Source organism: Apium graveolens, chromosome 4 (assembly GCF_009905375.1).
Source record: "Apium graveolens cultivar Ventura chromosome 4, ASM990537v1, whole genome shotgun sequence".
Classification (NCBI taxonomy): domain Eukaryota; kingdom Viridiplantae; phylum Streptophyta; class Magnoliopsida; order Apiales; family Apiaceae; genus Apium; species Apium graveolens.
In genome coordinates, this window is record NC_133650.1 from 287,268,358 (window position 1) to 287,340,446 (window position 72,089).

Below are 72,089 nucleotides of genomic sequence, written 5' to 3' on the forward strand. Positions count from 1 at the left end.
CAGTAGGAACTGTGTTGCTGCTGTCAATAGTGCGTGCTCTCTTGGGTGCCATTGATTTGTGAATAAAAGTGTGTAAGAACTGATTTTTTTGATGTTTATGAGAGGGTTTAAGTGTAGGAAGTTGTGGGAGATATGTAGGATAGGTGTATGTATATATAGGGTGTGGAGTAGGTTAAATTAGATTAGGAGTGGGGTTGAGGGATAAAATCATGGGGTAATGGGAAAAGAATTCGTGGGTTTATGGGCTGTAATGGGTTTTTGTGTTTTTGTTTGTTTTTTTTTCTTAACTGTAAAAAATTTTCTGGAACTCGACCCCTGCGCGGCCGCTCAGCATTTCTGCGCGGGCGCGCAGAAAGCTGCGCGGCCGCTCAGCATAGGTGCGCGGGCGCGCAGAGGGTCTCTGGAAATTTTTTTTTTCTGCCCCTGTTTTCTGATTTTTTTGTGTTTTTGGATAGGTTATTAACTTCTAAGGGTTCCTGTAACAACAATTCATGGGTTGCCTCCCACGCAGCGCTTCTTTTTCGTCATTAGCTTGACGTTCTGTACCTTTCTCACGTAGTCAACAAAATGGCACTAATCACCTCTCGGTTTGCCATGTCCCCATAGTAGTGCTTCAACCGCTGACCGTTAACCTTGAATGCTTGGTCCGAATCATTCTCAAAAATTTCCACCGCTCCGTGTGGAAACACAGTTTTGACAATAAAAGGTCCAGACCACCTTGATTTCAACTTCCCAGGAAAAGTCGGAGCCGAGAGTTGAATAACAGAACTTGTTGCCCTGGCACAAATAACTTAGGATGTAGCTTCCTATCGTGCCACCTCTTCACCTTTTCCTTATACATTTTGTTATTCTCGTACGCTTGAAGTCGAAATTCATCAAGTTCATTAAGCTGAAGCATTCTTTTCTTACCAGCTGCATCTAAATCCAGGTTCAATTTCTTCAATGCCCAGTAGGCCTTATGCTCAAGCTCCGCCGGTAGATGACATCCCTTACCGTACACCAACTGAAACGGTGACATCCCAAGTGGAGTTTTGTATGCTGTTCTGTAAGCCCAAACAGCTTCATCGAGATTTAAAGACCAATCCTTCCTTGACGGACAAACAACCTTTTCTAGAATGCGCTTTATCTCTCTGTTAGACACTTCCGCTTGACCATTTGTTTGCGGGTGATAGGCAGTAGCTACTCGATGATTCACATTATAACGCTGCATCATAGAAGTGAACTTACGGTTGCAAAAATGCGATCCTTCATCACTTATGATTACCCGAGGTGTTCCAAACCTTGTGAAAATTTGCTTATGAAGAAAATTTAGCACTGCCTTTGCATCATTTGTCGGTAAAGCTTTAACTTCGACCCATTTTGAGACATAATCGACTGCCAGCAAGATGTACTGATTATTGCAAGACGAGATAAAAGGCCCCATGAAATTGATTCCCCATACATCAAAGACCTCGACTTCAAGCATCACATTTAATGGCATCTCATCCTTCCTTGACAAATTTCCCACTCTTTGGCAACGATCACACCTTAAAACAAACTGATGAGCATCCTTGAACAAGGTGGGCCAGAAAAAACCTGCTTGCAGAATACGAGCTGCCGTCTTCTCACCTCCATAGTGTCCACCATAAACCGTGGAATGGCAGTCTCGTAATATCCCCTCCGTCTCACAGAACGGGATACATCTCCTGATGATCTGGTCAGCTCCCTGTCTAAACAAATATGGTTCATCCCACATATACCACTTCACCTCATGCAGAAACTTCTTCTTTTGCGCGGATGTCAAATTAGGAGGCATTATATTGCTGACAAGATAGTTTACAATATCTGCAAACCATGGTTCTTCCTCCTGAATTGCAAACAACTGCTCATCCGGGAAAAGATTCATTGATTAACGTCCTATCTTGTGAAGTAGAATCGGGATTCTCCAACCTAGAGAGATGGTCAGCTACTTGATTCTCAGTACCTTTTCTATCTTTGATCTCTAACTCAAATTCTTGAAGTAAAAGCACCCAACGAATGAGTCTCGGCTTCGAATCCTTCTTAGAAACCAGATAGCGAATAGCTGCATGATCAGTGAATACTGTCACTTTCGTACCAAGCAGATAAGATCGAAATTTCTCAAAGCCAAAGACTATAGCCAAAAGCTCCTTCTCAGTAGTGGTGTAGTTCAATTGGGCCCCATTTAAAGTCTTACTCGCATAGTAGACCACATGGAAGAGATTTTTCTTGCGCTGTCCCAGAACTGCACCTACCGCATAGTCACTTGCATCACACATCATCTCAAACGGTTCTGTCCAATCTGGTGCTGTAATAACTGGTGCCGTGATCAAACTCTCCTTGAGAGTCTCGAATGCTGCCAAACATTCATCATCAAATTTGAAAGGCACATCTTTCTCAAGTAAATTGCACAACGGCTTAGATATCTTTGAAAAGTCCTTGATGAATCGCCGATAAAAACCCGCATGACCGAGAAAACTACGGATTCCTTTCACCGAATTAGGTGGGGGAAGATTTTCAATGACTCCCACCTTGGCCTTGTCCACCTCCAGACCTTTGCTAGAGACCTTATGCCCAAGGATAATGCCTTCACGCACCATAAAATGGCATTTCTCCCAATTAAGCACCAAATTAGTTTCCACGCATCTTTTGAGTACGGCGCGCAGATTATTCAAACATTCATCATATGAGTGTCCAAAGACGGAGAAGTCATCCATGAACACTTCGACGTTATTTCCAATCATGTCAGAGAATATAGCCATCATACATCTCTGAAAGGTGGCCGGGGCGCCACATAACCCAAACGAAACTCTTCGAAAAGCAAATGTGCCAAATGGACAAGTGAAGGTAGTCTTTTCCTGATCCTCTGGTGCAATACAAATCTGATTATTCCTGGAATACCCATCCAGAAGACAAAAATACTCATGTCCCGCCAATTTGTCAAGCATTTGATCAATGAATGGGAGAGGGAAGTGATCCTTCCTTGTGGCTTTGTTCAATTTTCTATAATCCATGCTCTCCATCCTGTAACTGTTCGAGTAGGGATGAGCTCATTCTTTTCATTTGCGACCACAGTGATACCTCCTTTCTTAGGTACACATTGCACGGGGCTCACCCACGAGCTGTCAGAAATAGGATAAATGATGCCTGCATCTAGCCATTTCAGAATTTCTTTCTTCACCACCTCCTTCATGATCGGGTTCAGTCTTCGCTGCTGTTCCACAGTTGGCTTACTACCTTCCTCTAACATAATTTTATGCATACAATATGAAGGACTTATCCCCTTGATGTCTGCTATGGTCCATCCTATAGTCGATTTGAATTCTCTCAAAATCCTTAAGAGCTTGTCTTCCTCACTACCTGAAAGGTCAGCTGAAATAATAACAGGTAACGTAGATGAATCACCTAAAAAGGCATACCTCAAGTGTTCAGGTAATGGTTTGAGCTCTAAGGTAGGCGCTTCCTCTATTGATGGTTTGAGCTTCCCTTCAGCGTTCTTGAGGTCAGAAGTACCAAGAGATTCAAATGGTATATCTAGCTTTCGCTTCCAGGGAGAAGCGTTCAGATATTGTAATTGCTCATTGCTATCTTCATCATCACTGTCAAATTCCCCCACTAAGGCCTTTTCCAATGCATCAGACATTAGCATGTGATCGAGTTCCGAAGTAACCGCAGAATCAATCACATCCACTTTTAAGCACTCCTCATCTTCTGTAGGGAATTTCATTGCCTTGAATATGTTGAAGGTCACATCCTGATCTTGAACCCGCATAGTAAGTTCCCCTTTTTGCACATCTATCAAGGTACGGTCAGTAGCCAAGAAAGGCCTCCCCAAGATTATGGGAATCTTCTTATCTTCCTCAAAATCCAGAATAACAAAATCAGCAGGAAAGAAGAGCTTATCCACCTTGACGAGCACATCATCAACTATGCCCCTTGGGTAAGTAATGGAACGGTCCGCCAATTGTAGCGACATGTATGTGGGTTTTGGATCAGGCAGATCCAGTTTTTTAAAGATCGACAACGGCATCAGATTAATGCTTGCTCCCAAATCACAAAGGCACTTGTCAAAAGTTAGATTGCCAATTGTGCAAGGAATGGTGAAGCTTCCTGGATCTTTCAGTTTTGGTGGTAACTTTTATTGCAGAACTGCGCTGCATTCTTCCGTGAGAGCAACGGTTTCAAGGTCATCCAGTTTCACCTTCCTTGAAAGAATAGTCTTCATAAACTTCGCATAACTAGGCATTTGTTCCAGAGCCTCAGCGAAAGGTATATTGATGTGAAGTTTCTTGAACACCTCCAGAAACTTCCCGAACTGTCTATCCAGCTTTTGTTGCTGCAATCTCTTAGGAAAAGGTGGTGGAGGATAGAGCTGTTTCTCCCCTGTATTAGCCTCAGGCAGAGTGTGTTCAACAGTAGTCTTCCTTGGTTCCGCCGCTTTCTCCCTTTGCTTAGATTCTTCATCTCTAACTTCAGCTTCGACTTCTTTTGCCTTTTCAGCATCAGCTACTTTTCCAGACCTTAAGGTAATAGCCTTGACTTGCTCTTTAGCTTCCTTCCTGCCTGGTACTTCCGTGTCACTGGGAAGAGTGCCAGGTTGATGATTGAGCACTGCATTGGCTAATTAACCGATTTGATTTTCCAAGGTCTTGATAGAAACCGCCTGACTCTTGCACAACAGCTTAAGTTCCTCAAAATCAGCACTAGTAGGTGCAGCTGCACTTCCCTGTTGAGGATATGATTGTCTTGTAGCATACTGCTGTGGTTGCTGGAATCCAGGTGGGTTAAACTGTTTACTCACTCCTTGCTGATATGGTGGCTGAATAGCATTCTGATTATTTCCCCAGCTGAAATTTGGATGATTTCTGTTGTTAGGATGATAGGTTGTTGGCACAGGCTGCTGTTGTCGCTGATAATTATTCACATACTGAACAGATTCGTTGACAAGAGAACACTGATCCGTAGCATGAGAACCTGCACAAAGCTCACAAACCATAGCTATTTGATTAACTCCATACGTAGCCAAAGAATCAACCTTCATTGATAGCGCTTGGAGCTGGGCTGCAATAGCGGTGGCTGCATCAACTTCCAGAATACCTGCTACCTTGCCTGACGTCATCCTCTGAGTTGGGTTTTGATGCTCATTTGCAGCCATCGTCTCGATAAGATTATACGCCTCAGTATAGCTTTTAGCCCATAAGGCGCCTCCAGCTGCTGCATCGAGCATGGGCCGAGATTGGGCCCCCAAACCATTATAAAAACCAGTGATTACCATCCAATCCGGCATTCCATGATGTGGACATTTTCTCAACATTTCCTTGTAGCGTTCCCAAGCCTCGCACATAGATTCTGTAGGTTGCTGCGCAAACTGAGTAAGAGCACTCCTCATAGCAGCAGTCTTTGCCATTGGATAAAACTTCACCAGAAACTTTTGCGCAAGATCTTGCCACGTAGTGATGGACCCAGCTGGTTCAGAATGTAACCAGTCTTTAGCTTTATCCCTCAGTGAGAATGGGAAAAGCCTCAACTTGATAGCCTCATCAGTCACGCCATTATACTTAAAAGTGCTGCAGATCTCGACAAAATTCCTTATGTGCATGTTGGGGTCTTCAGTTTCCGCTCCTCCAAAAGAAACAGAATTCTGCACCATCTGAATAGTGCCTGGCTTGATTTCAAAGGTGTTAGCTTGAATAGCCGGATGAAGGATGCTTGACTGAATGTCATCAATTTTAGGCCGAGAAAAATCCATAAGAGCTGGATCAGCTTGAACAATACGATCTCCCATGTTTACTGGTTCTTTCTGCTCAGTTCCTGAATCCGAATCCTCAAAATCTAACTTCTCCGGAGTATCAATAACTTCGTCTTTTCCTTCAGCTGTATCTAAGGTCCTCTTGCGAGCACGAGAACGAGTTTGCATAAACGCTTGCTAAAGTACCTGAAACACAACCGAAAAGAGTAATTAACTACTACGTCCTAATCACTGAGTCCTAATGACCAATGATGGTAAGTACATAAACTAAACAAATACGCTGAGTCCCCAGCAGCGGCGCCAAAAACTTGTTAGGGCGAAATCACGCACTAATATTCACGCAAGTATACGCGTTCGCAAGTAATATAGAATACTTTCTAGTTCGTTCCCTCAGAGACTCAGACTAATTTATTGTCTAATTTAACTCACTCACCAATGTATGATTACTTCTCAATGTTAAGATAATAACACTTAAAATTGTTGATTAAATATTAACTATAATTAACTACTTAATTAACCACTTAACTAACACTTCAATTTATCAATAATAAAACACTCATGAGATCACAACTTCATTATTACTTCCTTCTATAGCCATAGTTATTACCTTTAGCATGTGACAGTGATGATATTAATCGAATAACACGAAACTGATAAAAGCCAACTTTCATTGTACTAATACCATTCTACCAAACATCCACAATTAAGATAGAAGTTGAATAGTCATCAATTATGTTGAGTTCCTATATGTCTACAGAAATTGACAACACAACGATTTAAGCACAAGTTATTCCTTTTGATTACATAGGGCAAATAAAACTGTTAGAGTTACCCACTAATCATGCACAATGTACATGAACCTATGCTATCATGGCAAGTTCTAAATCTCAAGATCCACCGTTGCTTCACAAGAGATTAACACCCTATCTTATATGTTCGCGACGCACATAAGACGAATACGCACAACCAATACTAGATATCATGCAATCATCACATACTAAAGTATTAAACAATTAACTAAAGAATTCCATAATAAATCCGTTACAACCCCATGATCACGATTAGCCCATAATAGAACTTATCGCCATCATGGGTTCATATGAAATCATGATAACAAACACAAGAAAATAATAACTAAACTAATTATATTAAAACAGAGTGCGTCACAAGAGTAAATAAGTCAAAGCAAGAAAACTAGCATCCAACGTTACAATGAAACAAGAATCACAAGAATATATGCTTCATCTTCGTTGCTGTGTGCTAAATCGGTCTTCTTCCTTATCTCCTTCGCTTCTTGCAAAACACAATCTAAAACATAATCTCCTCTTAATACTCTGTGAAAAACGTCTCAAATCTACTTATATAATACTCCCATAAAACTCAGATTACATAGAAGTTGGAAGCCAAACAGAAGTAGAAGTCTAAAATAATATATCTTTTTCCCCGACCCTGCGCGGCCGCTCAGCATTTCTGCGCGGGCGCGCAAGGCTGCTGCGCGGCCGCTCAGCATTGCTGCGCGGGCGCGCAGGACCCTTCTGGAAAAATTCCATGTTTGCTCCGTTTTTTCACCGTAATCTGCCCGTTCTTTTCCTCTCGCAATGGTGAACACATGCCAAGGCTTATTCTTGATGATTCCTCCTCCGAAATGCAACTAATACCCTGAAATGTATAAACACTAGAAAAACACATCAAATACACAAAATACTTGATTTCAAGACACCAATTTAAGCCATTTTAAGACGTTCTAAGTGGTATAAAATGCCACTTATCATGTGGATATGATAAACACATCAATTCCTGATTCCCCTTCTTTAACTCTATTGGGGAAGCCAAAATCTAGTGCAAGTGAGCATCATCTTTTAGATAATTTGTTGGCTTAGTTGCCAATTCTTTCAGGAACTGTTGTGTCATCTGTGCCTAAAATATCTTCAATCAGCACAGAGTCAACAATAGTTTCTATTCCCAGCTCATTCATTTCTACTCTCTCGACGAATATTGCTCATCCGTCGAGTAGTGATTGTATCCCGACAGATAAGCCTAACAGCAGTTATCCGTCAGATAGCAAAACCACTCACTCGATGGATATCACTTATCCATCGAGTATCTCTGCACAGCTTCAAACTTCAATTCTTTCAAGTGCAGAAGATTTAGTGATTGTACAGTCACTCTTAGGATTGAGAGAGAAGAGGGTTTTGAGTGAGAGTCTGGGTTGCTCCCAGGAAAAAGGAGAGGAAATGAGTGGAAATCTGCAATCCATTTCTTCAGGATTGGCAAAAGGGAGTGAGAGGAGTCCCACCTTAGTTGGTGAAGGTGAGGGTGTGAGGGTGGGGAGCCAGGGTGAGACCCTGATGCAACAAAAGAGAGAAAATGAGAGAAATGCAGGTACTGGAGCAATAAGGATGGATGTCATTGCTAGTGAGTCAATGAATGCCCATGATGCAGACAGGGAAGGACTATCTCAGCATTTTAAAGCTGTTATAGATTCTACTTCTCTTGATGCTGAGGCATTTACTCACCTTGTTCCAGCTTATCAAATTCTAGTTGAACAGGGCAATGACAATGCAGAAAGGATGCTCAATCTGGTGTATACCACCCAGTCTATGCAAAGGGCTAAGGATGCCATCACAGCTTTGTCTTCTACTGCTGGTGATTTGGACTATGAGACTGGGGGTTCAGCTAATTTTTTTGGAGATGGGAGTGGGGATAGTGAAGATGAAGCAATGGACATAGGGGGAGAAGTAGGCTCAAGCTCAAGGTTAGGTATGCCATCATGGGCATTCTCAAAGCACTGTGATGAGTATTACTTCAAGACAACCCTGATCCAGTTAATTAATCAAACTCACACTGCTCTTCAAACCACTACCAATTCTAGCACCAAGAAGCTCCTTCAGGCACATCTAACCTCCCTGCAACTTCAGCAAATCCAGGGCCTCCAGCATGCTAGAGATGTGGACACCATGAAGGGTGATATTGAGGAGATGAAGAAGGCCATTTCAGATAAAATAGACTCTAAACTTCCAGACACTGCAATGATTGACATTAAGAGTCAATTAAGGAAAAATTCTGATCTTGCAACCAAGATAGAATCCTTGGATACAAGAGTGTCAGCTATGGAAGCATCTTTGACTGCCATTCATCTCCATCAAGCCCAGCAGACTAATCTACTTCAAAAACTGGTGGAAGCTCAAACCCCCTCCACAACTCAACTTGATGATAACAAAAAGGGGGAGAAAGGACCAAGTGAGGGGGAGAAGCTTCAGATACAAATCAGTAAAGTAATTGTGCCTTCAATTACTATCTCAAAGCCACCAGTCAAAGATGGTATAGATCTGATTCAAGCAGCAGCAGCCAACTTGAAAGTTGCTGAGAAAGAAAAGTTGAGTTTGGTCAACTGGGAGAAGATTGATGAGGAAATACAGAAGAAGTTTGAACATGTCAAGGAGCCAGTTAAGTCAGCCATTCATCACTCTCAAGTCAACCAAATTAGTGTGAATGAGATGAGCATGAACTATCTGGAAATAGGACAATCTTCCTGCATCAAGTCTCCAAAGGATGAAATGATTCTTAAACCAAGGGCAAACTACTCAAAATCATCTTTGAAGAACCCCTTGGACACTGTGTATGAGACACCCAAGCCTGATGAGAAAAAGCTTCTATCAAGATCAATTGTCTTCTATAAGGATCCAGCTGATTCAGGTTCTAAAAGGAGGATTGCTAAGATTTTCAGAAATGGAAAGAAATTTGTGTGGTGGCTGGACATCCTCAATTTGCTCAAGCAAAGAGAGAAGAAAAAGCTAGATTGAAGCAGGAAAAGAAGCAGACTGCTCTAGATGCTAAAAAGGCTAAACAGAAGAAAGAGCAGATTGTTATCTTGGCCAAGCTACATGCTGTAAATTCATCACAACAAATACCCTCTCAACCATCTGAAGCTACTGAATCAAGGAAGCAAGTTGAAGAACAGAAGAAATCTCCAAGAAAGAAAGAATTGGCTAAAAGAACTAAAAGGAGACTAGATATTGTTGACAAGGAATTGGAAGATCAATTTCCTAAGGAATCCACACCAGCTACAACTCAAGCAACAAAGCCTTCTGTGGTATTTGAAGACATAAGGGTGGTGGATCTCTACAGGAATATTCATGGTGAACCTATTGTGCCCAAGGATGAGCCAACAGAATGGGAGAACATGCCAATTCCAGACTTTAATCTACCAATCCTTAGCAAGCAAAAAAGGACTAAGTCAAGAGCAGTCAAGAAAGTGAAGCTGTCACCTCTCAAATCGAAATCTATAGTCAAAGTTCAGCCCAAAGTCAATAGGGGAGACTATATGTACTTGTGTGACATCAAAGAATTTTATGATCTAAATCTCTATCTGGATGAACTAGATGAAGTAAGAGGGATTGATGCATACAGAAACCTACCTGAAAGGTCAGTGTTCAAGTACAAAGGAGGAAAGGAGATTCAGTGGTCACTTTACAAGATTCTTCAAGAGAGCCAAGTTGTACTGACTAAAGTTTATTCATCCTTTAAGAAGAACTTTGGGTTCAATGTCACTGCAAGAAGACTAGTATTGAAGAAGATTGAAGAACTACGGAGTGTTAGAGTTAAAGATGCACTCCCAAAGACTCTAATCATCCCATACACAGGGAGAAGAGTGCATCTAAGGCCCTACTTGCTGATGGAGTTCATAGATGACAAAGGTGTGAGAAGATTCTTCAGATTAGAAGACCAATTGGGCATCTCTAGCAATGAGACTCTTTTGGAAATGCAAGGAAAGCTAAATCTCTCAGAATCTGATGAACTGGAATTCCACAGGGCAGCTCCAAAATCAGATTGATGAAAACAACAGAAAGCTTGGAAGAAGATCCAGACCTTCAAAAAACTAGATAAATCTGCTCAGGCTAGAGGAGCATCTTGAAAATGATTGTGAGCAAAATTTTGTATAATTTTTGTTATTTGAAGCACTTTTCAATATTATCTACCTTTCTTTAAAGTTATATTTTTAGGATGTTTTGTTATCATCAAGTATCTTTTAATTTATGGCTACAATTCCAGTAGACATAAATGGGGGGAGATTGTTGTGTATATGTTGTGTACTTGATGATTTCATGAACAAAACACCTTAGTAGATTTTGCTTAGTGAAATAATATAGCACTCAACGGATAAGAATTATAGTCCCGACGGATAACTCATATAGTCCCGACGGATGATGACCTATTATCCATCGAGTGAGTAGCTTATGTAATAATGAGTCTGTAGCACATTTCTGCATACACCTTTGTATAGATTCTGTAGTAGCATATAAGTCATGTTGACTTTAACTAGATTTGCAGAATATGTTGATTAATTGCACATAGATGATGTCTTGTAATTCTGCATAAATGAAATGAAGTCAAGTGCCAAAATAGCTACCGACGGATGATTAACAAAGTCATCGACGGATGATCAAATGGCTATCAACGGATGATTAACAAAGCCATCGACGGATGATCAGTATAGCAGTCGACAGATGATCAATAAAGCCATCAACGGATGATCATAAACTCGACGGATGATCATGTACTCAATGGATAAAGAATTTAAATATTCGTTGACAGTGACAACATAGTCACATGCGTCGAAGTGTATGCAAATGGAATGAGGAAACCTATTAATTGGGTAATAGAGAACAAAGTAGCAAAGTATTAGACTCGATGTTTTTTATGATGATCCTGTCTTTTGACTTTGTAATCTTGGTAATATATAAACCAAGAAGTAGCAAATAGAAACAGATCTGGGAACACAACAAGAGAAACATTTGTAAGCAGAATTATTTGCATTTCTCTGTATTCTCAGTAGTTCAATATTTGTAAGCAGCTGTGAGCATATTTGCACACAGGGTTCTCTCGATATATAATATATATCTCTGGTGGAATCATTCAAATCCACCAGAAAGTTTTTTAAAGACTCTTGTTTTTAATTACTTGTGTTTTGATTCACTTAAGTTTTTATTCCGCATTGTGCTAATCAATACACTTATATTTATATTTGAGTTAGAACATTTTATTTCAAGAAAAAGTTTCAAGAATTCTATTCAACCCCCCTTCTGTAATTCTTGTCATATTGTTAAGGGACTAACAAAGATTCTGTTCAATGGTCTTGATGGAGATATGTTTGACAATGTCATCAACTGTAAAACTGCTAAGGATATTTAGGATACAATTCAAATCATATGTGATGGAACTGAACAAGTGAGGGAAAATAAAATACAACTTCTTATCCAGCAGTATGAGCACTTTCATTGTGAAGTTAGTGAATCTTTAAGTGACATTTTTAGTAGGTTTCAAAAACTACTAAATACACTGAAGTTGCATGGAAGAATCTACCAGATAAAACATTCAAACCTGAAATTCCTTAGATCTCTGCCAAAAGACTAGAATCCTATGACTGAATTTCTTAGAAACTCTCAAGATTATAAAGAGTTTACTTTGGAGAGACTGTATGGTATTCTAAAAACTTATGAGCTTGAGTTGGAACAAGATGAGCAGTTAAAGAAAGGAAGGAAGAAGGGAGGATCTATTGCATTGGTAGCTGAACAAGAGAGAATGAAGGAGATGAAGGTTGAAGCTGTGGAATCTGCACCAAACACAAGGGTTTGTGAAGGCAAAGGAAAAGGGCTAATGGCTGAGCATGAAGATCATCTTAGTCAGGATGAGATGGAGGACATAGATGAACATCTAGCTTTCCTATCAAGAAAATTTTCCAAGCTCAAATTTAAAAAGAATTTTGGAGCAACCAAGCCAAATAGAAATATGGTGGATAAATCTAAATTCAAGTGTTTCAAATGTGGCTTGATGGTCATCTTGCAAATGAATGCAGAAAGCCTGATTATGAGAAAAGAAAGTTTGAGCATGTGGATTATAAAAAGAAATATATTTGATTTGCTCAAACAAAAGGAAAGGGCTTTCCTTACTCAAGAAAATGACTGGGCAGCTGATGGGGTAGATGAGGATGAAGAAATAAGCTATGTCAATCTAGCTCTAATGACCAAATCAGATGAAGCAGGGGTCAGTTCTTCAAGCAATCAGGTAATCACTACTAATCTAGCACACCTTTCTATAGATAAGTGTAATGATGCTATAAATGACATGTCAACATAATTATATCACTTGCGTGTTATACTTAAATCACTCACTAAAGAAAACACAAAAAATAAAGATAAAAATCTATTTTTAAGTGAGAGGAATTCTGTGTTAGAAACTCAATTTGTTGAGTTTGAGAAACTGAAGATAGAATGTAAGATTGCAAAAGATGAATTGACTGGATCTTTGAAGAAAGAGGAAATTTCGAGAAAGTAACTTGAACGAGAGCAAGAGTAAATCAAGGCTTGGAAGTCATCAAGAAATGTAAGTGCCCAAATTACTAAGGTTTAAGGAATAGAATCATTTTGTGAAGAAGCCTGGAAAAAGGACAAGGAGAAGCTGGATCTTGTATTGGTAGAAGGATAATCAACGGATATGGAATCAACGGATGATGAAGTTTATCCGTTGTTAAGTGGAATTTATGTCCATTTAGAACGTCCTATAGATGCTTGAATTAGTGTTTTGTACTCAAGTTATTTATGTATTTGATATGTTTTTGTAGTATTTTGCATTTCAGGGCATAGTCGGAAGCCAGAAGGGATTCACAATGTTTTTAAGCTTGGAATGGTGTTAGGAAGGTGTCTTGGATGAATGCTCATTGATCGCCATCAGAAACCAGCAAAGAAAACAGAAGGAAGAATTTTCTCCAGAAGGTCAGCACGCCCGTGCTGTAGTAGCGCGCGGCCGCGCCAGTTTGTCAGAGTTACAGCGCGCCCGCGCTGGGAGAGCACGTGGTCGCGCCAGGCCGAAACTGAAGAATCTTGTTTTGAGTAGAAGATTGATTTTCTGGACTTCCATTCTGATTGAGCTGCTATATAAAGACATCTTAAAGACATTTTTCACAACGGAGACTAAGGAGAAGACGGCGAGAAGACCTAGGAGCACAAATACAACAAAGGAGAAGAAAAGCTTGTTTATACTTGTGATTCTTTAATTGAGTTGTAATCTTGGATGCTAGTTTTCTTGTTTATTGAACCTATTACTATTGTTTAATGTACTTTGGTTTTTATTCAATTTATAAAGACTTAGTTTATTATACTATGCTTTCATCGGAACCCACGGTGATGATGAGTTCGGTTATGGGCTAATCGTTATCGTGGGGTTCTAACATTTTTACTTATGAATTTCTTTAGTTAATTTGTTTCGATACCTTAGTGTGTGGTGATTGTATGATATTCTAGTATTGGTTGTTCTTATTCGTCTTATGAGCGTCGCGAACTTATAAGATAGCGTGTTAATCTCTATTGAATCGAAAGTGAACATAGGGATTTAGAACTTGCCATGCTAGCATAGGTTCATGTATTTGATATGCATGATTCGTAGGTAATTTTAACCATCTTACTTGTCTTATGTAATCACGATAGATAACTTGTGCACAGTGGCGGACCCAGGAATAAATTTTACTGGGGGCACAATATATAAATAATAACATAGAACTAATAAAAGATGCGTAATATTATAGGAAAAAAGAAATAACTTACAATTCAAATTTGTTCCCTTCTAGTTTTCATCTTTTGGAATCGATCTATAATATCTTCATTTGTTACTTCAGCAAGGGCTTCCTTTTCTATAGCTGAAATAAGACAATCATTCAAAAAATCGTCACCAATTCTATTGCGCAAATCTGACTTCACAAGCTTCATTGCAGAAAAACATCTCTCAACTGTTGCGGTTGCAACTGGCAAAATTAATGATAACTTCACTAGTCGATACACCAAAGAATAACAATGAATTTTTTTCGTTTCAACCAAGACTCTAGCAAGATCACTAATGCCATTCAAGTTGGCAAATCTTTCATCTGCTTTCACATTATCAATATAAATGCTCAATTCATGCTCAATAGCAATCCTGTCAGCAAGACTAAAATCATTTGGATAAAACTCCGTTAACTTCATCAACTTCAATGGATCAAAATTACCAAATGAATCACGTGGATCCAAAGAAGCCATACAAATAAGTAATTCAGAGTTTACCTCATTAAAGCGATCATTAAACTCTGCAATTTGCATATCCACCACCACATTAAAACAATCAAAAGAATAATAATGCTCATTGGTGATTCCAGTTTTTCTCCGCCGATTCTTTGGATTAACATAAGCCTCTGTCATATCCAATTTTTCAATTTCATACTTGTCACAAAAAGAAATTACCTTCTTTAAAAAAGAATCCCACCCATCAACTCGAAACTTTTGTAGTTGTCGTTTTGTTGACTCCACTAATGAGATGGCATTCAAGATATCTTGATCTTTTCTTTGCAATGCCTGTGACAATACATCTGTGAGTCCCAAAATATACAACATCAAGTGTAAATAAAATACAAACTCAAATGATGTGAAATATATTTGAAGACCGCTTGCTTGACGTTGTTGCACATCTCTTTCTCCCTCCTTTTCAACATATTTAAGCACCTCAATTACACTTGGATACAAATCAACCAATCTTAGAAGTGTTTTATAATGTGAACTCCAACGTGTATCTCCGGCTCTTATAAGAGAAAGTTCTTGATTCAACCCACTTCCAGTTTCAAGTTCACCACGACCCAACTCCTTTAACAATGTCTCTTTTTGACTATCTCGAAGCATATCAGTCCTTTTACAAGAACCACCAACCACATTCATTAAGACCGCAATCATATCAAAGAAGTCACCAACAGCAAAATGTTTTTTTGCAACTGCCACAACAACCAACTGAAGTTGATGAGCAAAGCAATGTACATAATATGCCGAGCTATTTTCTCTCATGATTAATGTTTTCAACCCATTAAACTGACCACGCATGTTACTTGCACCATCATAACCTTGTCCTCTGAAGTATGACAAGGCCCTTTAATCAAATATGCTCTCCTTATTTCATCTCTTTGATCAGGATGATATTCTATAATTCTTTTTCTATCGAAGGGATCCCATGAAAGGTCTTTCAAGTCAACTTTTTTAGGCATTACAGGACTAGAGCTTGGCTGAACAGAATTAACATTTTCTCTTGAGGATTCTCCGCCCGGACCACCCACATTATTAGTATCATCTAAGGTCGAAAACAATTTTCTTTTAAAAAATCTTTCCATTTTATATCTGTCATGTATCAAATAAACATACTCAGATTTCAGATTATATCACAAAATTTAAAATTATACACAAAAAATATGCATTAAAAAACAATAAACAAAACCAACTCAAATTTGATCAAATATATACATAGTTACATACAATATACTGTATTAGTGTATACATATATTACACACATAAAAGGAGGAGACTATGATAAAATAGAATTTAAGAACTTACACTTAGAGAGAGGACATAAGATGATCTTAATCTGCTACAGCTTTTTCCTCCAAGTCTCCAAATTTACGGTTTGTCTTTTTCAATTACAATATTAGGTTTTTTTTTGTTTTTTTGTTCGCCCTTTTACCACTCTGTTCTTTCTGCACGGCTACAGCGATTTTAGACTTTGGTTTTTATTGAATTGGGCTAACTTGGACTAGTTAACATCATTTTTATTTAATTGGGCTTGATAAATATCTTGACAAATAATATAAATGAAATGGGCTGGAGCTAGTTAAATATTGGACTAGTGGGGGCATTACTATCTAACCAGTGGGTGCACCCTATTTGGGACTATATATATTAATGTCTTGTACCAAATTTCACTGGGGGCCCATCCCCCCAATATTGTATATGTAAGTCCGCCCCTGCTTGTGCATTAAACCGTTATGTTGTCAAATTCTATAGACATATAGGGTCTCAATATAATTGGTATCTATTATTCTTCTATCTATTTTGTGGATGTTTGGTAGTAGGGTATTCGTACAACAAAAGTTGGTGTTTCTAGTTTCGTGTTATCTGATTAGTGTCATCACCATTGCATGCTAAGGTTAAGAACAAATAGGCTATTGAATGAAGTATTTAATGAAGTTAGAATCCCATGTTTGTGTTATACAAGTAAATCAACCTTAATTCTCTTAGTTAATATTAGTTAATATAATCTCGTAGTTATAAGCAATCTCAACTTGTTATTATCTTAGCATTGAATAATAACCATACCATTGTTGCATAAGTGCATAAATTGAAGTTAATCTAAAAGAGTCTCTGTGGGAACGAACTAGAAATAATTATATATTACTTGCGAACGCGTATACTTGCGTGTAAATTAGCGCGTGTTTTCGTCCTAACATCCGTCGAAAGCTAAAAAGGATTATCCGTTGAAAAATAAGGATGCTCATCCGCTGACAAAATAGAAGCCAATTAGCAAAGCCAAGCTAGCTAAAATAAATGAGAAATATGGATCAGTTTCTAAGAACTTTGTTATAGGAGAATCAAGTCAAGTCAAAGAGAACAAAAGAGTGAATGTGGGGCATTTGTCAATAAAATAACTGAATGACAGATTGGAGAAAAATTGAGGTCAAATCAGATTTTTAAAGGAAAAATAATAGGAATGGGAAAGTGGGAATTAACAAACATAACAACTACACACCTGATAAATATGCACCAAGAAAAATCTGTGTTAAGTGTGGTAGTGTTAATCATTTGTCTATTAATTTCAAATCTGCTATGCCTGCACCCATGTCTGCACCTCCCTCATTTGCCAACATGCCCGCAATGCCTATGAATGTTATGCCTGTATAAAAATTGAATGCGCAATTTGCTAATATGCCATTTGCACAAAATCCTTACTATGTTGCATTCAATATGCCCCAAATGCCATTTAACATGTCATACTAGAATAACATGTTTGCACATAATATTTCATTTCATGTTAAGCAACCTGTGCATGATAATTCTGCAATTATGAATGGTTTTCAAAGCCCTACTCTAATGACCAAGGTAGAATCTATATATGTTGTGTTTGATGATAAGAAGATTGAAGGACAACAAGATGAAGGTTTCCATAAAAGCCTCAAATTAGACAATGTTGAGATGAAATGTGATGATAGTGATGATGAAAGTGATCAAGAAACAATTTCTATGGAATATGCAGAAAATCAGCAACAAATGAAGCGCATAATTCTACATCCGTCGAAAGACAAAGTGCAGCATCCATCGAAAGACAAAGTGCAACATCCGTTGAAAGACATGGCGCGTCATCCGTTGACAGACAAACTGCATCATCCGTCGAAAGACAAAACTCAACATCTATTGAACCATTAATAGGAGTTGAAGGCTCTTTTAGATCATAAATTTAAAGGACCCCAACATCAAATCAAAGATCCACAAACTCAGGGGGAGTTTCTTCTAATCAAAACTCAGTCACACATCAAGACAACCATGAGGCCTCTTCATTTAGAGCTAATCTACCACAACAAAGGAACTGGACTAGAGATCACCCATTTGAACTAATTATTGGTGATGCATATTCAAGAGTGCAAACAAGAAAAGCAACTCAAGATGAATGTGTATATAGCAGCTTTCTGTCATAGGAAGATCCAAAGAAGGTAGAAGAAGTTTTGTTGGATCTTTATTGGGTTGTAACTATGTAAGAAGAGCTAAACCAATTTGAAAGGAATGGAGTATAGAAGCTGGTACCCAAACTAAAAGGCAAGAATCATATTAACATCAAATGGATATTCAGAAACAAGATAGATGAGAATGGTATAGTGATAAGGAATAAAGTAAGATTGGATGCTAAAGGCTATTGTCAACAGGAAGGGATAGATTTTGATAAAACTTTTGCTCCTGTTGCAAGACTTTAAGCTATCAGAATTTTTCTAGCCTATGCAGCTCATGCCAATTTTAAAGTCAATCAAATGGATGTAAAGAGTGTCTTTCTAAATGAATATTTGGCAGAGGAAGTCTATGTCAGTCAGCCTCCTGGTTTTGAAGACCCCAACTTTTCAAAATATGTTTACTATCTTTTGAAAGCACTCTATGGATTGAAGCAAGCACCTAGAGCCTGGTATGATACTTTGTTAAAATTTCTTCTAGAAAATCATTTCACAAGTGGTACTGTTGACAAAACTATTTTCTTTAGAAATATTAATGGCTCTAGTATACTTGTTTAAATTTATGTAGATGATATTATATTTGGCTATACAAATGAAAAACTTTGTAAAAAGTTTTCCAAACTAATGCAAAGTAAATATGAAATGAGCATGATGGGAGAACTAACTTCACTTCTTTGGTCTCCAAGTTAAGCAAGTTAGTGATGGAATATTCATTAGTCAAACCAGATACATTCATAATCTTTTAAAGAAGTTTGATTTAATGGATTGCACATCTGCAAAAACTCTCAACATCAACAGGCTAGTGTGATTTTAAAGCCTAAGAAACATTCATCAAAATACTCAAGCTAAAATCCACTGGACCTAGTCTATTCAACTCCTAAACCTGATGAAAAGAAGCTGCTTGGTCACTCTATTGCAAATCACAAAGATCCAAGAGACTCAGTTTTGAAGAAAAGGATAGAAAGGATCTACAGGCATGGAAAACTGATTTATGTGATGGCTGGACATCCTCAATTTGGAGAAGTCAAAAGAGAAAAGAGATTGAGGCTTGAATCTCAAAAAAAGCAGGTTGACTTAGAAGCAAAGAAACAAGTTGAGAAGGGTATTGCAAGGAGAGAGCCAAAAGGAAGCTGATATTTGAAGAAGAAAAGGAAGAACCAAATCCAACTCAGTCTACTACCACAAATCAACCAACTATGTCCACAATGGAGCAAGTTGAAATCAAGGTCCATCATGGTGTGAACTTCCATGGTGAGCCAATCATTCTCAAGGATGAACCAATAGACTAAGAAAGCTTACCTATACCTGAGATGGACATCCCAATTCCAAGAATCAAATTCATCAATAATAATAATAATAATTATAATAATAATAATAATTATTATTATTATTATTATTATTATTATTATTATTATTATCTAAAATTACTCATATTATTGGCAGTTCGTAACTCACTTTTATTTTCATTTTTGCGATTTGGGTCTACAGTATTTTCTCAGTCAACTTGAACCCCATACAATTAATTTCGCTTCTATTTGCACCCCATTGACGACTTTCCATCCAAGATGAAAGTAAACTTTAACAGAAGCGGGCGCATTTCAGTAAATTAATAATTTAAACAGAAAAAATAGAGTATATGGCACTTTTTAACCCATTTTTTGGGCATTTTTTTTATTTCGGATCTATATTATATTTCCTTGCATGTTGCATCTTTAATTTTGAATTTCGCTTTGTTTTACATCCCCTGGACCGTTTTTAACTTTTATATTAGGGGTAAAATTGAAAATTTCTGGACTCCAAGAACAAATCGCCAGATCTTTCGATTTCCCAATACAAACCTACAAATAAATACATGAATCGATTGCAAATAACAATAAAAAGCTATCTGTAATATCATATTTTATGAAAAAAGCGTGGAATACAAACCCCCAATTCAAAATAAGAATCGTAGAATCGAGTTTAATTTTTATTATAGCGGATATGGATCGGCATATTAAAAATTTGATCCAGGATTCGATCCGATAAAAAATGTAATTATAAACGGAGTGAATATTTAATAGGCCGATCCATATCTGCTAAAATAAAAATTAAACTCGATTCTAGATTCTTATTTCGAATTAGGGGTTTGATTTTCGGGCATTTTTCATGAAATATGATATTACAGATAGCTTTTAATTGTTATTTGCAATCGATTTATGTATTTATTTGTAGGTTTGGATTGGGAAATCGAAGAATCTGGCGATTTGTTCTTGGAGACCAGAAATTTCCGATTTTACCCCTTATATAAAAGTTAAAAACGGTTCAGGAAATGTAAAATAAAGCGAAATTTAAAGTTAAAGGTGCAACTTGCAAGGAAATATAATATAGACCCGAATTGAAAAAACACCCAAAGAAATGGGCTACAAAATGTCATTTACTCTATTTTCTTATGTTTTAATTAGTAATTTACTGAAATGCCCCTACTTCCGTTAAAGTTAACGGTCATCTTGGATGGAAAGTCGTCAATGGGGTGCAAATAGAAGCGAAATGAATTTTATGGGGTCCAAGTTGATAGAGAAAATAATGTAGACCCAAATCGTAAAAATGAAAATAAAAGTGGGTTACGAACTGCTAATTACTCAATTTTATTTTCCTAAATATATACTCCATCCGTCCCCCTCAATTATTTACATTAGAGGACGGGAGCTCGGCACGGACTTTAATGCTTTTATTAAATGAAGTTGCATAAAAAAAATTTAAATTTTTTTTCTTCTAAATAAAAATATGATGTTCAAACTTTAATACAAAAAAAGAAAATTTTAAAAATAATTTACAGAAATATATTTTATAATAGCCTTAAAATGCGTGTCAAACATGTGAAAAAAAGTGTAAAGAAATGAGAGATACGGAGGTAGTATTTATACAATATATCTAGCATACACGGCACACTATATCTAACATACACGTCACTTGTTGTTATAGACTAAAATGCACTCTTGGTAAGATTTTTTGTATAAAATGCAATTAGGAAGTCACATTTTAGGGGAAAAGTTATTAAGCTCAAGAATAAAAAATTAAGAAAACTTAAAATTCAAATAACAATTATAAAACAAATTTTTATGTAAAAAAACTATTGTATTATGCAGTTGTTGAAGTTGAAACAATCATAGACATTTTTACAACACTCCCATGAATCGCCCTCAGCAGAATAACAAGAAATGATACTAAATATATTTTTTGTCATAAAAAATCACTACAAATATTATTTTCGCAAAAAAAACCCAAAATTCAAATAACAATTGTAAAATAAAATTTTATGTGAAAAAACTATTATATTCTGCAACAGTTATAGTTAAAATACTCCCATAGATCGCCCTCAACAACAATAAGAAACACTACTACATATATTATTTTAGCTAAATATCAAATATCGAAAAATATATCTCGCACCAATGCCACAATGCCACTACACCTTGAAAACTACTCCTCATATATATCAACAAATACATCATTCATTTACTAGTCGTCAACATAAATATGGATTAAACAATTTCAGCTAAATGAATATCAATTTGTATAATTTAGAATATTTGCGTGCATTACACGGGTTATAGAGCTAATATAATAGAACGAGGAAGTCAATTATTGACTATCATCAACATTTACATGCTATGTGAGATCTCACAAATTTTGTCAAATAATATCTGACATTTTTTATTTGTAAGTATTGTATTATAACACATAAATGACTGGTCAATTTTATTTATGGGAAAACTTTGGATAACACAAATAATTACTCAGCATTTAGAAATTTTACCCGGAGGGCTTTCGGAGACCTCAACATTTCTCAAAAATAAAAAGTACTATAAACTTTTATTTTTGCCTGAAAACCATCTGTTTATGACCCGTTCATTGTCCAGAAAGCAAACGTATTTAATAAATCGGTCAGTTGTAATTGGTCACGGACTCACAGGAATAATGGATTATAAATTCATTTTGTTGGTTACCCGCCTTAGACAAACATGTAGAACCGAATGATAGTTGGATTGGACAATCAATTTTAACCGCATATGAGTGGCATATGTCCCCGATTCCATGCATGTCAGGGATCTTGTCCATCAATGGTGAAATGAAGAAGACGGTCAAGAAAGATAAAGAAGGAAGATATCACATAAGAAGGAAAATGTCACATCTACAATTCACGTACGATTTGTATGAATATTCACATCTGCAATTCCACATTTCAAATCAATGATGTGATTAAGTGATTTACGTTAAAACCAAAATAAATAAATATAAACTTCTACTTTTGCCTCAAAACCTGCTGTTTATATGCTTCCATGAAATTCATAATTTGACAAATATTTATTTCTAATTTTCACGGATTCGATTTTTGGTCTATCCAAAATTTGTTTGAACATATATTCATATGCGAGGCATATAAGATTTATTGTTAAAAAGTTTAAAAATTAAATAGGTCAATTATAACTGGTCACACACTCCATTGTTATAAAATATAAATTTATTATTATGATAGTTGGATTGGACAATCGATTTTAAACGCAATTATCAGTGACCTCATGTAATAAAGGCGGTTAGAGCACTATTTTGTACTAAAATTTATAAGTTGGCTTGGTAAATTTTTATAGCAAATTAACCAGGGTAATTTTTTGGTGCATGATTTAAGTGACGTTTAAGAACTTGAATTTCATTTAAAATTAATTTGATCAAATAAAATGTTGAGATAAGTTAAAAAAATTTGAATTTCATTTAAAATTCAAAATATTTAAATATTAGTAAAGAAATGAGAATTTGAAATGATAAGTCAAATAATATTATTTTAAAATTTACTCCCTCCATCTCATATTATGAGTCTTGTTTTGACTAATATATTGTCAAATTGACCAACTTTTAACCGATAATTACGACAATTTTATGTATTATTTTAAAAAAATAAAAAGAACATTTGAAAGAAAATTAGATATATTTTCTAATGATACAAATTTTAAAAATTATCTAATTATATTTTATACGTAATTTACGGTCAAAATTTAAATAATTTAACTGTTAGATTAGTCAAAACATGACACATAGAAAGAAGAAATATCATTTTAAATAAAATGCTAGTTTTCAAAGAGGAAAGATTTTACCGTTATTCATTTACATTCTCCGATTAGGTTTATAAGCTATACACCAATACCATACGTTCATGGTATATGAGGTGATATTAACGATATTTGAACGAGTTTATGCTATTTTGTGATAATTTATTGTCAAGTTGTATATCAAACAGACTCATGGTTGATAGCTGATAAGAAGAGTTAGTTGCTGTATATATGTGATCAGCAAAAAGACTGTGTATGACTTGAGAAGCCGTGACTAATTCACTCAACGGTGGCAATACAGAAATTGTCTGGGCACCATAAATTAACTATGAGAGCATCTTTCATAGAGGAGGTTGTTAACAGGTTAACAAATTTTATGTGGCAGGGTATCCTTTGTTGTCAACTTATTGAAATGTATGGTTGTCAAGAGGTTATTTATCAAAATTGTCAAAACTTGGCAATTTTTTAAAATAGTTAAAATACATGTACAAATAGAAAAAGTTTATATCAATAATATTTTTTTTAGTTTATGAGTCATTTACAATTTAATTTAAGGGACTACATAGGCAACAATTAATGGTTGCTAACTATAAAATGTTGTCAAGTTAATATAAAATTGAGTGAAAATAAAATATTAATATATATGATGATTTGACAAAATTGACAACTAACCCCGGACCCAGATGCTCTGAATAGTAGTTTTTATGAGAAATGTAAAAAGTGTTAAATCCTTGTACACTAACCTATTTGTACTCTGAACCTTTTTAATGATATCTTAATGCCTAATTTCATTAGAATAATGCTAATAATACTTGTCCGATGAGTTGTCAAAATTTTAATGATGGAGTGTTTATTAATAATGATGAACTCTTTGCATTACCAAGAAATAAGACATACTTCTAAAATTTAGGAGATTGTGTCTATCAGTAACTTCTTAGGGCTGTCCCGGAAACTGTTACGGGGGAGTAACTGAGATCTAGAAGCTAACATTTGGTTCCCCTTTATTGGTTCATCCCAACAGCTTCCAGGGAACATCACTAGCATGATAGAAGCTCTCCAATACATGCATCTCAATCGTATGGATTGAAGTAGTATTGTACCTAAATTTAAGCCATGTGAGTATATGAGCATAACAATGTCAATAAGCACGACTCTAAGATTTAACCCAAGAGTGAATGTGAAAACGTATATGCTCTCTCATATTGTTACATATCATAAAAATAATCGGCACCTAAATTTGTTAGGAAGATCATTAATAAAAGCTGCGACTACTTTTCTCTGTAGCAGAACAACTGTGACGAGCAAGTGTTACTCATGTCTGCCGACTGTCAAATTGTACCCAGCTAGTGACTGAATAAATTTAATTTCGATGGAGATTGATTCATATCTCTACCCGTATTTATATCTTTCTACACTTTGATTACATTAATACACATGTACACAAAATTACAATAAACATACTTTCAGCTAGCTATAAAAGTAAGTTGAATTACTCCCCTCTCAACAGCCAAAAGTTTTTTGTATACTCCCAAGAAAAAATATCCAATCTTCTCTCCTTCTCTTTAAAGCCCTTCATTTTGCGTACTGTATTGATCATTGCACTGCTTGCTCAGCGCTTTATAGCATTTCATTTATATACATATATATTGACACACTTATATAGAAATACACCAATAACATACAGAGTTCTATAAGAAGAAAGTTTGGTGGAAAGCTTGAGTTTCTAGCTAGGTTTTAAACAAGAGATTATGGTTTCTTTTTTGTCAACTTGGCCAAGGCAAAATTTGGGGTCCTTGAAAGTATGAATTTTCGATATTATCAACAAGGTTTTTACTTGTTAATGCACTCTATGTATATCATTCTAAAATACTGTTTATTTTGGTACAGTACATGTTATATGGACTTTTACTAGGAAAAGCTACATACAGTGGATTGGAAGAAGGTTCCCTAGTAATAGACTGGTGTCTCCATATTTTTATCCTATGTGCACTCAGAGCTCTTGTGTTTACCTTATGGAATTCTTTCAGCAATATGCTTTGGATTAACCGAAATCGCCGTATTATTCAACAAGGAGTTGGTTTCAAGCAGATTGATAATGAATGGCACTGGTAAGTACAGATAACTTCATTTTAGAACCAATTATATTATTTGAATACTTTTCTGTAAGCGGAGAACTCGTTCACAAATTAATATGTTTTGCAATGTTGTGCTCAGCATAACATGTTTAGGACTCGGAAATAATAAGATCATTTGAAGTTTCCGGTACTGATCTGTAAAAATGGCAAAATTTTGCAGGGATAACTTTATGGTTGTCCAAGCGATGATTGTGTTGTTAGGGTTGTACAAATTACCGGCAGCACTAAGAGATGAAATTCCGGTGTGGGACGCAAGAGGGTTGATTGCAGTGATTATTCTTCACATTGTTGTTTCGGAGCCTCTATACTATTTGGTACATAGATGTTTTCACGGAAGCTACCTTTACAGCCATTACCATTCTGTCCATCACTCCTCACCTGTACCTCAGCCTTTCACTGGTAATTAAATTAAATCACAAGCTCATGTAAGACATTATAATCAATTATTATATTGTATGTGGTTGTTGATAAGTTTTTTTGCAGTTGGGCATGCTACTCTATTAGAGCAACTTGTGATAACTGGAGTGATGGGGATACCCTTGGTTGGATCATGTGTGATGGGTTATGGATCTCTGAGTATGATCTATGGCTATGTGTTGACCTTTGACTTTTTAAGGTGCTTGGGACATTGTAATGTTGAAATTGTTCCTCATCAGATCTTTCAGGTCTTTCCCTTGTTTAAATACCTTCTCTATACGCCTACGTAAGTAACATTTCTATCTACAACTTATGTGATCTGTTGATTTATATATGTGTGTGATTATAGCCTTGGGCAACACCTGGAGATCAGAATTAGCTAAATTTGTCAAAGTTTTGCGGGGTTTAAAATAGAAAACTACTTTTGTTTTCCACAAATTTTAAGGTACTCTGTACTAAACATAGAAATGGTACTCTTTGGTAATTTAGAATGTGCTGTTATTGAGAACTACTAAATAACCGGAGTAGCTAAGAGTTTAATCTCTATCGACTTAGTGCTTGTTTTCGACTCTGGCTCCAAGAATTTCACACAACTTATATTCAATTATAAGGCCGTGAATTATTCTAGCCAAAAAGAAAAATGTGTCCCTATCGTAAATATTCATTTTTTAGCATTTAGTTGAAAATATTTGCTAAAATACAACATGATCATGTGTCATACTTCAAATAACTTAAGATTTTACTGGATAAAGTATATTTAACATATTAGAGGAGTATTTATTTTAGAAATCTAACGGAAACCAAATAACGCTGAAACATTCATGGTGCGGTAGGGGTCGATCCGTGTTGTAGATTTGGCACTTGATTTAGGAATTGCTAGACGTTTTCAATTATGTGTTTTTGCAATTCCGGTTTTGGCAAGCAATAAATATGAGTACTAAATAATATATACATTGTACTCAATCACTTGTTTTCTTTATATGATTGAACCGTATAGTCTTTTTAGTTGTGCATACAATTAATTGGTCACCTAAAGAAGTAAATGTGTCACCTACCCATCACAAAGTTTATACCTTAACTTTGAATTATACACTACTGTGTTGTGTGTGTATTTTCAATCTTTTTCAAAGAAAATTTAACTAGCAAAAATATTTTAATTTGTTTTTATTTGGGCATATGTGACAATTAATAATCAGTGCTCTAAAATTTAAAACGGGTTTTCTAATTGGTTACACAATAAGCACCCACTCCTATAAGTTTGGTACATTTTGATTGGTCATCTGATCATAAATGTTGATGGACCTCCTCCATTTACAACAACTCCACCAATTAAAATGCACCAAATTCATGAGAGTTAGAGTTTATTGGGCACACATTAGAAAAGTCCAATTTAAAATGGCAGAGAAAATACGGTACACAATTTTATACTCTTTAATTGTATATCTATAAATATGATTGATTTATGTAGCTCAAATTTGCAGATACCACAGCTTACATCACACTGAAAAGCACACAAATTATTGCCTTTTTATGCCACTCTACGATGCTTTGGGGAATACCCTAAATGCAAAATCATGGGATTTGCAAAGAAAATTCAGCATTGATGCAGGTACGTATCATGAATTCTCCCCAAACGAGAACAAGCTTTGATTTGATTTTTAAAATAATAAATATAATTGTATGGCTTGAATCTTTGGGTACTCACGAACTCTATAACGTTAGCAATAGTACCCTAATTGTTTGTTGGACCGGCACATATTTAAATGTCTCACAAGTGTAGTTCAAATGTGGTTACATACATTATCTGAAGGGGAACCTACATGTACTACACCTGCAAAATATTCTAATTATAAGTAGCTGCTCCTACAACAATCTTTATTAGATCGCATACAACTCTCACTATCACACTTCTCAACCATTCCAATATGTTAAAACAGCTAAGCTACAGTCATTTCTGCGGGAATGCCACGTATTTACCATTTTTTTCTAATTGATAACACACGCACACGCAAAGATCAAACTCCTGACCTTCTGCAACGGGTACAATAGCTTAACCACTACACCAACACTTCGTTGGCGCGTAATTACCATTTAAATGTGTTATTTTACAATCAATAACAGTAAAACATATCTGTAGTAGAGTTATCTTCCCCGCTCTTTTTACAAGATTGTTGTCGACATAATATCAAACACTTACATGGTTTGTGTGAGTTTGTTCTATTAGCAAAAATAAAAAATAATTTCAACTAAAATAGGTAGGGCTATGACAAATGTCAAAATTAGATTTTAATAATATATATATAACAAATGTCAAATATATATATATATATATATATTTGTAAGTTAGAAGTTGATCGATCTGAGACTGATGATATAGGTTATGAAATCTAAATGCAGATGTAAACAAGAATGTACCAAGTTTTGTGTTCTTAGCTCATGTTGTGGACATTACATCTTCAATGCACGCTCCATTTGTGTTCCGATCGCTGGCTTCAAAGCCCTTTGCTATGAAACTTATTCTGGTGCCTTTGTGGCCGCTAGCTTTTGTGCATATGATAGTGATGTGGGCAAAATCTAAGACATTCTTGATCTCTTTTTACAAGCTCAGAGGAAACTTGCATCAAACCTGGGCTGTTCCTCGCTTTGGGTTTCATGTAACATTTTTTTCGATATGTTCTTCCTGCTTCTTTTATCTAATTTAGAACTTGCGAGATCGAGTTTTATATAATTAGGGTACTAATAAATTTACCTTCTTTTTTTTCCTTCTGCAGTACTTTCTGCCATTTGCTAGCGAAGGCATTAATAATCTTATCGAGGCTGCTATTCTTAGGGCTGATAAATTAGGTGTTAAAGTCATTAGCCTTGCTGCTTTGAACAAGGTATATACTGTTAATTAGACTAGAATGCAAGCATGCAGGTCTTCTAAACACTGATTAATTAGTCTCACCTAATTCACAAACGTAAGAAAAACATATTAAAAAGATGGGGTTGTGTAAACTTTTTGTAAGTATTTGGCTTATAATTGTGGTTGTTTAAATGCATCTTGCTAGTGATATTGATACATACTGCTCAACTACAGCTACTACCACATACATGTGCAATGAATTCGATATGCCGTATGGACTAGCTAGCTGCGGGTCCTGACTGATAATAACCTTCTTAATGTGTTTACAAAATTTATCAGACTACTATTGGTTTGCATTGCTAGTTGTATGGTCGCATTTTAACTTCTATTATCACATCTACTACTATTGGATTTGATTGCTACTATTCTGCTGCAACATGCCTTGCAACATGATCGACCAAGTGTCATATATATATCTAGAGAGAGAGAGAGAATAGATTTATACTGAGGCATGCCTACATTATAACCTCTCATTGTCTTACGTCTTACTTCCGAGTGAAACATATTAGAAGGTCTATTTTGGTGCCCGGAGCGGACCAAAATGAGCTAGCCTCTTAAGCAAACAATCTACGTACATTAATTAATCAATATCCATAGCAGTGTTAGTAATCAACTATACATAATAAATGCAGAACGAATCTCTTAATGGAGGTGGCATGCTTTTCGTTGAGAAGCATCCTGATCTTAAAGTTCGAGTGGTTCATGGAAATACATTGACAGCTGCTGTAATTCTTGACGAAATTGATAAAGATGTAACCGAAGTTTTCTTGACCGGAGCTACTTCTAAGCTTGGAAGAGCTATTGCACTCTATCTTTGCAGGAGAAAAGTTCGAGTTCTAGTATGTCATAACTAATTTCTAAGATTCCGTGGTTGTTTGTTTGATCCAGTGAAATTATGACAATAACCTAATACGCATATTAAATAAACTCATTCCGCAACTGCAGATGCTAACTTCAGCCGCTGAGAGATTTTTGAAGATTAAGAAAGAAGCCCCGGTAGAATTTCAGAAGTATTTGGTTCAAGTGACCAAGTACCAAGCAGCAGAACACTGCAAGGTATATACATACATGTCATCAATGATCTAGTAGTGTCCATCAATGTAACAATTTCAAAATAGCAAGTACATTAAAATTTCCAATAAATTAATAAATCGGTTAACACATTTTATAGACATGGATTGTTGGGAAGTGGATAACTCCAAGAGAGCAAAAATGGGCACCTCCGGGAACACATTTTCATCAGTTTGTAGTGCCACCAATCTTTGCCATTAGAAAAGACTGTACCTATGGTGATCTTGCTGCCATGAGACTACCAGATGATGTCGAAGGGCTCGGATCTTGTGAGGTAACAATATATTTTTTTTGTTCATATTTTTGGTGATTTAGTAACACTATTTCATTGTCGTAGACAGAACAATAATGCTCTTATGATGTAGTGGATCTGGTAATAAATAATTTCAACTAAACATACTGTATGTAATTGAAAACAGTACACAATGGATAGAGGAGTAGTGCATGCCTGCCATGCAGGTGGGGCTGTTCATTACATGGAAGGCTGGACTCACCATGAAGTTGGAGCCATTGATGTTGATAGAATTGATATCGTTTGGGAAGCTGCAATGAAGCATGGATTTAAGCCTGTCTCATTTAACAACACTACTCCTCCAAAGATACATTGAATTGTACTATATTTATCTCATTCATCCATATTTTTCACTATCCTGCCAATATTTACCTTATTATATAGGCTGGGTTGTAATTAATACAGATTGTTGTGAGAAATTATTCTTTTATCATTTCATTTATACATACTACTCAAAATAGGTATACACACTAAATACTTCATTGCAAAATTTAAAGATTGAATAATATAGCAAAAATTATTGAATATTGAGCAGCAGCAAATTTTACAAGCATTCCACTTCTTTTTAGTAAAAAATAGTAAAACAAAACTAATTAAAATGACAAACTGACAGTGATGCATTCCCTGCAAGTACAAGTGTGCTGAACATTTACGACTCTATACTATTGCGTGAGCCCATACGGTTTATCCAATGCGCACCCGAATGGTAGCGGCTGCGGGTTAGTTACGATAAAAAAAACAGCAATTCCTACGAAATTTAGTTGTCAATCTCAAAGTTCTAACCGATGAGCTGATTTAGTTATGGCAGATGGTGTGCATTTCATTCTTTTACTAGAAGACTCTACTATCTGAGGTATGGTTATGCGGATAAATGGATCAAATTATGTTACAGCTAATTAAAGAGAGAAATAACTCGCGGAGAAAGATAGCTCTTCTATTTCTCAGAATAATATATCAATAATTCCGTAGAGCAAGTATACCATAACTATATTTATTCTTGTAGCTATAATATAAGACTAAAATCATAAAACTCGACGGGAGAGCAAGTCCAATACTAAATAAAAGATGGTTATAGTCATTGCTATAATATGGCACCAAAAAGTGATTTTTTGTGCTAAAATTACACTTGCACTCCAATCATAGGCGAATTTACATGGTGTGCTCAAGGGGCTTCAGCACACCCATGAGTACATAACTACTTCATAATTTTTTCTAAAATTTAGATATTTTGTATATTCGCCCCCGACAATAAATAAGTCCATCCTTTTATATCCTTGAGCCCAGACCATTAACTATATTATTTTGTGACATTATACATACTAACTTATAGTCATAGACACGGGACTTTTAATCAGTCATAACCAAATGATAATATAATTATTTTTTTCTTTTTGTAAAAAAATATTGACCTCATGCTTTAGTACCTGGTCCGCCCGTATACAAATGAAGCCCCCCTCTCTCGGAATTCCTGGATCCGTCACTGACTCCGATGCTAGTTGTATCTTAGAACCAAATAATTTCATATTTAACAAACATACATTTTGTCCAACTCGTTCACTTTATTTCGAAGTGGACATCTTTGCACTTTATTATTAGTTATTTGATGATGTGGAAAAGATGAATATAGTCATTCTTGGTCTCAAATATAAAAACAAGTATCCATTTATGCATTTATCCATCAATGTATAGTTATCCATTAGAGTTGAGTTATATAATTTTAGTCATATATTATAGCTAAAAGACTAAATATAGCTATGTATTGGACTTACTCTGAGAAGGCACCCATTTAATGCATAGTTATACATTGATGGATAAATGCATAAATTGATATTTGGTCTTATATTTGAGATCAAGAATAACTATAGCCATATTTGTCACATCAACAAATAACTAATAATGGAGTGCAAAGAGGTCCACTTTAAAGTAAAATAAATGAGTTGGATAAAATGTTAGTATGTGATTATGTGGTTTTAAAATGCAATCAGGATTGGACTGCAAGTGCTATTTTAGCACCAAAAAATACTTTTTGGTGCTTATTATAACAATGGTTATAGTCATTTTTCATCTAGTATTGGACTTGCTCTTACATTCAAGTGTTATTCACCTTTCTTCTCATCGATAAGTTCTACCAAGTACGCTAAGAATATAAAGACAAATAAACCCCTTGTACATGTTTTATAATATTTGCAATAAACACAAAAGTCAATGATAAAAGAATGAAGACAAAATAATGACAGTTGTTGTGGTCCAGGAGCTAGGTATCCAGTAACGATTAAAATAAAGTAATAGTGCCTCAATAATCCCCCCGTGTAGAGTGGATTTTCCGGTGATAGGACAATTAGCCCAATCGCTGTTAGAGTAAGCTTGTAATGTAGCAGCATAGGTTGAAGCAAGAAGAATACCTTGATTAGGGTTGCCACAAAGATATCTTAATACCTATCTGATGCTTGCATATGGGTTGTAAGCTGATGCACATATTAGCTAAGAACATGAACTGAAAATGTAATGTCTGGACGTGTCACAATAAGATAAATCATTTTGCCTACAAGTCATTTGTAGAGAGTAAGATCACTGAGAGGATCACCCTTTCCAGGAGTAAGTTTCAGATGCGCAACCAGTGGAATTTTTAATGGAGAAGCATTAAGCATGTTAAAGTCTTTAAGAAGATCAGTTTTGTATTTATTTTGAGAAACGAAGAAACCCGCTGAGGTCATGTTTATTTTAAGGCAAAGCAAGTAGTTAACCTTACAAAGATCCTTCATATGGAAAGTAGTTGATAGTATGAGAGTCATCACAAAAAAAGTAGGTTATCAACATAGACAAGAATTAAAGTGATGCTCTCTCAGATGTTGCCTTGGAAAAGAGGCTATATTCATTCTTGGATTGTACAAATTCAAGAGATTGTAGAGTTTTTGAGAGTTTGATAAACCATTGATGGGGAGCTTATTAGAGCCCGTAAAGAGATCTTAGCAATTTGCAGAACAGGTTAGATATAGTAGACTTTGGTTTGTTTAAAAAAATTATGTCACCATAGCACTCATAGCCTCGGGCCAACTTCATAAACACATCATCATCAAAGTCGCCATATAAGAACGCGTTTGTGACGTCCATCTGAACAGTATGCCAATTTTTGATAGCTGCCACAACCAACAATATGCGTATAGTTGTTAATGTCGCGACAGGTGCAAAAGTCTATTCATAATCGATGTTATATACTTATTTGCAGCCACGTATAACCAATCTGGATTTAAATCTTTCAACACTACCATATGGCTTGTACTTAGTTTTAAATAACCATTTTGAGCCTATGGTTTTGTTACCATGTGGTAATATTGTGATTTCCCATATTTTGTTCTCATCTAAGGCACACGGCTCTAAAGTCATAGCCTCGACCCACGGTTGTTGTATCGCTTTATTGTAAAAGGTTGGATCTTCAGTCTTTGTCAAGGATGCTTGTAGACAAGTAAAATGAGTAGGAACATATAAGTCAATCACCTGAGCAACATGTGCAGAATGTGATAATGTCACTTAATATGAATTTATCCAAATGTCCGCACAAAAACATAAGCATACGCGGTCACAAGTAGTATAAGACTAAATTTAGTTCGTTCCCATAAAAATTGATTTAATTCAGAATGTGCACTTATGCAACAATATATGAATATTATTCACTGCTAAGACAAATATCAAATTCTGTTTGATTATCTAAAAGTAATTATGCTAGAATGAATTAACCATTGAGATCACATAGGGCAGCATAAGATGGTTAAAATTACACTACGAATCATGCATGTCAAAAATTCCATAAACCTATGCTAGCATGGCAAGTTCTAAACCTCTATATCCACTTTCACATTTAATAGAGATTAAAAATACAAATTAGATGTTAGCTACGCATCCAAGAAGATTAAGCACAACCATACAAGAAAATCAATAATTCATCACACACCGAAAACTTTAAGGCAATCAACTACTAAAATCCATAAATAAATCCGTTAGAATCCCATGATAACGATTAGTTCATAATCGTACGGCTCGTCATCATGGGTTCCAATGAAAACATGATGGTAAAAAAGTTCTTAATACTATAAGAGAATATTAAAGTATTACGGTTTAGAAAACAAATCCAAAACGAGCATCCAAAGTACCGCCTAATTAGAAGAATACAAAAATAAGATGTAGAACTAGATCATCTTCTTCTTAGTCGTCTTGTGCTCTCCACTTTTGGTTTTCCCCCAAGTTTTGTCCTTTAATCATAGTATGTGACGGTTATGATAACTAATCAGACAACACGAAATTAGTACTTGATATCTTTGATAAACGTATACCCTACCACTCAGCATCCACAAATTAGATAGAAGCTGGAAAACACCAATTATACTTAGACCCTATATGTCTATAAGATTTGAAAACATAATGGTTTAAGAGCAAGTTCTCCATTGGGATCACATAGGGCAATGTAAGATGGTTAAAATTACACTACGAATCATGCATGTCAAAACATCCATAAACCTATGCTAGCATGGCATGTTCTAAACCTCTACATGCACTTTCACATTCAATAGAGATTAACAATACAATTTAGATGTTAGCTACGCATCCAAGAAGATTAAGCACAACCATACAAGGAAATCAATAATTCATCACACACTGAAAACTTTAAGGCAATCAACTACTAAAATCCATAAATAAATCCGTTAGAATCCAATGACAATGATTAGTTCATAATCGAACGGCTTGTCATCATGACTTCCAATGAAAACATGATACTAAAAAGGTTCTGAATACTACAAGAGAATATTAAAGTATTAAGGTTTAGAAAACAAATCTGAAACGAGCATCCAAAGTATCTCCTGATTATAAGAATATCAAAATAAGATGTGGAACTAGATCTTCTTCTTCTTAGCCATCTTATGCTCTCCACTTTTGGTTTTCCCCCAAGTTCTGTCCTTCTGATTGATATCTTATGATATTTATACTTCCAGATTACTTTGACCGCACGAAACTTCCAAACAGAATCAAACATGATTTTTTCTGCATGACCTAGCGCGGGCGCGCGAAGATGTTACGCCCTCCAAATCCGGGGTCTAGATTTGGGGGTCACTAACTGATAAATTAAGAAATAATACAACGGAATGAAAATACTAATTATGACCCCTGCATGCATAAGGATCGAGCACAGGTTATAATATGAAATAGATACTAACACAAAACATTAGTTATTACAACTACAACCTGATCAGGATAACCTCTACGTGAAGTTATACTAATCTTGAAAAGTCTAGTAAATTTTACAATCATTTTATTTCTATTATTACACTACACACTAATGTACAAACTGTACCAGCTTCCAAATCCTAACTGCTGCTGCTGAGGTACTTGAAACCTAAAGATCTGAGGATGCACCAGAGGCACCCTCTTCCTAGTAGTGTGCAACAAACGAGACATCTTAAGTCCTCTCTGAAAGATCGGCATAATAAAACAAGTATGAGCTATGAAATGCTCAGCGAGCAGTATAAATATATGCTCAAAAAGGTAACAACAATATCATGCTGATAAAGAAAGAACAACAGATGATAAATGATATCTGAACAAAACAGAAGCTATTAATAAGCTTATAAAACTGTAAACGATAAGTTTTAGATTGGGAATCACAATCTTCCGGCGGATGCCTTATCACATGTTGATCATCCACTGTGATAGAGCTGGATCATAATTCATAAAATTTAGATCCCAAAAATGAGTACTCCACAAAGCTACATACCGGCCATAACTGATATATATAATTTAATAAAAAGGCACATTGTGACCAAAGGACAAAATTATATTAACATATTTCAGTTAGTACAACGCCCTAAATGCTGGACCGTCCGCCCGGGCCACTTACGCATCTTCCAATCAAAATAATTTTCTGTCATAAAGGAATCGAATCAATCGATATCCTATCATAATCTACTCCCCATTTCTCATGGTCCGGAGTAATCTCAGCAACTGAGGGCGCAATAATTAGAATGATTAGTTATCCGCTAAATATGCAATCAAAATCCACTGTATAGAGTAAATATTGATAGAATAGTTATTCATTATTTATCTGAAAATGAATTATATTCTAGGAGAACAATTGCTAGAATAACACGACTTCAATAATCCTAATGATTATATGCATGCAATGTCTTCCAAAACTTTATAAAACAGTTTAATCCAGCTCTCTAAACATATAATTATTCTGGAAGTAGAATAGCGTATAAAAACTTGCATAATCAACATCAATCATTTTGATGTATAAAACAATTAACTATTCTGGAATTAGAATAGTACAAAAACTTGCCTTTGCACGCTGAACAAGAAATACTAGGCTGCCTGACTTTAACTAAGGGCCTGGCTCTCAGGATTCTATAAACCAAAATATTAATTTTAGAAAAAAAAACAGGCACAACTCAATTAACGTGTCTAAACGTCTCAACGATACTATCTACCCATTCGTTTATAGCTAAGCATGGCATTTAAATAGTTAAACTGAAAGCAGATAAGTCACGTAGCAGATAAATCAAAACCATTCTCATGCCAGCGTCTTCCTCCTGCGAAGCCAGCAATTTCCATTGCAGCCCCGCACTTCTCCTCCCTGGACATTACAGCCACACCTAATAGCAACACAACCTGGAAACAAAATCGCACGCCAAACCTCCCTTATTTCTCCTGCAAACCACCCTTCCAACCCAACATTGACCTTAATAACAGTTGCCAAAACTAAACAATACCCTACCAAAACACCTCCCCTGCCAACAAAACCAACGCAGCCACAACAATATTAACCAAAGAAAATCCCCTCCTGCCATCCCTTTTTCCTTGCGCAACCAGCAACATAACACAGCCAAACTTAAGGAAGAGAAAAGAGAAAAGAAAAATTATAGAAAAACGCGGCTATGGCCTCCTTAATCCATTCGAATAAACAGAAATAGTAACCACACGCTGATATTTTTCTAAACTCGAATCAACACAATCGAATTACACAAAACAAGAATATAAATTCATACAAAAATAAACGAAATAGGACATATTCCACTTGATCATAAACTACAGCAATTTCCAAAGAATTAATCATGAAATCAACGAGTACAACATATACAATCGTATATCACTACTTACAACAACAATTAGCAACTAAATTGGCCGGAGAAATCAAAAGAAAGCAGTTAGCAGGGGCGGCTTCCGGCGGCCGCATTCGAGCTCAGTTGTTAAAAACCAAAACCAAAAATGAGCTCGAATTCACTTGCTTATAGTACATATCACACCACTACTTATCCATAATTCACCTAAAATCAAACCCCTTCCAACCGGCTATTAAATTTATATACACGGACTCGAGGATAGCAGCGAAACACAGCCAGAAAATTTTAGAATCCAATAATCAAGCACAACCCTCCCAAACAACGAATTTAATTCGGCTAGAATCAAAAAGAAACGATTCGAAATTAACCTTGAAGCGGGGGAATATGGAACAGCTTTGCTTGGGCTTTAGGCTTCAACACTAAAGAAAGGATTGAATCTTTAAGAATCGCTGGTGGCGATGAAGGCGGTATGAGAGATAGATGAAGAACAGGGAGAGATGGTGGTGCCTGTGTGGGTGTTCTGTTACGCGTGTGTATACGGTTGGGTGTGTGTGTGGTTTTGTTTTAGAATAAAAGAAACAGGGTATGTGTTTTAGGTGTATTGAATAAGGAAGGTGCAAGATATGTGATTATGCTGGGATAGGGATAGAAACAGTGAGGTGTGTCACTGATTAAATCAGCTGGAAAATCAACACGTAACAGCAAAATCAACACGTAGCTGCAAGACGTGTCTCGAAACCACGAATTCGGCTTTATCTAAAAAAACACCCATTTGCAGAAAAAATGACATATATTGATCAATTAATTAAAATACACGACTCTAGATAATTATTTTCGGAGAATATTTAATAAAATAATATTTAAATAAATAATAAAAAAATTAATTTAATTTAAACCAAATATTTAATAATATAATAATAAATCCCAACAATAAATATAAAATATAAAAAAATACACACAACATGATGTATAAAATAAAAAAACACGTAGCGTTTACACATGTTATAAATATTTCTAAAAATTATAAAATTCATATAAATGAATTTTTCGCACGTAATAATTATTCAACAATTATTCTGGCACTTTCAGAACCACAGATAAAATTTAACAATTATTATTTTTAAAACATAGATATTTTTAAAATAACTTACACGCATGTTATTACATTTAAACAATTTATACAATATTTACATATCGGGTATTACAACCTTCCCCCCTTAACAGGATTCTGTCCTCAGAATCAGCCTAAGAGAATATGTGAGGATACTTGGCAAGCATTTCGCTTTCAAGCTCCCAAGTTGACTCTTCAACTTTAAAATTTCTCCACAGGATTCGCACTAAAGACACAGTCTTATTCCTAAGCACTCTTTCTTGCCGGTCTGAAATCTGAACCGGTCTCTCAATAAAAGACAAATCTGGCTGAACCTCTATAGGTTCATACTCTATTACATGACTTGAATCTGGAAAATAACGCTTGAGCATCGACACGTGGAACACATTATGAATGTGCTGCAGATGGGGTGGTAAGGCTAACTCATAAGCTACCTTGCCCACACGCTTCAAAATCTCAAAAGGTCCGATATAACGAGGACTCAACTTTCCTTTCTTTCCAAATCTGGATAAGCCTTTCCAAGGTGAAATCTTTAATAGTACGGCCTCTCCAACTTTAAATTCCACATCTTTTCTGGCAGGATCAGCATATTTGCGTTGTCGATCTTGAGCCGCCACTAACCTTTTCCTAATGAGATCCACTTTTTCTTTTGTATGTTGAATCAATTCGGGACCCAAAATCTTCCTTTCACCTACTTCGTCCTAACAGATTGGAGATCTACATCTTCTACCATATAGAGCTTCGTACGGCGGCATTCCAATACTTGTATGGTAGCTGTTATTGTAAGAAAATTCAACCAAGGGTAGATGTTCGTCCCAACTGCCTTTGAAATCCAAAGCACAGACTCTCAACATGTCCTCGTTAGTCTGGATTGTCCTTTCAATTTGACCATCTGTCTGCGGATGATATGTAGTGCTCATATTTAACTTTGTCCCTAGACAGTTCTGAAAGCTTTTCCAAAATCTTGAATTAAATCGAGGATCTCTATCTGATACTATAGACACTGGTACTCCATGTCGAACCACGATTTCCTTTAGATATAACTAAACCAATTTATCCAATGAAAATCTCTCGTTGATAGGAAGGAAATGTGCTGATTTAGTTAATCTGTCAATGATAACCCATATAGCGTCATGATTTGCCTTGGTTCTTGGTAACCCAACCACAATGTCCATTGCAAGATGTTCCCACTTCCATTCTGGAATGTCCAATGGTTGTATTAAACCACTGGGTCTTTGATGTTCCGCTTTAACTTTTTGGCAAGTGTAACACTTACTTACCCACTCTGCAATCTCTTTCTTCATACTTGGCCACTAAAAATTTTCTCTCAAATCTCTATACATCTTCATACTCCCTGGATGAATTGAATACCTGGAGTTGTGAGCATCTCGAAGAATTTCCTCTTTTAGCTCAGCTACATTAGGTATCCATATCCTGGAAGAAAACCTTAGGATCCCTTTGTCATCTTTTTGGCTTCTTAATTCTTCTCCTGATAATTCTTCTTGTTCATGGCTCATTGTTTTCTCTTCACATTTTCTTATCTTCTCTAACAATTCTAGTTGAAAGGACATAGTACATATCATATCTATAGATGTACTTGAAATACTGACCTCTATTTCAAGCTTCTCAAATTCCTTGATCAATTCCTCAGATGAAATGACCATATTCAATCTTTCCTTTCTGCTCAAAGCAGCTGCTACCACATTTGCCTTTCCTGGATGATAGTGGATTGCACAATCATAATCTTTGATCAGTTCCAACCATCTTTTTTGTCTCATATTTAGTTCTTTTTGGGTGAAGATATACTTTGAACTCTTGTGGTCCGAGTAGATTTCACACTTTTCTCCATAGAGGTAATGTCTCCATATCTTTAATGCAAAGACTATAGTTGCTAGCTCTAGGTCATGGGTTGGATACTTCTGTTCATGGGGTTTCAGTTGCCTTGACGCGTAAGCTATTACCTTATCATGTTGCATCAAAACACAGCCTAAACCCTTATGTGAAGCGTCACTGTAAATTACGAAGTTCCCTTGATCATCTGGTAAGACCAGTACTGGTGCTGATACTAATCTGTTCTTTAATTCTTGGAAACTTTCCTCGCACTTCTCTGTCCATTCAAATTTCTCATTTTTCCTGGTAAGTTTTGTCAGTGGAGTAGCTATCCTTGCGAAGTTTTGTACAAATCTTCTATAGTAACCTGCTAATCCCATAAAGCTTCTCACCTCTGTTGGAGTCTTTGGTCTTTCCCAATTCATCACGGCTTCAATCTTTGACGGGTCTACTTTTACTCCTTCATTATTAATAACATGCCCCAAAAATTGTACTTCTCGTAACCAAAACTCACACTTTGAAAACTTTGCGTACAATTTCTGATGTCGTAGTATTTCCAAAACTATCCTTATATGTTCAACATGCTCTAGCTCTGTTTTAGAGTAAACCAAAATATCATCTATGAATACGATCACAAATTTATCCAGATACTTCTTGAACACTCGATTCATCAGGTCCATAAAAGCTGCTGGTGCATTTGTTAACCCAAATGCCATTACCAAAAACTCATAATGTCCATATCGGGTTCTGAAAGCTGTTTTTGGAATGTCCTCTGGCTTGATCTTCAGTTGATGGTATCCCGATCTTAAATCAATCTTAGAAAACCATATAGCATCTTTTAATTGGTCAAATAAATCATCTATCCTTGGCAATGGGTACTTGTTCTTAATGGTTAATTTATTCAACTCGCGATAATTAATGCATAGCCGCATACTCCCATCCTTCTTTTTGACAAACAATACTGGTGCGCCCCATGGGGATACACTTGGTCTTATAAATCCTTTTTCCAAAAGACCCTGTAGCTGAACTACCAATTCCTTCATTTCAATTGGGGCCATCCGGTATGGAGCCTTGGAAACTGGGTCTGTTCCCGGAGCCAATTCAATGGAAAACTCAATTTCTCGGTCGGGAGGTAATCCTGGTAAATCATCTGGGAATACGTCTGGAAACTCATTAACTATCGGAACAGCTTCTAGATTTGGAATCTCCTTCTCGGTATCTATTACGTTGGATAAAAATGCTCCACAATTCTGGCTTAGCAATTTCTTGGCTTGAGCTATTGATAAGAATTTCTCCTCTTTTTTATCTCCCTTGAATACCACTTTTTTCTTTTGATCCCCTGATTGAAGTCTCACTCTTCTATTTCTACAGTCGATTTGAGCATTATTCTTCGACAACCAATCCATCCCTAGGATAACATCAAATTCTCCCAACTTAAAGGGTATTAAGCTAGCTTGAAAATGATGTCCCCCTATCTCAATGTCACACTTCGGACATACTTGATCTACTGCAACTTGATTCTTATTAGCTAGTTCTATCATTAGCACTTTGTCTAACAGTTCTAATTCATAATGCAGTTTATCAACAAAATTCGTAGAAATAAATGACCTGGTAGCTCCAGAATCAATCAAAACTTTAGCATTTATGGAGTTTACTTGAAGCGTACCTGCAAGTACCTCCGAACTCTGAACTGCATCTTTCATTGACATGTTAAATGTTCTGGCTTTGGGCTGAGCTGGAGGTCCTTCAATCCTTGGTACCCTTTGAGATGGAGCACCTGTGATCCTGGGTGTATTATTGGCCAATCCTGATGTAGGACAATTTCTGGAGTGATGTCCTGGTTTTCCACATGTAAAATAATTGCCCCCTGGTTTCTGGCTTTGAATCAAACTTGGACACTTATTAGCGAAATGTCCTTTCTTTCCACACTTGAAACACAGCACATTGGTTGAACAGTTCCCAACATGCCTTCCACCACAGAATCTACAATAAGGTATGGAAGAGGGATTGAACCTTTGCTGACTCTGGTACCTGGCCTGATTAACTTGGTTCCCATTTCCATTAGATGGTTTCCTGAAGTTTACATTTCAGTTTGGCTGAATTTCTGGCTTCTTATTGAAACGGTTCTGAAAGTTGCTTTGTTGTGGTCCTCCTCCTAAAGATTCAAATTTCCTTTTCTTTGCCTCCCTTTCTTTTTGAGATGTGTCACTTCTACTTTCGATGACCATTGCTTTCTGGACTACAGCCACATAAGAAGTCATCTCAAACATAGCCACTTTATCCTGAATCCAATATTTCAACCCCTGCTGAAATCTTTTTGCCCTTTTTTCATCCGTGTCAACTTGATCGGGAATAAATCTAGCTAATTCCGTGAACTTGGCCTCATATTCCGCAACACTCAAATTGTCTTGCGTTAAACTTAAAAACTTAATCTCCATTTGGTTCTTCATATATCTTGGAAAATATTTTTCTAGAAACAACCCTGTGAATTTTTCCCAGGTTACTATCTGATCTTCTTCCAACGACTTTTTGGATTCCCACCAGTAGTTTGCCTCCCCCTTGAGGAAATAGCTGGCAAACTTGGTTTGCCGTTCATCTCTTACTCCAATCAATTCAAATGTTTTTTCTGTTTCTTTAAGCCAAGAATTCGCTTCAACTGGATCAGCACTCCCTTTGAATTTAGGTGGATTTACTGCTTGAAAATTTTTAAAAGTTATCACAGGCACAACTGCTTATTGTTGTTGTTGTTGCTTCTGTTGCTGTTGTTGCTGTTGTAGCTGTTGTTGTGCAAGTTGGTTCACTTGTTGCTGCATCAGTCCCAGCATCTGAACAACTGCTGGGTCAGTATGAGTCTCGGTACGGTTTCCCCCTGATTCATTACCCTTCTTAGGACCCATTTTCTGAAAATAAAATAGGAAATCTTTATAATCTGCTAAGCATGGCTATAAATATGTAGCAATTTAATAACATGACTAAAACATTTTCATGCATAAAATCCTTTTATCCACGTTATAAATTTACCAACATTTTTAATACCTGCTGCATATTGTATTTGCTTCAAAATCTTAGAGAATAATTATTTAGTAAGGAATGACAAAAACAAAATAAAAATAATGGTCACTACTATAAAGTGCTCAAATAAACTGTTACCTGGATATAAATACAAAATCTAAATAATTTTCTAAATTTTGAACTGAAATATACTATCTCTGAATTTAATGAATTTAAATACTACGGAAGAAATTAATACTAAATAATTAAAACAGAAAATAAAATAAAGCTGATATGACCACTGAGCTGTTGTACAACCCCATATATATATATATATATATCTATCTATAAAAAGTACGGATACATCCAACTCAAAACATAGCTCAGCTTACCTAATACAATCTAAAGAAAACATACATTCTGATAATAAGAGTGACAGAATAAGGAGTATACTCTACTGCAAAAGATATCCTCACTCCATCAATCTGATCCAGTTGCCGCTGGCACTCTCCTCGCATCTAAACTGCATCATATTTCACTGGCTCTCGCCACAATACACAACAAAACAGGAGACAGATACCCTCCGCTCTGCACTGGGTCTCTCGCCTCCTAAACCATCTCGTCTCTCATCATCTAGCCACGCGGCTCATGTACCGTGCGTAGCACTGACAGAATCCAGCTCACCAACCTTGTAACTCTACGGGCCTCCACGTCCCACTCACTAGTGGACGGAAGCTCTGCCAACCTAGCCCTAGCAACCTGCTCAATTTCCTGAACTCTTGACTGTACCTCAGAACCTGAAACACCTCCTCTCTGAGCGGTTGTCTGTGCCATCTCCTTGATTGTCTGACTCATTCCAGCATTCTGAACCCTGAGGAAATCACATTCTCTCCCCACTGTTGCATATACATGGAAGGGAACCGCATTAGGGGCCACTGCTACGGGAGTCCTGGAAGAAACTGAAGCAATAGAGGTTGCTGGACTCGGTGCCCTGGTATGCCTGGTCGCTGAATGAACCATCTCTCGAGAAACAGCCATGCGAGCCTCCTCCATGACCCTCATAACCCGGGTCTCACCCGCCTCAGATACATTCACTACTATCTCAGTACGTACTGATAGCACAGCCCTCCCGGCTACCCTGACTACCTCCGGATCTTAAACTACCTGCTGCACCATCTCCACTACTGGGTCCACCGGCATTTCAACTCTCTGTTCAGTAACTGCTATGGGTCCGCTCTGGACTGATTCATCTGAATCTGACGAAGGAGATGGAGGTCCTATTCGTCCACCGGAGTAACCCGTTTCAACTGAACCTTCATCCTCTACTAGCTCCTCCTGGGATCACATCACAGCTTATAGATATCTGGAAACTCATGACCAACAGGCTATATTCGATAGTCTGCACTGAACTCAATATGAGTTAGACACATACTTATCTCAAGTGATCTTCCTATGACTTAATTTAGAACAACTCCTAAATCTGTTTTAGTGATTATAACCTGTGGCTCTGATACCAACCTGTTACGCCCTCCAAATCCGGGGTCTAGATTTGGGGGTCACTAACTGATAAATTAAGAAATAATATACACAGCGGAATGAAAATACTAATTATGACCCCTGCATGTATCAGGATCGAGCACAGGTTATAATATGAAATAGATACTAACACAAACCATTAGTTATTACAACTACAACCTGATCAGGATAACCTCTACGTGAAGTTATACTAATCTTCAAAAGTCTAGTAAGTTTTACAATCATTTTATTTCTATTATTACACTACACACTACTGTACAAACTGTACCAGCTTCCAAATCCTACATGCTGCTGCTGAGGTACTTGAAACCTAAAGATCTGAGGATGCACCAGAGGCACCCTCTTCCTAGCAGTGTGCAACAAACGAGGCATCTTAAGTCCTCTCTGAAAGATCGGCATAATAAAACAAGTATGAGCTATGAAATGCTCAGCAAGCAGTATAAATATATGCTCAAAAAGGTAACAACAATATCATGCTGATAAAGAAAGAACAACAGATGATAAATGATATCTGAACAAAACAGAAGCTATTAATAAGCTTATAAAACAGTAAACGATAAGTTTTAGTTTGGGAATCACAATCTTCCGGCGGATGCCTTATCACATGTTGATCATCCACTGTGATAGAGCTGGATCATAATTCATAAAATTTAGATCCCAAAAATGAGTACTCCACAAAGCTACATACCGGCCATTACCGATATATATACTTTAATAAAAAGGCACATTGTGGCCAAAGGATAAAATTGTATTAACATATTTCAGTTAGTACAACGCCCTAAATGCTGGACCGTCCTCCCGGGCCACTTACGCATCTTCCAATCAAAATAATTTTCTGTCATAAAGGAATCGAATCAATCGATATCCTATCATAATCTACTCCCTATTTCTCATGGTCCGGAGTAATCTCAGCAACTGATGGCGCAATAACTAGAACGATTAGTTATCCGCTAAATATGCAATCAAAATCCACTATATAGAGTAAATATTGATAGAATAGTTATTCATTATTTATCTGAAAATGAATTATATTCTAGCAGAACAATTGCTAGAATAACACGACTTCAATAATCCCAGTGATTATATGCATGCAATGTCTTCCAAAACTTTATAAAACAGTTTAATCCAGCTCTCTAAACATATAACTATTCTGGAAGTAGGATAGCGTATAAAAACTTGCATAATCAACATCAATCATTTTGATGTATAAAACAATTAACTATTCTGGAATTAGAATTGTACAAAAACTTGCCTTTGCACGCTGAACAGGAAATACTAGGCTGCCTGACTTTTACTAAGGGCCTGGATCTCAGGATTCTATAAACCAAAATATTGATTTTAGAAAAAAAACAGGCACAACTCAATTAACGTGTCTAAACGTCTCAACGATACTATCTACCCATTCGTTTATAGCTAAGCATGGCATTTAAATAGCTAAACTGAAAGCAGATAAGTCACGTAGCAGATAAATCAAAACCATTCTCATGTCAGCGTCTTCCTCCTGCGAAGCCAGCAATTTCCATTGCAGCCCCTCACTTCTCCTCCTTGGACATTACAGCCACACCTAATAGCAACACAACCTGGAAATAAAATCGCACGCCAACCCTCCCTTATTTCTCCTGCAAACCACCCTTCCAACCCAACATTGACCTTAACAACAGTTGCCAAAACTAAACAATACCCTACTAAAACACCTCTCCTGCCAACAAAACCAACGCAGCCACAACAACATTAACCAAAGAAAATCCCCTCCTGCCATCCCTTTTTCCTTGCGCAACCAGCAACATAACACAGCCAAACTCAAGGAAGAGAAAAGAGAAATGAAAAATTATAGAAAAACGCGGCTATGGCCTCCTTAATCCATTCGAATAAACAGAAATAGTAACCACACGCTGATATTTTTCTAAACTCGAATCAACACAATCGAATTACACAAAACAAGAATATAAATTCATACAAAAAGAAACGAAAGAGGACATATTCCACTTGATCATAAACTACAGCAATTTCCAAAGAATTAATCATGAAATCAACGAGTACAACATATACAATCGTATATCACTACTTACAACAACAATTAGCAACTAAATTGGCCAGAGAAATCAAAATAAAGCAGTTAGCAGGGGCGGCTTCCGGCGGCCGCATTCGAGCTCGGTTGTTAAAAACCAAAACCAAAACCAAAAACGAGCTCGAATTCACTTGCTTATAGTACATATCACACCACTACTTATCCATAATTCACCTAAAATCAAACCCCTTCCAACCGGCTATAAAATTTATATACACGGACTCGAGGATAGCAGCGAAACACAGCCAGAAAATTTTAGAATCCAATAATCAAGCACAGCCCTCCCAAACAACGAGTTTAATTCGGCTAGAATCGAAAAGAAACGATTCGAAATTAACCTTGAAGCAGGGGAATATGGAACAGCTTTGCTTGGGCTTTAGGCTTCAACACTAAAGAAAGGATTGAATCTTTAAGAATCGCTGGTGGCGATGAAGGCGGTATGAGAGATAAATGAAGAACAGGGAGAGATGGTGGTGCATGTGTGGGTGTTCTGTTACGCATGTTTATACGGTTGGGTGTGTTTGTGTGGTTTTGTTTTAGAATAAAAGAAACAGGGTATGTGTTTTAGGTGTATTGAATAAGGAAGGTGCAAGATATGTGATTATGCTGGGATAGGGATAGAAACAGTGAGGTGTGTCACTAATTAAATCAGCTGGAAAATCAACACGTAACAGCAAAATCAACATGTAGCTGCAAGACGTGTCTCGAAACCACGAATTCGGCTTTATATAAAAAAAACATCCATTTGCAGAAATAATGACATATATAGATCAATTAATTAAAATACACGACTCTAGATAATTATTTTCGGAGAATATTTAATAAAATAATATTTTAATAAATTATAAAAAAAATTAATTTAATTTAAACCAAATATTTAATAATATAATAATAAATCCCAACAATAAATATAAAATATAAAAAAATGCACACAACATGATGTATAAAATAAAAAAAACACGTAGCATTTACACATGTTATAAATATTTCTAAAAATCATAAAATTCATATAAATGAATTTTTCGCACGTAACAATTATTCAACAATTATTCGGGCACTTTCAGAACCACAGATAAAATTTAACAATTATTATTTTTAAAACAGAGATATTTTTAAAATAACTTACACGCATGTTATTGCATTTAAACAATTTGTACAATATTTACATACCGCATATTACAGAAGACATAGCGCGGGCGCGCCAAGACACAGCGCGGACGCGCCAAGGTAGAGAGCAGTCGCGCTTTCCTTCTGCCGAAAATTTCTTGCTTTCTTTGTTTCTCTGGCAAGCTTTCGCCCTTCATTTCATGACCTCATTCCACCATGGAAGCATAAAAAAGTCCATTCCTGCCTCTAGTTATAGCTCTGCAAAGACTCAACAATAATGCATTAAAAACACCACATACTTGAGGTCAAGTCATCAACTTAAGCCGATATGAAGCGTTCTAAATGGATACAAAATCCACTTATCACACCCCCAAACTTAAATCGATGCTTGTCCTCAAGCATAAGCAGACTCGACGGTAGATGAATAAATGCGACTAAATGCATGAATGCAACTAAATGATAATACAAAGATCCCCTCAGAATGACCATAACCAGATCAATAAGCCAATATCTCTAAGAATGCAATAACTTTAAATAGAGCTCCACTAAATCCCATATACTAACTTAAATGCACAGAAATGTGAGTGTGTGCTTTGCTTATAAGATATAATCCCAACACTAGATCAAAACCATATCCTATTCTTCACCAAAATAATTACAAGCTTATAAGTAGAATAAATGTTGAACACATCATGACTCCAAAACACCTTCATCATCACTTGAGTTAGACAGGGATTCATGCTACGACACTGAACACATCAACGCAAATGCTTATTTGACCGTGTAATGGATGAGGCCCTGAAAGACTTATGCAATAATACTCATGTAGCGAGCGTTAGGTTAGCGGATCCCAGACTGAACAAACCTTAGCTCACTAGGCACAAAGTCCCCTAGGACTTAATTGCTCGAGTATTAAAGAGCTCGCTCGTGGTCAATTCTGCATAATCATATACTAACACAATTTTTTTCTCTCTTTTTTTTTCTTTTTTTTCTCGTTTCTCTTTTTTTTTCTTTTTTTTCTGGAATGAGTGTGTTTCGCTCCATCTCATCCATCCCTAGACTACTCATAAATATGAGCGGCTACTAGCCTTTTGACGCCTAAATTTTATTAACAACTAGCAATGAAATCCATGATTCCCCCCAATTTATATTTTAGTGCCCCTCCGTCATCAAGGGAATAGCAAACATTCTAAATGTAAACAAGTGATTAAATTTCAACAACCAAACCAGTATGGCCCTGATCTAGTCCAAAAGCAATCGATGAGACTTGTGGATAGGCTTTGCTTCTGGACATGCAAGTCAATTCATAAGAACTTAATCATCCCTCTATTCATCATCACCACACCCAAATCAATACCAACCTAACAACCGGAAATAGCTCATCCTACGGGCTCATGTTATATGTTATGCAAATACAACTAAATGGACTCACATAATATACATAAACAATTATGCAAAAAAATTGGTCTATATGAATAGTAATGCAAGACTATGAATGAACTACCACTACATATGCAATATGATTCCTATATGAACACGACTCTACTACTACTAATCCTTAAATTACCACCCCCAAACTTAAAATATTCAATGACCTCATTGAAGGCAATAATAAGGATAGCAAGAGCATACCTAACTGTCAGCAGGATCACCCTCTTCGGGTGGAGAATCAGGCGGTGGATACACTGTACTAGCTCCAAAAGCTAGCCAATCAACCTCTACACCAGTGGCTCAAAAAGTACTACCTAGAGCCTGTGTCAAGTCCTCCGCAAAATGGTGGTGGATGTCATGCATGGCATCAATACGCCGAGTCAACCGTCTAAACTGGGCATCAACAAAACCAGACCTATCAACATCCTGCTGCGCACGAGAGGGTCCATCTGTAAGCACAGGAGGATTCGGCCGGCCACCCTCTACATCATCATAAATATATCCCAACCCCTTGTCATCGGGCACACCTCCGTCCCATTCCTCCATCCTAGAAATTGTAGAGCGATCAATAGGAGCACTCGGCATCTTCTAATGCTCCCCCTCAGACCACCTAACACCCACAGATGTGCTTAATTTAGTAATAAAAAAGCCATGAGGAATCGCCCATGTCGTCCCACCTCACAAAAATCGAAGCATGCTCTGATGAATGACATAACCAAGATCAATGTGCTCCTCATTCAGAATCCCCCACAAGAGTATGGCTCGGTCCACAGTGACCTCATGCGAATGCGAAGAAGGCGGAATATTAGCACACGAAAATAAATTCCAGGCCCTCGCATACCTGTTCATGGCGGAAGCAGGAAAGGTGAGCATTTCAGTTGTTCATGCCTTGAACTTCCATGACGTACCCAGAACATATAGCTCCTCGAAGATATAATCCAAATTTAAATCAGCCCGGGTCTTGCGTGCCCAATCGTCAGAACCCTTGGCTTTACGGGTTGATGCAGAACCCGGCAAATAGCAGCAGGCCGGTAATCCATAGTTAAACCCCGAACCACAGGAAATTCATTCTTCTCAGCCTTAGCATTGGCATAGAACTTCCTCACAATACTTAATGGAACCGCGGATGGTGTCTCACAAAAGCTCTTCCAATCCATATCCGAAATCATCTCCACTAACTGCCCATCCACAGCCGTAGGCAAGAATCCCCTCTCCTTTGCCACCGATTTAGACATCAATCGAGAAAATTCCGCCTGTGCCTCTGTTGAAGTAATTTTTTTATCACCACCACCCATACTAGAGTCCTCTGTAGAAGAGAGATGAGTGCTACTACTACCAGTAAATCTTGCTCTCTTAGGTGCCATAATCAAGCAATTTGTCGTGAATTGGGTGTAAAGAATGTATGTAGAGCAAGGGTTTGTGTGTATATAATGATGGGTAAGTATATAAGAATGTGTATATGTAGTAGAGATATCAAGGAAGGATGCTATAAAATATTGGGTAGGGTTAGGGTAAAATTTCGGGTAACCTGTGTATCAATTGTTTTGTTTTGTTTTTTTCTGTTTTTTTTTCAGAACAGCAGGCAGGCGTGCTGGAAATGAGCGCGGGTGCGCTGAGCTTCTGCCAGGAAGGGGCGGGCACACTGGAAAAGAGCACGGGCGCGCTGAGCTTCTGCCAAAATAAATTTTTTCTCTTTTTTTTAAGCTATAATATTACAGAAACGCGTGGGTGCCTCCCACAAAGCACTTGTTTTTCGTCCTTAGATTGATGTGAAGCTTCTAAATTCAAGTCGTAGCAAGAACGGCGATCACCGCTTCACGGTTCACCGTATCACTGTTGGATTTTAATCGCAGCGGAGGCATGGTAAAACACTTTTACACATATAAAATCCAAATAAAAGCATATAAATCGTGATTAAAACATAGGGATCGATTACTAACCTTTAATATGCGATCCAAAAGCAACGATCGGAGATCCTTAGCAGTTGCTCCTCAAACGTGAAGCACTCCACCGGTATCCACCAAGAAAATGACGTTAAGGAGGAGGAGGAGGAGGAGGTGGAGAGAATTAGGTTTTATAAAATTTTGGGGTTTTGGGTTAGAATGAAAATAGGGTTTATAATAGTATATTTATAGGAAAAAATTTCAGCTGAAATTTTTCCATAAATATTATTATTATCCCATTTATTATTCTCATTAATAATTAAAACACCTTAATTATTAATCCTTTTTCTAAACATTTTAGAAATAATTCTCTCTCTTGATTTAATTTCCAAAAATTAAATCCTTAATTAATAATATTAAGAACTTTTCTTAATTAATTTATAATCAATTAAATCTCATTTAATCAATTATTAAATTTGCCAATTAATTATTTATTTCATAAATAAATAATTATTAATTAATTCCTCCACCATTAAATCATTCTCTTTTTATGGTGTGACCCTGTAGGTTCAATATTAAGCCGGTAGTAGAAATAAATAATAATAAAACTATTTTATCATTATTTATATAAATTCTCTAATTTATTAAATATGATTAATCAATTAATCACATTTATTCTACATCGTGAGGGATACTTCTCAGCATATCGCGACTATCCAGATAATATGAATTCACTGCTTAGAATACCAAGAACCTATTCAGTGAATAGTTACCGTACAATAAACTCCTTCTGCCCTACAATGTCCCGATTAAATACAAGGCATGGATCTCGTGTCAAGCCTATCTAATTTAATCACTTGCTTACCATTTACTATGCTTAGTTCTATGCAAATTAGAAACTCCTTTCTAATTTCATTCACTCTGGCCAGAGATTCCTGAACTAGCATAAGTGGATCAGCCTTGAACATTCGCTTCCTTCACTGGAAGGGGTAGATCCTTATTGATCATACACTATCTTCGTGTACAAATTCCTATACCCAGTAGAGCCCTAATAATTGTCCCTGGAGACTAAGAACTAAACCAAAGCATAGTTCAGTGTACACAAGATGACTATGATGACCTCAAGTCTAAGGATACTTTTACAACTATCACTATGTGAACAACTGCTGACACGTGAGTGAACTCCATCAGTTGTTCAGCTGTGCGAGTCATGTTCAGTGAACTTATTCTATAATAAGCACCTACATACTAGCTATAGTGTCACCACACAAATGTCTATGAGAACACACATCATTCATAATGAAGCAAGCATAGTATGTACCAATCTTTGCGGATTATTAATTACCAGTTAGTAATCCTATGACCAGGAACTATTTAAGTTTAGAGTTATCATCTTTTAGGTCTCACTATTATGATCTCATCATAATCCATAAAAGCTTTACTCTAAACTATGGTATATCTTATTTAAACACTTAAATAGATAGAGCCTGTAATAAAAACAAAACAAGTCTTTTATTAATATCAATGAAATCAAAACAGATTACATAAAAGTTATTCCTAAATCCTAATACATGATTGGACTTAGGACATATTCCTTTCAATCTCCCACTTGTACTAAAGCCAATCACTCTGGTATCTAATACCCATCTAGTCTTTATGACGATCAAAGTGACTTTCATAAAGTAGTTTTGTGAGTGGGTCTGCTATGTTGTTATGTGTGTCAACTATATTTCAATACAATACAAGAAATGTTACCGCGCTCCCACTAACCCTTTTGTAGACACATGGTTCATCTACGTTTTTGATAAAATCAAACTCTTTGATTGTCTCATCAAAATGAATGTTCCATCTACGAGAAGCTTGCTTTAAACCACATATGGTTCGCAGCAGCTTACACACTAGGTTTTCATTTCTCTTGGAAAGAAAACCATCTGGCTATTTACCAGATCTCATAGTCGTAGTAAGCAGCATTCGCAAGCAAAATCCGAACTGATTTTAACAGGGCTACAGGTAAAAGGTTTCATCAAAGTCAATCCATTGCCTTTATTTGAATCCTTTTCCCAAAAGCCTGGCCTTAAAGGTCTCCACCTGGCCATCTGCTCTAATCATTCTTTTGTATCCCGTATACATAGATTTCATTCCGGATTTCATGGTACTATGCCATTTCTCTGAGTCAACACTACTCATAGCCTCATTATAGGTCACAGGGTCGTCATCATAAATGATCGACAACTCATTGTCATTCTCAATGACAAGGCCATATTACCTCTCAGGTTGGCGAGACACTCTCCCTGACCTACGAATGGGCTGTTCCACAGAAGGTTGTTCAGTCAGAACAGGTGTTTCCACTTGATCCATAGTAGTTTGTGCTTCTTGAACTTCATCAAGTTCAATTTTGCTCCCACTGTTTCCTTCAAGGATAAACTCCTTTTCCAAGAAGGTAGCATGTCTGGAGACAAACACCCGATGATCGGTGTAAAAGTAATACCCTAAAGTCTCTTTAGGATATCCCACAAAACTACATTTTACGGATCGATATTCCAGCTTATCTGGGTCAACTTTCTTGACATAAGCTGGACATCCCCAAATCTTAACGTGATTAAGACTCGGTTTCCTTTCTTTCCATATCTCATACGGAGTATGAGGAACAGATTTGGAAGGCACCTTATTCAGTAAATATGCTGAGGTTTCCAATGCATAACCCCATTGGAATACTGGAAGATTTGCATAGCTCATCATGGACCGAACTATGTCTAACAAAGTTCGATTTCTCCTTTTAGATACCAATCTGGAGGCGTCCACTGGGAGACTATACCATTTACTTTGAGATAATCCAGAAACTCTCCATTCAAGTATTCACCACCTCGGTCTAATCGAAGAATTATAATACTATGTTTGGTTTGTTTCTCCACTTCATACTTATATTCTTTGAACTTTTCAAAGGCCTCAGACTTGTGTTTCATCAAACACATATCTGAATCTAGATCTATCATCTATGAAAGTAATGAAGTATGAAAATCCACCCATGGCTTGCGTAGACATTGGTCCACATACATCTGTATGTACCATTCCTAGCAAATTTGCAGCCTTCTCTCCATGTCTACTAAATGGAGACTACAGTGCCACTATAAATGAGATTTTCATCATCCCTTTTCTTTTATTAGTTTGTTCAATCTGAAATAAATTATGTCACATACATACAGACCATTATTTAAAGTACCACGTCCATAAAGAATATTATCTCTAAGAATAGAACATTCATTATTCTCAATAATAAATGAAAATCCAGCCAAGTCTAACATGGGAATAGAAATAATATTCCTCACAATCGAGGGAACAAAATAACAATTATTTAAAACAATAGTCTTGCCTGTAGGCATATGTAAATGAAATGATTCTACATCTACAGCAGCAACTCTTGCTCCATTTCCCATCAGTAGAATCACCTCCTTTTCCTCAAGAGTCCTACTTCTCCTTAGTTCCCGCAACAAATTACAGATATGAGAACCACAGGCGGTATCTAATACCCAAGTAGAAATTTGATTTAATGACATATTCACTTCTATCATGAACATACCTGAATCAGAAGCGGTAGTCTCACTACCCTTCTTCTTCTTCAATTCTGCAAGGTAAACCTTGCAGTTCCTCTTCCAGTGCCCCACCTTGTTACAGTGAAAGCAAACAACCTTGCTCTTGGGGTCTACAGCTTTTGGTGGAACCGGCGTTATCTCACCTACTTTCTTCTTTTTGGAAGGGTTCCTCTTCCTTTTCTTAGGATTGGAACCTTCACCAATTAGAAGAACAGAACTCTTCTTAGGGGGAAAATTCGATTCCGCAGTCTTCAACATGTTGTAGAGTTCAGCCAGGCTGACATCTAACTTATTCATGTGAAAGTTCACTACAAACTGCGAGAACGAACTCGGAAGCGGTTGCAAGACCAAGTCTTGGCTCAGCTCCCCATCCATGGCAAAACCAAGTTGTCTAAGACGTTCAATCAAATTGATCATCTTAAGTACATGGTCATTCACAGATGTTCCCTCAGACATCCTACAACCGAACAGCTCCTTCGATATCTCATATCGAGCTGTCCTCCCTGCCACATCATACAACTCTTGTAGATGCATGAGGATAGTGTGAGCATCCATATGCTCATGTTGCTTTTGTAGCTCAATGTTCATGGAAGCTAGCATGATGCATTGAGCAACATTTGCATCATTTATCCACTTACGATACACAACATGTTCATCATTATGTGTATTACTAGCAGGTTCAGTAGGCTTAGGTGAGTCTATCACGTATTCCAGCTTCTCAATCCTGAGAACAATTCTCAAGTTTCGAAGCCAGTCAGCATAATTAGGACCAGTCAAATTGTGAGTATCCAGTATGCTCCTGAGTGATAGTGCAGAAGACATAATGTATATTGCAACTCTGTAAATGATAAACACATAACAACACTTAGCAAATATTTGATTTCATTTTAAAACACTATATGAATCGGGTCTTTATTCATAAGTGGCTCCCACTAGTTTATCTAATTTATTCAACCCCCTACGTGAAAAATTAAGCATTCATAATGCTAGTGGGAATAGGGATCCTACATTCTATTACACAACCCCGGCTGTAGCACGAACCGCCATGTAATGTTCAATAGGCAGACAACTCTTGTCAATTACATCTAATGTTATTCCCTAATCAAACTTTAGCCTCTTGAATAATTGAGTCACGGCTGTGGCACGACAAACTCAATATTCTAAGTCAAGTCTAACCCAACATTTCATACAATTGAATCAGTCCCCAAAGGCCCACGGCTGTGGCACGTAACGACCTTTAGATTCTTATTCAATGTACACATCTCTATGTAATAGACAAGTATTTCTTATTTCGAAATCAAAGCCCTCGGCTGTGGCACGAAACGACAATGATTTAAAAATAAGAACTACTTTCTATCATGTTGGAAGGCTATGACCGACACAAGCCCGTTGTGTCATTGGCCAATTACTACTTGATATTATTTAATTTTAGAGGGATTATATTACGTTACAATCATAATCATATTATAAAGAAATTCTTCCTTTTAAATTAAATATTTCAAATTAATAATCAATAATCAGATGATTCCTAGATCGGGTGGAGCATTGTCAAGAGGCGTCACTTAATAACCTTTTCTTACAGATAGAAATCTGTTGTTGACAGAATCATCCTTTCTCTCATATCAAAAATTCATATTCAATTACGTGTTTCATAAATACAAGAATCTCATGATTGTATTCATAATATTATTATTAAGGTTATGAAACAATTTCACAATACAAGGTTGTCTAACAAACGCCTTATGTTCATTTAAGTTCACCTAAATCTATCATCGCATGATAAACTAAGCATATATCACATATATAAACATGAATAAACATCAAGGTAGGCATATTATATCATCTAGCACATTAGTCTAAGCATTATACATCTCTATGTATCACATGAAGCATTTAAAAGCAATTAAAACAGTTAAAAATAGCTTAAAAACACTTCTATTAGCTATAAACAGTTCGAAACAATTTCATAAAATATCATATAATATACCATTAGAAGCGTCTCGAAAAGACGAATCCAACGGCACTAAAATCGCCCTATTCTGAGCTCCCACGCGCCTTCAAGCGCCGAAAGAAGCTTCCCCACGTGCGGCCACGCGCACACGCGTTGTCAGGCGCGTGTCAGAACACCGCCCACGCGCGCCACGCGCCCCACACGCTTCACGCGCCCGAAACCCTGTGCTGACGTCAGCATGACGTCAGCATGACGTCATCTGATGACGTCAGCATCCGTCTGACCTTTGACCAGCGCGTGGCTGACACGCGCTGCGCGTGGCACACCAGCGCGTGACCCCACGCGCGCGTGGCAGACGCGCGGTCCTTTGCCCTTCAGTGATTCGCCGCCGCTTTCCTCGATTGTTGTGCCGCCGTACTGTGCTGTGTCTTCTTCTTTCTCGCACGGTTTTCCGTGCCGCATTCAACAGACAACAGCAGTAACATATATATATATATACATACTTACAATTTATATATATATGATTATTTAATTACGAATTTAATTACAACAACTTCAAAAATTCATAATAAATAATCTATACATTATAAAAATATAAGAAAAATACCCAGACGATCTAGAACACTTGTAGAACCCAGATCAACATTTAAAATTATTCTGAGAAACGATTTCTCATCAGACAAAATTAATTCATGATATAACTTGAAAAAATCATAATTAATTCATACAAGCACATAAAATTCTGAAATTTTTACCACAGATCTATATGCATACAACCTATGCTCTGATACCATTGTTGGATTTTAATCGCAGCGGAGGCATGGTAAAATACTTTTACACATATAAAATCCAAATAAAAGCATATAAATCGTGATTAAAACATAGGGATTGATTACTAACCTTTAATATGCGATCCAAAAGCAACGATCGGAGATCCTTAGCAGTTGCTCCTCAAACGTGAAGCACTCCACCGGTATCTACCTAGAAAACGACGTTAAGGAGGAGGTGGAGAGAATTAGGTTTTATAAAATTTTGGGGTTTTGGGTTAGAATGAAAATAGGGTTTATAATAATATATTTATAGGCAAAATTTTCAGCTGAAATCTTCCCATAAATATTATTATTATTATCCCATTTATTATTCTCATTAATAATTAAAACACCTTTTAATTATTAATCCTTTTTCTAAACACTTTAGAAATAATTCTCTCTCTTGATTTAATTTCCAAAAATTAAATCCTTAATTAATAATATTAAGAACTTTTCTTAATTAATTTATAATCAATTAAATCTCATTTAATCAATTATTAAATTTGCCAATTAATTATTTATTTCATAAATAAATAATTATTAGCCATTATTAATTAATTCCTCCACCATTAAATCATTCTCTTTTTATGGTGTGACCATGTAGGTTCAATATTAAGCCGGTAGTAGAAATAAATAATAATAAAACTATTTTATCATTATTTATATAAATTCTCTAATTTATTAAATATGATTAATCAATTAATCACATTTATTCTACATCGTGAGGGATACTTCTCAGCATATCGCGACTATCCAGATAATATGAATTCACTGCTTAGAATACCAAGAACCTATTCAGTGAATAGTTACCGTACAATAAACTCCTTCTACCCTACAGTGTCCCGATTAAATACAAGGTATGGATCTCGTGTCAAGCCTATCTAATTTAATCACTTGCTTACCATTTACTATGCTTAGTTCTATGCAAATTAGAAACTCCTTTCTAATTTCATTCACTCTGGCCAGAGATTCCTGAACTAGCATAAGTGGATCAGCCTTGAACATTCGCTTCCTTCACTGGAAGGGGTAGATCCTTATTGATCATACACTATCTTCGTGTACAAATTCCTATACCCAGTAGAGCCCTAATAATTGTCCCTGGAGACTAAGAACTAAACCAAAGCATAGTTCAGTGTACACAAGATGACTATGATGACCTCAAGTCTAAGGATACTTTTACAACTATCACTATGTGAACAACTGCTGACACGTGAGTGAACTCCATCAGTTGTTCAGCTGTGCGAGTCATGTTCAGTGAACTTATTCTATAATAAGCACCTACATACTAGCTATAGTGTCACCACACAAATGTCTATGAGAACAGACATCCTTCATAATGAAGTAAGCATAGTATGTACCGATCTTTGCGGATTATTAATTACCAGTTAGTAATCCTATGACCAGGAACTATTTAAGTTTAGAGTTATCATCTTTTAGGTTTCACTATTATGATCTCATCATAATCCATAAAAGCTTTACTCTAAACTATGGTATATCTTATTTAAACACTTAAATAGATAGAGCCCGTAATAAAAACAAAACAAGTCTTTTATTAATATCAATGAAATCAAAACAGATTACATAAAATTTATTCATAAATCCTAATACATGATTGGACTTAGGACATATTCCTTTCAATCACCAAAGTAATGCTTCAACCTCTGAACATTAACCTTAAATGTTTGGTCCGGAAGCTTATCAAAAATTTCCACTGGACCATGCGGAAGCACAGTTTTGACTATGAACGACCCTGACCACCTTGACTTAAGCTTTCCTTGAAAGAGTCTGAGACGAGAATTGAAAAGTAGGACTTGCTAACCAGGCACAAATGACTTGTGCACCAACCTCCTATCATGCCATCTCTTAACCTTCTCCTTGTATAACTTGTTGTTCTCGTAAGCCTGTAGACGAAACTCATCGAGGTCATTAATTTGGAGCATTCTTCTTTCTCCAGCAGTTGACATGTCAAGATTCAGTTTATTCAAATCCCAATACGCCTTATACTCTAACTCAGCAGGCAGATGGCATGCCTTACCATACACCAACTGGAAAGGAGACATACCTAAAGGTGTCTTGTATGCTATTTTGTACGCCCAAACAGCTTCATCTAGCTTCAATGACCAATCCTTTCGTAAAGGACTCACCACCTTCTCCAAGATTTGCTTGATTTCTCGATTAGACACTTCAGCATGCCCATTAGTCTGAGGATGATAAGTTATGGCAACATGATGATTCACACGATACCTTTCCATTAATGCAGTAAATTTGCGATTACAGAAATGCATTTCCTTGTCATTGATTATTACTCATGGAGTACCGAAACGTGTGAATATGTTCTTATGAAGAAAATTTATCACCACCTTAGCATCGTTGGTTGGCAAAGCCTTAACCTCAACCCATTTAGACACATAATCTACTGCTAGGAGAATATATTAATTGTTGCACGATGATATAAATGGTCCCATGAAGTTTATTCCTTACACGACGAAAATCTCAACTTCAAGAAGCACGTTAAGAGGCAACTCATCCCTCTTGGACATATTCCCAACCCGTTGATAGCGATCACATCTCAACACAAACTGATGAGCATCTTTAAACAAGGTTGTCCAGAAAAATCCCGCCTGAAGGATACGGGCAGCGGTCTTCTCTCCACCATAATGACCATCATACGCAGTGGCATGACAATCTCATAAAATACCCTTCATTTCACTATAGGAAATGCATCTCATGATTATCTGATATGCCCCCTGTTTGAACAAGAATAGCTCATCCCATCGATACCACTTCACTTCATGTAAAAACTTCTTCCTTTGAGCATAAGAAAATTATGAGGGAATCACATTACTCATAAGATAGTTCACAATATCTACAAACCATGGTTCTTCTTCTTGCAACCCAAAAAGTTACTCATCGGGAAAAGATCCGTTGATTAATGTGTTATCTTGTGAAGCTTTACCTTGATTTTCCAAACGTGATAGATGATCCGCTACCTGGTTTTTCGTACCTATCATGTCTTTGATTTCCAACTCGAATTCCTAAAGCAAGAGAATCCATCGAATCAATCACGGTTTTGAATCATTCTTTGAGACGAAATATTTAATAGCTGCATGATCAGTGTAAATCGTCAATTTTGTCCCAAGTAAGTAAGATCTGAATTTCTCGGACCCGTAAATAACTATCAAAAGCTCATTCTCCGTAGTAGTGTAATTCAGTTGAGCATCATTAAGGGTTTTACTAGCGTAATAAACCACATGGAAAATATTCTTCTTTCTCTAAGCGAGAACAGCTCCCACTGCATAGTCACTAGCATTACACATCATCTCAAAAGGCTCACCCCAATCAGGTACAGTAATAACGGGTGTTGTAGTCAACTTGTTTTTCAAAATCTCGAAAGCATCTAAACATTCTTCATCAAATTTGAAGGGAACATCCTTCTCCAACAAATTGCACAAGGGTTTAGAAATTTTGGAGAAGTCTTTAATGAATCGCCGAAAAAAATCCGCATGACCAAGAAAACTGCGGATTCCTTTAACTGAGATTGGTGGAGGAAGAATTTCAATAGTTTCAAATTTTGCCCTATCCACTTCCAGCCCCTTGCTAGATATCTTATTCCCAAGAATGATACCTTGTTGCACCATGAAGTGACATTTTTCCCAGTTAAGCACCAGATTGGTCTCAACGCACCTTTTCAGCACCAAGCCCAGATTATGCAAACACTCATCATACGAAGATCCGAAAACGGAAAAATCATCCATGAACACCTCCACATTTGTACCAATCATATCAGAGAATATGGCCATCATGCATCTCTGGAAAGTAGCAGGTGCACCACAAAGCCCGAAAGAAACTCGACGGAAAGCAAAAGTGCCAAAAGGACAAGTAAAAGTCATCTTCTCCTGATCTTCTGGGGCAATACAAATCTGATTATAACCTGGGTACCCATCCAGAAGGCAATAATACTCATGACCATCCAACCTATCAAGCATTTGATCGATGAATGGAAGCGGAAAATGATCTTTTCTGGTGGCTTTATTCAACTTTCGATAACCATATATACTCTCCACCCTGTGACTATCCAAGTAGGGATGAGCTTATTCTTCTCATTAGCTACAACTGTAATGCCTCCTTTCTTAGGCACACACTACACCGGGCTCACTCATGAACTGTCTGAAATAGGATAAATGATCCCTGCATCCAGCCATTTAATAATTTCTATCTTCACCACCTCTTTCATGATAGGATTGAGTTTTCTCTGATATTCAACGGTAGGTTTACTTCCTTCCTCAAGCAGAATTTATGTATACAATAAGAAGGGCTGATTCTTTTGAGACATGTTATAGTCCATCCGATTGCTGATTTAAACTCTCTCAGAATTCACAAAAGCTTGTCTTCATCACTACCTGACCGGTTAGACGTAATAATATAAGGTAATGTAGAAGCATCACCTAAAAATGCATACGTCAAGTGATCCGACAGTGGTTTGAGCTTAAGTGTGGGTGCTTCTTCAATAGATGGTTTAGGACGTTCCTAAGAATTTTTTAGCTCTGCTATTCCAAAAGACTAGAATGGCATATCCAACTTCCTCTTCCACGAAGATGCATTCAACAACTGAAGTTGCTCTGCTCGTTCTTCGACTTTCATATCAGATTCCCCTGTTAAGGCTTTCTCAAAGGTATCTGATCTTAGCAATTGCTCCATCTCCAAATTCACTACAGAGTCGACCAGTTCTACTTTATAGCACTCCTCTTCATCAGTTGGGAATTTTATTGCATTGAACACATTAAATGTGACATCCTGATCTTGAACCCTCATTGTAAACTCTCTATTTTACACATCGATCAAAGTTCGGCCTGTAGCTAAGAAGGTCTTCCCAAGATAATAGGAATCTTCTTATCCTCCTCAAAGTCTAGAATGATAAAATCATAAGGAAAGATGAGTTTATCCACTTTAATCAAGACATCTTCCACTCTACCTCTCGGATATGTGATGGACCAATAAGCCAATTGTAAGGAAATGTTTGTAGGTTTTGGGTCAGGCAGACCAAGTTGCATGAAGATAGATAATGGCATCAGATTGATACTAGCTCCCAAGTCGCACAAGCACTTGTCGAAAGATAACTTGCCAATAGTGCATGGTATCGTGAAACTTCCCAGATCTTTAAGTTTATGAGGCATTTTATGTTGTAGCACCGCACTGCACTCTTTCGTTAGAGCAACGGTTTCCAACTCATCAAGTTTCAACTTCTGAGATAGAATACCCTTCATGAACTTAGCATAACTCGGGATCTGTTGTAGAGCTTCCGCAAAAGGTATGTTAATATGCAATTTCTTGAAAACCTCCAGAAACTTGGCAAACTGCTTGTCGATCTTCTACTTCTGAAGTCTTTTTGAATATGGAGGAGGCGGATAGAGCTGTTTGTTTCCTGTATACTGCTCAGGAGTAGAATGTTAAGAAGAATTGTTATTTGTTTCCGCTTCTCCATCCTTCTGATAAGCTTTATCAAGACTTCCATTTCTTGGTTCAGGGGAGAGCGCGGGCGCGCTGACCTTCTGCCCGTGCACTTCTTCGTTTTGCTCAGCTGCTGATTTTTTATTGTTGGCGGCTTTTCCAAATCTCAAAGTGATTGCTTTCAACTGTTCTTTGACTTCCCTCTTGCCTGGGTTAGCCTCTGTATCATTCGGAAGAGTTCCTTGTGGTCTATTCAAAAACGCATTAGCAATTTGTCCTATTTGATTCTCCAAAGTTTTGATCGGAATCGCTTGGCTTTTACACATTAGCCTCAATTCTTCCAATTCAGATTTTTTTATTAGCAGACTGACTAGCTCTTCCATCAGCTGGTTGTTACATTCTCTGTGGTTGAAATTGTTTCCTTGGTGCATACTATTGTCGAAAACCAGGAGGGTTGAATGGCTTGGCTCCAAACTACTGGTAAGGCTGTTGTGGATGTTACAGACCACTCTGATTATTGCTCCATCTAAAATTAGGATGGTTTCGGTTATTAGGATGATAAGCGGAAGGAACTGGTTGATGTGATCTCTGAAAATTGCTCATAAAGTGTGCTGGCTTACTAGATATAACACATTGATCTGTCGCATGGGCACCTGCACAAAGCTCACAAACATTTGCTATCTGATGAACTCCATAGTTGGTCAGAGAATCCACTTTCATAGTCAATGCCTTTAGCTGAGCTGCTATAGCCATAGTTATATCCACCTCTAGAATTCCTGCTACCTTGCCTTATGGTGGTCTCTAAGTTGGATTCTAATATTCATTAGCAGCCATCATTTCAATTAGCTCATAAGCTTCCTCATAGATCTTAGCCCATTAGACTCCACATGATGCTGCATCTAGCATGGGTCTTGACTGTGCTCCCAACCCATTATGAAAGCAATTGATTACCATCCAATCAGGCATTCCATGATGAGGACACTTCCTAAGCATCTCCTTGTAGCGCTCCCAAGCTTCACATAAAGATTCTCTTGACTGCTGTGCAAATTGAGTAAGAGCATTCTTGATTACAGCTATTTTTGCCATAGGGAAGAATTTAGTAAGAATTTTCTTAGCAAGATCCTCCCATGTCGCAATAGAACCTGCTGGTAAGGAGTGCAACCATCTCTTATCTTTATCCCTCAGAGAAAATGGGAAAAGTCTCAGTTTCACAGCATCTTCCAAAACACCGTTGAACTTGAAGGTGTCGCAAATCTCAATGAAATCCCTAATGTGCATATTAGGATCTTCTGTTGGAGCACCCCCAAACTGGACTGAATTATGTACCATTTGAATAATGTCAGGCTTGATTTCAAAGGTATTAGCTGCAATGGCTGGTCCGACAATGCTAGACTGAATGTCATTGATTTTCGGATGAGAATAATCCTTCAGTGCTTTCGTTTTTGCTGCTGGTTCTCCCATTGCAATGATCACTTCCGTTTCTACTTCTTTTAGTGTGTCCTTATGAGATTGAGAATGTATTCGCATACACGCTCGCTCGAATACCTGAAACACACGAGCAAAGTAAAATTGGTAACAGAAATAATCTGAATCGGTGAACTTTAACGACCACCGATGACAAGAGCATAAACTAAATTTAACACCGAGTCCCCGGTAGCGGCGCCAAAAACTTGTTCGCACAAAAACACGTAAGCGTGCGCAGTCACAAGTAGTATAAGATTAAGTTTAGTTCGTTCCCACATAGACTGGTTTAATTCAAAATGTGCACTTATGCAACAATGTATGATTATTATTCACTGCTAAGACAAGTATCAAATTGAGTTTGATAATCTAAAAGTAATTATGCTAGAATGAATTAACAAAGAGATGAAAGTCAAGTTATTTATGTAAAATAAAACATGGAATTCCAACTTCACTAAATACTTCATTCAGAGTTTATGCCTTTAATCATAGTATATGACGGTTATGATAACTAATCAAACAACACGAAATTAGTACACGCTATCTTTCGATAAATGTATACCCTACCACTCAGCATCCACAAATTAGATAGAAGCTGGCAGACACCAATTATGCTTAGACCCTATATGTCTATAAGATTTGAAAACATAATGGTTTAAGAGCAAGTTATTTATTGAGATCACATAGGGCAGCGTAAGATGGTTAAAATTACACTACGAATCATGCATGTCAAAACATCCATAAACCTATACTAGAATGGCAAGTTCTAAACCTCTATATCCACTTTCACATTCAATAGAGATTAAAAATACCACTTAGATGTTAGCTACGCATCCAAGAAGATTAAGCACAACCATACAGGAAAATCAATAATTCATCACACACCGAAAACTTTAAGGTAATCAACTACGAAAATCCATAAATAAATCTGTTAGAATCCCATGATAACGATTAGTTCATAATCGAACGGCTCGTCATCATGGGTTCCAATAAAACATGATAGTAAAAAGGTTCTGAATACTACAAGAGAATATTAAAGTATTAAGGTTTAGAAAACAAATCCGAAACGAGCATCCAAAGTATCGCCTAAGTAGAAGAATACAAAAATAAGATATAGAACTAGAGCTTCTTCTTCTTAGCCGTCTTGTGCTCTCCACTTTTAGTTTTCCCCCAAGTCCTGTCCTTCTGATTGATATCTTTTGGTAATTATACTTCCAGATTACTTTGACCGCACGAAACTTCCAATCAGAATCAAAACAGGATTTTATTTTTCTGCACAAGCTAGCGCGGGCGCGCCAAGACACAGCGCGGGTGCGCTGACCTTCTGTTCAAGCAGCGCGGGCGCGCCAAGGTGGATAGAGGTCGCGCTTGCCTTCTGCCGAAAAATTTCTACTTTCTTTATTTCTCTAGCAAGCTTTCGCCCTTCATTTCATGACCTCATTCCACCATAAAAGCATAGAAAAGTCCATTCCCGCCTCTAGTTATAGCTCTGCAAAGACTCAAAAAAAATATATCAAAAACACCACATACTTGAGGTCAAGTCATCAACTTAAGCCGATATGAATTGTTCTAAATGAATATAAAATCCACTTATCACCAACTGAGTTGTTTATATTGTCTAGATTAGCTTCTTAAATAAGTTAGTGAGGGATGATCTGGACTGGCATTGAGAAAGTACTGGACATAAGTTTCATCCATGATATCAGTGTCAAGCTGCTGCAAATAGAGGTTGTTGAGTGTTTCGCGTAGAGGTTGGAACATGGTGCATATACGGTTTATTTGTGTGAGAATTTAATGGAAAATTGTTTCGTAAAATACATCATCTCGTGACACAAAGGTTTGATTAGTTAACAAATTGAGCAATCGGTATCCATTTTTATTTGGGGGATATCCAAATGAACGCAAGATATACCCCCAGAATCAAATTTGTCAAAAGATTTATAGCGGTTTGTGGCAAAAACTATGCACCAAAAAATTTTGAAGCGATCATATTCTGCATGTTTTTTATACATAACCTTATAAGAAATTTTGTTATCAATAGTTATAGTAGGTAGTCGATTGAGTATGTGAACAGCGGCCATAGCACAATCACACCAAAAAGTCAAAAAGAGTCTTGATTGAAACCTCAAACACTTGGAAATTTCAAGAATCGAACGATGTTTTTTTCTACCCTTGAATTCTACTTTGGTCGATATGCACAAGTAATTTGATGCCTAATTCCATTTGAAGCATAAAATTGTTGACACAAAGCGGTAGCAAACTAAGGAGCATTATTAGTTCGTATAGTTTGTACTGACTTCTTAAACTGATTACAAACATAGTTGTAAAAAAATTCAATATATGAAGAAAGTCTGACTTATGCTCCATTAATACAACCAAGTCATTCTAGTATGATCATCTCCAATGTCAAAAAATATATTTACTTCCCTCTAGTTTAAACTTTATATGAACCCCACGTATCGATGTGCACAAGTTCGAAAGATGATGCATCATAAGATGAATTTAAATCATATGACAATTTTATAAATTTTAATATTGGGCGAGTTAAACAGACATGTTCTAGAGTATTGTGCAAACCATCTTTGAGCCGGGGAATATTTTTCAACTTTGCAGGAGGTGCGTGCCTGAGTCTGTGATGCCGCACATTGAATGTTGAGTTACTAGTTGACACAATAGAGGTTTATAAAGCTCTTAAAGAATTCTGTTGATGTAGAGCCTGCTTTAAATAGTACACCATTTTAAACTCTACCAATTGCTTTAATTGTCTTTCAGGTATTGTCTATAATTGTGCAGTTTTTAGAACTGTAGTGAATAACACAATTATTATTAGCTGCAAGCTTGTCAATTGACAATAAATAATGCTGAAATTGGGGCACATACAACACATTGTTTAGTATTAGTTCATTGTCCAACTTGACATCACCAATGTGAGTAATGACAATGGTATCTCTAGTAGCCAACTTCATTATAAGATTTGGATAAGCTTTTCGAACGTTCATGCGATCTTCCAAATAAGCAGTCATATGATCACTTGCTCCAGAATCAACTAATCAAGCTTTTTATCAGTAACACACATATAACATGTCACCATATCATAGAAAGAATGATTCAACTCTTCATCACTTTATATGCCTTTCAATTGCTGGACTGCATTAGCAGGAATAAGCTTTAGTAGATGATCAAGTTGAGCCGTAAATGTGATAGTAGAACTGTCATATGACTGACTTTTTACTGCTACATTTTCCATTATGGGACCATCAGGTTTGGAGCTCTACCATTTGTTGACATTTGCATATCCTTGTGGTTGTCCGCCTTTCTTAAATTTGTGATGCCAGCATGGGTATCCAACAATTGACCAACATTTTTCCCTATTATGGCCCTTGTCTTCGCAAGCAGCGCAAGAGATTACTTTAGAGATTTCTGAGTTAAATCTAGAGTCTATTTTTCTATACATGGATGACAACTCACCTTCATCTTTCTACAAACTCAAAACATCCATATGCACCTAAGAATATGTATTTTAATGCGCCTTCCCTCTTTAGGGTTGTTAGATATATAAACGATCCAGAATAGAAACCTACCCCCAGAAATTGGTATCAGAGCCAGTAATAGGCGGGAGATGAACAGTAAAACACTGTAGCAAAAGTAGCCGTAAATAGTAGACAGTGAATAGTAACTAATGAATAGTAAAAGGTACATGAATAGTAAAAATGAAATAAAATTTGAAGGTTAAATGAGACCTCCGGCAAGAATAAATAGAGAAACAAATAAAGAATATAAATCTAAGATAATAGCAACTCTATTAATTCTATTTATAGTAGAAAACAAAGCAACACAACAGATGTGTAAGAAAATTTTTATACAAACAATTAATAAGAAGGAATTTGACTTATGGAAGATTTGAGGATAGAATCAATTCAGTATATAGCTGATAAAAAACCAACATATAACAGGCTAATAAATCAACATATTGAAAGTTGTAAGATAAGCATGCAAATAATAAATGAAAAATTAGATATTATAGCTATGTTACGAACAATATTGGAAGAAAGAGATGAAAAATTAGGAGACTAGAGGAAGAAAAACTTTTATTAAAACGAGAAAAATTTATTAAAGAAACTAATTTAGAAATCGAAATAAAAGACTTAAAAGAAGTATTAACTGAACAATATAGATTAATAGACGATTTAAGACAAAAAATTAAAAAATGAATTGGACAGATCCAAATGCAATAACTAGAAATAATAGAAAACTAAAGCAATTAATAAACAATCAAGAAAAATTAGAAATAGATCTGGAAAAATTACTAGAAAGAAAAAATAAAATAACATGGACAAGAGAGAATAGCGAAGAAATTATGAGAATTTACCAACAACTTGGAAATATGATAATAACATTTAGAAATGATAAACTAAGAATACAAGGACTTAAAAGAATAATTTTAACAAATAATATAACTGGATAAAATATAGATGGATAAAATGTCATTAGAAGAAATAAGTGAAAAACAAGATATATATTATCAAATGGATGAATACGAAGGAGGAACATCACAAACCCTAAGTTTTAAACCAGATATATATAATCAAATTCAAAGTGAAACAGAAGAATTAACAATAAAAAAGATATTCAAGACATCATATTTTGAAAGAAATAAGGAAGTTAGGTATATAGCCCAAAAATATGAGAATGTAATAGATATAGATACAATAAATGGAAAAACAAGAATAAATTTAATAACGGATGGATTAATAAAAAGAAAATTATCCAAATTAAAACAAAAGGAAGCAAATAAACTAAAAAATATATATTTTGGAGCAATAGAATTTACAATAAAAGCATATTTTCAGAAAAATATCGATACTCCTATACAGATATATGTATTGGATGATAGAATAATAGGAAATATACAAGATTCATTAATAGCGGTAATAAAAGGAAACTTGAAATATCAGAAATTAAAATTTATAATACAACCCGATTTCAGTATATCACTAAGGGATGAAAATAAAGAAAGATCTTTAACATTATACTATAAGTTAGATGGGATAAAAATGCAAAAAGGAAGTAAAGTTATTAGTATAGAAACCAAAATGGTTTATGCTATGACTGGAAACCATCACGTAAAGAAACAAACGGAATTAGGAATAATAGTACCAAAGTTATATAATGATATATTAGAAAAAATTGAACATAAAGAAGAATCTCAAATAACAATCCCAGAAGAAATTACAATAGATTTTAGTAATAGACAAATAATTCCAAGGCAAAGAATTAAACCAATATTAGAAGGATCTAGATTAAGTTTTAGAAAAGAACAAAATCCTATAAGATTAATTAGATCAATGAGTATGACGAGTAGAAAGATAGATACTGATAGTTTGAAAATAAAAATAATAATATTTGACGAAACAATAACAAGAGACTGTATAGCAGAAATTAATACAGGAGCTACCAAAAGTTTTATTCATATAAGTAAGGTAAATGAAGAAAATTGTAAATGGATAGAACCTCAAACTTACAGATATGCAGAAAATGATAGAGAAATATTTATTACTAAATGTACAAATTTAAAATTTAAAATATTAGACTTGGAATATAATATAAATATAGGAGTAATAGAATATGATAGTTCGAGTGAATTATTATTAGGGAGCGACTTCTTAAAAATGATAAATTATAAAATTAATAATAATGGAATAAAAATTGTAGATCAAGGAAAAGAAAGATTTATAGAAAAACTATGAATATACAAGAAAAATTAAGAAATAAGGAAGAAAAGTTAAAGAAGATACAGAGTATGTTAGAGAGCGAAATAGATTCACAAATAAAATACTTAGAATGTAAGGAAAGACAAACAAAGTTAAAAAATGATATTAAGAAATTAGAAGAACAGAGTAAAAATACTAGTAAATATTGGATAGATGTTGGAAATTGTTGGAAGAAGCGAATCAACAAATAATAAAATGTCAGACTCAGAATTTATAAAAAATTTATGGGAAGAAATAATAGTTAAGGAAAAACTAAATGCAATAATGAGACTGATAGAAAAACAAGATAATCAAGAAAATTTGAGACAAATAATAAGAGAAGAGTTAACAAGCTTATGGAATAATTCTGAAATACCTACTTTAAAAATGATACTAGACAAGTTAATAAAATTAGAAGAAGGAAAACAAGAAATTATACCAGAAAAAGAAATTACAAATAAGCCAGAACTAAAAGCTATAAATGCATGGAGAAGAGTTAATGAGCCAATGATGATAGATATAAGTAAAATGAAACCTAATATATCTGAACCAATAGGAAAAGTATTAGATAATTTGGGGCAACTTAGTAAAAAAGGAAAGTTCTAATGGAAACTAAAGAACAAAAAGAATATAATGTGATAACATTTTTAAAGAATCATGGAAAAGAAATTTTAAAAAGAGAAAAATATAAGTATGAACCATTAAAAAAAGAAACAACTAGTGAAACTAAAGCTGAGTTTAAGATTGATACAACTGTGATAGAATATTTAAAGTCAAAATTAGAACAACAAAAGGAAGAAGTAGAAGAAATAAGAACGGAGAATAAAAAACTACGATTAAATACTAATGAAGAATGGTTAGAAAAATATAAAAAATATAAAAATAAATATAAAGAAACTAAAAAATAACTAAAAGAGGTAAAAAGAGATTTAAGACAAATAAAAAAGGAATTAAATGAAAAAACAGAAGAAAATAAAAAAGAAATAGAAATATTGAAAAAGCAATTAAATAAGTTAAAAGAAAAAAAAAGGATACAAGTGAAGTTTCTAGTACTGTGTCTACAAATAATAATACAAGTACTAGTGAATCGGAACAAGATAATTTAGGAAAAACTGTGAATATAATAGAAGAATATAACAGTAGTTATGAGGAAAATTCTGAAATAGAAATAGAAAATAAAAATATAATAGAAGCTTTAGAAAGAATGAAAAATGTAAATGCAGTAATAAAACAAGAATCTAATAGTGACCAAGAAGATAAAGATAATTATACTGATATAGAAACTGAAGGAATAAAAAATGAGGAGATGAATAACTACCCGGAAGAAGAAGTAACCGACCATAATATAGAAGTTATAACAAGATATAGGAACACGATACCAAAACACATACCAATAGGACAGCATAATGAATTTAAAGAATTCATAGGATCCATGTCACAAGGCGTAAACTTAAATGGATACTTTTTAGACTTAGATAATGTATATGAAGAACAAGAAATTAGCAGGAGAATAACCGATTGGAATTTAGGAATGTATATAGCATTAATGAACTCCACTCATACAGATGAGTTAGAATATACTTATAACTTGATCTCAAAAACGTTAATTGGAAAGGTAGCATATTGGATAGAATATCAGTTAAAAACTGAAGTACTAAGGTATGCAACGGATTGGAAATCAATATTACAAATATTTGATATGATACTAAAAAGAGAATTTTTAGGAGAACCTTGGATAGTAGCTAGCGACCAAGTTCTAATAGAAAGAAAAATAGAAATAATAATGAATCTAAATAACATGAAATGCT

The 72,089-nt window shown here is 36.0% G+C and overlaps 4 protein-coding genes and 2 non-coding genes across 6 annotated transcripts; 3 read left to right on the plus strand and 3 right to left on the minus strand.

The window, feature by feature from the left end:
- The first annotated feature begins 5,282 nt into the window (after window positions 1-5,282).
- LOC141722389 (small nucleolar RNA R71) lies at window positions 5,283-5,389 on the plus strand. The gene has a single exon (XR_012575409.1). It is a non-coding gene; the product is annotated as a small nucleolar RNA R71 (small nucleolar RNA).
- Window positions 5,390-14,295: 8,906 nt separating this feature from the next.
- LOC141719800 (uncharacterized) lies at window positions 14,296-15,874 on the minus strand. Its single transcript, XM_074522177.1, has 2 exons — window positions 15,807-15,874; window positions 14,296-15,670 (listed from the first exon to the last, which is right to left on the minus strand). The coding sequence occupies exons 1-2, from the start codon at window positions 15,872-15,874 to the stop codon at window positions 14,350-14,352; spliced, it is 1,389 nt and encodes a 462-aa protein (XP_074378278.1). The 3' UTR covers window positions 14,296-14,349.
- Window positions 15,875-24,854: 8,980 nt separating this feature from the next.
- LOC141721155 (very-long-chain aldehyde decarbonylase CER3-like) lies at window positions 24,855-30,650 on the plus strand. Its single transcript, XM_074523920.1, has 11 exons — window positions 24,855-25,185; window positions 25,274-25,494; window positions 25,682-25,920; window positions 26,005-26,224; window positions 27,420-27,547; window positions 28,336-28,592; window positions 28,710-28,817; window positions 29,476-29,682; window positions 29,789-29,899; window positions 30,015-30,188; window positions 30,334-30,650. The coding sequence occupies exons 1-11, from the start codon at window positions 25,135-25,137 to the stop codon at window positions 30,520-30,522; spliced, it is 1,905 nt and encodes a 634-aa protein (XP_074380021.1). The 5' UTR covers window positions 24,855-25,134; the 3' UTR covers window positions 30,523-30,650.
- Window positions 30,651-36,765: 6,115 nt separating this feature from the next.
- On the minus strand, window positions 36,766-42,694 carry LOC141719801 (uncharacterized). Its single transcript, XM_074522178.1, has 5 exons — window positions 42,440-42,694; window positions 41,288-42,184; window positions 40,624-41,038; window positions 39,798-39,981; window positions 36,766-36,982 (listed from the first exon to the last, which is right to left on the minus strand). Exons 1-5 carry the CDS (start codon window positions 42,692-42,694, stop codon window positions 36,766-36,768), a joined length of 1,968 nt encoding a protein of 655 aa, XP_074378279.1.
- A 16,742-nt stretch (window positions 42,695-59,436) lies between these two features.
- Window positions 59,437-59,874, minus strand: LOC141719802 (uncharacterized). Its single transcript, XM_074522179.1, has one exon. The coding sequence runs from the start codon at window positions 59,872-59,874 to the stop codon at window positions 59,437-59,439; it is 438 nt and encodes a 145-aa protein (XP_074378280.1).
- A 4,160-nt stretch (window positions 59,875-64,034) lies between these two features.
- Window positions 64,035-64,141, plus strand: LOC141722892 (small nucleolar RNA R71). Its single transcript, XR_012575890.1, has one exon. It is a non-coding gene; the product is annotated as a small nucleolar RNA R71 (small nucleolar RNA).
- The last annotated feature ends 7,948 nt before the right edge of the window (window positions 64,142-72,089 follow it).

Coding starts and splice junctions, on each gene's coding strand:
- LOC141721155 (XM_074523920.1), top strand. CDS start 25,135: ATGGTTTCTTTTTTGTCAACTTGGCCAAGGCAAAATTTGGGGTCCTTG. Junction 25,921..26,004: donor TGTACCTCAGCCTTTCACTG/GTAATTAAATTA, acceptor GTTTTTTTGCAG/TTGGGCATGCTACTCTATTA. Junction 29,683..29,788: donor GGAGAAAAGTTCGAGTTCTA/GTATGTCATAAC, acceptor CCGCAACTGCAG/ATGCTAACTTCAGCCGCTGA.
- LOC141719800 (XM_074522177.1), bottom strand. CDS start 15,874: ATGTGGGTGGTCCGGGCGGAGAATCCTCAAGAGAAAATGTTAATTCTG. Junction 15,671..15,806: donor TTCAGCCAAGCTCTAGTCCT/GTAATGCCTAAA, acceptor GTCATACTTCAG/AGGACAAGGTTATGATGGTG.
- LOC141719802 (XM_074522179.1), bottom strand. CDS start 59,874: ATGGAAAGGTATCGTGTGAATCATCATGTTGCCATAACTTATCATCCT.
- LOC141719801 (XM_074522178.1), bottom strand. CDS start 42,694: ATGGAGATTAAGTTTTTAAGTTTAACGCAAGACAATTTGAGTGTTGCG. Junction 42,185..42,439: donor CATCTCAAAAAGAAAGGGAG/GCAAAGAAAAGG, acceptor CTGTGTTTCAAG/TGTGGAAAGAAAGGACATTT. Junction 39,982..40,623: donor AAGCTTTATGGGATTAGCAG/GTTACTATAGAA, acceptor CCTTTCAACTAG/AATTGTTAGAGAAGATAAGA.